The following is a 72,089-nucleotide window of genomic DNA, read 5'->3' as shown; positions in this document are numbered from 1 at the left end:
ATGCAGTACAGACTTCTGGTGAACCATGAAGTATCTACAGGATGACTCTGCCCAATGCAAACACCTCTAATTTGTTTTCAAACGATGATAGCGCCGCAGAAATTGGACCATGATTTCGCCGATTCATTGACTATCGAATCTAATCAGTGTCGAATGAAAATATAGCGGAGTCAAATATGATTACGCTGGTTACCATGGCAGAACCTTAGCTAGCAGGTTCATGAGCTAGGACCATTCCAAGCACTCCGAATGGCAGTGGGCGTCCAACGGGAGACGTAATTTGGGGCCCACATTTTAATCTTCTTCACTGGAATACTGGAAGAGCTTAACATATGCTCTACTTTGCTCTAACGAACGACATGGGGGTGAAGTTCACATTCGCTAAGAATGCTGGCCAAGACCGGTAAAAAAAACATTGCTTCGCAGGGAGTACCTACAGTTGAAGCTGCGTTTTGTTTTTCTTGCTCCGGGGCCCCGGCATACATTGCAGTATAGCGATAGCACCTAATGAGCTGCTCGACCAGTAAAGCGTCGTCTGTGCTGCACCTCTTTACACTGCTACAAAAAGACGTCAGTGGGGAGTACATACTCCTGCGCTATCCTTCACTAAAAGAACGACAGATAAGCTGATAAGGGATAGGGAGAACGAACGCTGGCGGACAGACAGGCGGCGACCAGTCGCAACGAAACTATCACTCGCTGTATAACTTGGGGAAAATGCCAAGCCGTTTTGTTTTGGTCAAGTGCAGGATTGCTGATCAGAAGTTTAAAGTCGGAAATGTGTCGAGGTTGGTGGACAGTTCATATAAGCTTAGTTTTTCATCACGCAGGTACACCGTTTATTGAGTTTCCTTGACACCGGCAGACGAGCCTGTGACACAGGATCCAGTTCCAGTCTGAATGTTTGTGGCCCTTCCTATAAGTGGCTTAGTTGCCCTTACCGAAGGGAAATGTACAAGCCGCCATTTAAATGATGGCATCGGCTCGAATACGGCCAGTCATTTATAGCATTGTCGCTGCCGATGAGTTCCCGCCTTTCCTTTGACGGAACAGTTCAAAACATAGCGACTTTGTTTTTTCGGCTTCCTTGTCTCACGCCCGTCTGCGCGCTGTCAGCGCCGTGTAGGAATGCATTTTTGTCGGCCCTCTTGTCAGTTCCTTTCAGTCTCACGAGACACGAGTCGTGAATTGAAACGGGTCAAAATGGCTTTTGTTCTCCGTCAGAAGAACAATGCTACAGCAGGTTAAAATTCTCGTACAAGGAAGAGCGTATGCACTGGTGCATCCTGAGAAAAAGGAAACACCGTATCTTCCAGAATATAGTGCGTAGTGGCATGGCAGAATACAGTGTGTTGTGGCATGGGCCGTTCAGCCTTCTTGTCCTAAAGCTTAAGTAATTATAGGTTCCCACGTTGTAGATAATTTTTACTATTACAAATTTTCTTAATATCCTAGTTCTGTTGTTCTGGCGCTAACTTCTGCTTCGACCACGAAGGAATTCAAAGAGCAGCCAGTATTCCGACGGCAACTTGTGCCTGCTCTGACAGCCGGGATGATATTGACAGTGATGGGTTTTTAGCCTGAAACACATTCACAGTGGTTACAATGCCTTTTGTGAAGAGAAATTTTTAACTAGTGACTTGTTTATCGTATTAGCAGAGCACGCAGCCCAATAAGCGGATTGCACACCTGCAGGCCCTACGTACTGTGTACTGACGGCAGAAAATGCGCAGATCTAGCATTTCTTTTCTAAGCCACCAGTGTGCGGATCCCGCGTATCTTCTTCAAATCATGGTAGAACAAGCACTTTAGGATGGAAGATGTGCTGAGAATTTAAAGTACTGTGTTGTTATTGTGGTTTCCTTTTAGAATTTAAGTGCAGAAACGATGTCTACAGCCGCACGGCCCCGAATGAAGGTGCGGTAAAGAATATACTTCTTGAGCGTTTGAGTTTCTTTACTCTGGTATGGTACGTGAATGAGCATAGATTCATCATGGTCGCGGTTTCGTGTTCACTGCGGTAGTCTAGATTGGTTGGATTGATGACAGCCCCAGCCTTGATATGTGTATTGATACAGAAAAGTTTCTGGTACCCTACTGCTATCTATCAGGGAATGAGCGGATTGCAGAGGCCTCCACAATGTGTGGTCGAGCACTCGGCTGGCTTCATCATCGTCGTTCACTATCTGTTTGAGATGGTGATACAAAAATAGTCAAAGTGCATATTGAAACTGCTTTAGTGCCCCGGATGGTACACACTACTTGTACACATACTCTGAAGTTAGCAGGGGAAGTAGTTTCTTCACCAATCACTGACGTTTCGCGGCATGCAGGGGTGGTACTTTTCAGATCAGGTTTGAGCAGTGAAGAAAACAGACTGAAGCCTGGAAACGTCTGCACCTTAAAATGATTAGGAATCAAGAAAGCAAGTGCCAAATCGCAAGCAAATATTTCGCACTAAATGTTCGTGGCTAGGCCACTTGCTCTGCGGCACTCCTGACATAACTCAGCTCCAACGTGAAGAGAAATCTGTATATACCTAGAAGTGCAGCTCAAGAACTCGCACATACTCTGAAAACGACAATATTCACTTTAGACTCGAAATCTCCACAAAACGAAGACCTGCTACTCAGGGATTTTTGCACTCACCACTTGCTCGTAGCTTGGGATCAAAACCGTTATTTTATCGCGTCACGGCCAGTGTTAGTGACAGTGCGGTCATAGACAAAAGTTTGCGGGATGCGGGTTCACGGCAAAAATATTTCGGGTGCGTCATGCAAAGTCGGCGAAGGAAAGCGATAAACGCTTAAGAGAATGTGTGTGCTCCTTCCGATGGAACGAATACCAACTGGCTAGCGAGGACACGGGGGAATAATCTATTTTTCGCGAATGCACATCCCGTAAATTTATACCCATGACAGGACTTCAGTAGCACGACGCATCTTAAATCTTGCCCACCAGGTTATGCATATCAAAAGTTCGCATTGATTAGAAGTATGCATGCATTTTGCTGCCTTTAGTAAATTCATACTTGAATAATGAGTTCATTAGACTTGAAGAAACTATGATGCAATTTTTTTTGCATATTAGGTACCATAGTCTAACTGAACCACTCAGTACTATAGGCAAAGCAATTAGTAAACCTATAGCCACTTAAATTGCATTGGCGAACTCTTAGGCTGATGCGGTTGTGAAGCTTGGCACTCGCTGAATTGTTGAGGCTAATTCGCAATCTGCTGCGCATACAGGGTATCACACTTACCTCCAACAGAACAAGTGTATGGCCCGGACACGTACGTTCTTAAAGAGAATTTCTTCTTTCCAAAGTCACTTACCAGTTTGTTAGGTATCGTCAATATTTTTTTTTTCAATTTTAAATGGTTACACCCATAAAGAATCAGCCTAATACCAAGCTTTCGTTTATTTGCAATCTATCTGACACTGATGATGGAAAATTGTATTCTCTGATCACACACGCAATCATCGAAGTTCGTGAGATGTATGACACGTGGTTTCATTTGATTTAAGTCGAAGTATAATTTCTTGTAATTATCCTGGCACCGAGCGGGACGTACTATACGTCTCCATATAATTTTCTTCGCTGCGCAAGATTCACGTATAATCAAGTCGCGCTTATTTTCCCATCTTTCTGAAAAGGTGAAAAATAAACACGTGGCCACGTCCATGTTTTCTGGGTTAGAGCTGGAGGACGCGAGATGATGTCCCATTCCACTGAAATTGCTAGAAAGCATTTGTGCTCAATTTAAGTCAGTGAGGAACTCCATTGGCTCGTGTCCATCCTCACGGCCCATTCCTTCAATTCCGATACATAGTAAAACAATAGTGTGAAGGAGGGGCCAACCAATACTCTTCGCTATCCTGCATATATATTTCATCTCACAATTTTCTGCAGTGAAGTGGAAGCTACCAACTAGAGGCGATGCTTTCGATACGTGCGCAACTGACTGGCGAACGCGTACCAACTGCCCACTTTCTGAATCCGTCGCCTCGATCTCGTACGTTCTACTTCAGTGCAAGAAGCTCAGAGGCGAAGTGTAACCACTGGCTCCACGGCCAAAGAAGGACTGCATATTTGTGCACAGTATGCCGTGACGAATGTAATGCAATCAAAGTGAAACCACTACCTATAAGATTACCGCAGTAATTGCGCGATCAGTGAGGAAGAAAATAGGCCATCGATATTCAGGCCGCTAGTCCACACAAACATCTATCTCGGCATGGCTTCTAGTTTCGTAATGGATCGCTGGTTAGTGAAGTATCCGGTTGACTTGAAAACCACGCGATCGATAAGGTCAAGCGCCGGTGCTGCCGCAAAATTGGGAATATGAACGTACTTGGAACGTAATTTGGAACGTGCTTTAACGAAGCCACCAAACAGCCTTCTAGCACCGAGTAGTGTAGAAAGCGACAAGCATCAATCTATGCTAATTCCATAATAACAAAGTCAAGAAAGACAGAAGGAAAGCGATACCGTTGAAAAACTCACCCGGAGGATCACTTGGGGAGATATCGTGCCCCAGTTCCTGCGACTAAAGAAGAATGAGGGAGGACTACGTACAGTGGGAAACAACTTTTGCTGGTAACTCCTGTTTGAATTTTTTTTTATCTCATACTCGCGTTCTAGGGCTGAATCTGGCACACACCTCATCTCGTGTTTGCGGAACGCGCTTGTGTACTTTTTTTTCCATTCTCTGTGCTTCCATGATCGATAATTTCCGAGCTTATTTAGATAAGCGTTTCTCTTTGCGGCCTCACGACCAGACGCTTCGGAATGCGGAAAGAAGCTGCATCCGAAGAATTCTGAGAAGAAACGAGTTGCTAGTTGCTGGCTTTACAATATCTTTTAGGATTGGTTGTGCCGCCTACAACCTCATTGTCACGTAACTTCTTTCAATTTGTACTCAGTCATGTAAAGCACATCCATTTCTGCAAAATTGGTATGGCGCCTACGCTTTTTAACACGAGAGCATTAATGTCCTGTTTTATAGAAAATCTGACCTCCGGTAGCGTGAGCGGAAAAAACGGATTTGTCCAGAGAGTCTCAACGTCACAACGACATGATCTGGTGCGGTTAATTCAAACACCCCACAACTATCACGCACTACAACTGTGATCACGTACTACACAATTCAGCATTGCTCTACAGGGCCCTGACCTCTTTTCACAACCATTACGTAAGGCCTCTAAAGAAGGAAAAGCAACTGCGCTGAACAGAAAAATTGTCAGTCATGATTGGAACCCCTCCTCGTTTGGTCATGAGCCGGGCGTGCTACCGCTCGTCTCCATGGGCACGAAAGGAACCCATTAACACTATTTCGTCATAACATAATGACGTAGCTGAAGTGTGCCCGATTGTTACTTTGTTCATGTAATCCCGTCCCTGCTATCTGCACTTTTTAAAGGATGACTAAGGCATCGCAAGGCTTTGGCTGTACGGTTAGTGCTTAGCTCTCTTTATAACTACGGGGCAGATGATAAAGGACACTTCTTGTTCTGTAATATTCATGATATATTTTAGCCAGATATCATATACGGAGCTTCTTGCAAACTCGCTGCAGGAACTCAGTAGCCGCAGCGTTTGACTCTTTAGTCGGAACTCACGGGTTTCATTCCCTGTCACGACGGCTGCATGTCGATCGAGGCGAAATGCGGACAAGCCCGTATGTCGAGATTTCGGTAGTTGGAATCTGAGCCTGAGGTGAGTCAGAATCATTCCGGAGCCTTGCAACTCGGTATTAAAAAAACAGTCGTGCATGGCACTGCAACGAGCTTCACATAGCCCAGGTTGTTGCTTTTGAACGTAAAACTTCATTAATCATTTAATTGGCCTGTCTTGATATTTAAGAAACCATACTTTCTTTACCTCGGAAATAAGGACCAACAATTAACGGCTGTTCTTTTTCTGTCGTTGCCTGATATTAATCTAAAATCTCTGCTGTCCCAAAATAACCAGGAAGTTCATAAGCGCTTCATTGCTGAGACCTGATTTCATTTCCAGGCATCATAAGACCGCAGATATATCCGCACGATAAAACGCTTGACGACAAGTTATCCTTAACAACTGACGATGAAAATTACTGGCACTCATTATGTGATCTCGTGGCAGTAATCTTGCATAAACACTGCTCGCGCTTCAAGAATGGCGCGCTGGCAGAACCTGGCAAGTCGCCATTATCGCAAGCGCCAAATAGCGAGCGGTGTGCAAAAGAAAAGCAACCAGCAAGGACGGCTTGTTTACCAGCCACCATTCTGCCCCCACCTTCTCGCTCGCAGGGGACAATGGGCACTGCATCGTGGTTGGCCCTAATGATCTTTGCACGACGCGACCTCCGGGAGTGCTTTATTCCGGTCCCCCGAAGCCAACGGCGTCGCGAGGCCTCAGGTCGACACGTTCCATATTGGCGTCGTTTCGCTCTCTGGATGATGTCTCGGCAATCGCTGGTTCATCCACACATCTCTTCGAGCCTATAAATACACTCGAATCCGCCAGTCCTCGCAGCTCGTCTAATTGATTCGCCGAAGCTCACGGATGCCGGTGCGTTTTCTTCGCCTGCATTTCGCAGCGGAAGGGAACCCTGTACCGACCTTCCATAGGCTATGCACTAAACCAGAAGGCGCCAACGCTGCCTTGTACTTGAGAACCACGGAGCGTTGCTCCATTGTACGACTCCAGCACTTCGTTCGCTCCGCCGTCTAGCAAAGCATTCGTCTAGCAAAGCACGACTGCTGGGCCACACAGACAACGCACGCTGGGCCAACGCACACGGCGTCCACTCTGGTTTTCATTCATCGCTCGGCCTCCTGGTGCCTTCGGCCCACGATTGCGCTGCCGTACCTCCCACCTGCCCTCTCCTGCACAACTGCAGGCCGTCAACACCGCGCCGCATGTCAATGATGGCTGAAAGCGATAACGCTGGCGCCGCGGCAACTTTCGAAACAACGAGAGAAAGGGTTCACCTCGACCCGCGGCCATCGAGGGTCGTCTGCTTCAGAACTAGAAAACTGGCGAGAAGGAGGGAACTTCTGAGGCAGCCATTGCCCGTAAACTTCTACGCTGGCGCTTGGCATTGATGAACGAGCGCTCGGACAAATTTTACTGCTGTTTGTCCCCGGATCACGCGGCTTCAAGCTCGATAAAAACTTTATGGGGCATTGCGGTGTCAGGTAACGTGTGTGCCACCGCTGTATCACAGCGCAATCGGCGCTGTACCCTGTTCATTAGATAAGCTCGTGGACCAAATATTGCGCAAACAGTGCGCCTCTCAGCGGGAAACGCGCCTCACGACCACAGCGGACACTCAACGAAAGAAACACGAAAGTCGTGCGGCGGCGGTGGATACTCCACGGCCGGTTAATAAGGACGGCACGCTGCCTTCGCACGACGCACTGATGGGACGCCTACACAAGTTTGTTCTTTGTTGACGATGATGATGGTGGTGATTGTTGTGGCACGAGGGCAACTTTTGCGAATGAGCACCATGGTATATAGTTATTTTCGTCTATGCAAAGTGAGGTAAAAGAACCATTTTCCAAGCAGACATCCCAGATAAGCCGAGGCATTTCTCACCGGTGGCTAGCCGGCGGCACTGGTGATCGCAACCCACACTTCACCCATAAAGGCGGTTGTTCAAACTACTAGGCCACCAGTGAAGTCAAATGCGCTGTTTGTTACGCCCTCTTTTGGGGCACCATGTCCCTGCTTATGCATCTTTCCAAGAGCTGCTGGAGTCCGCGCTCCTCGGAGAGACTCCGAGCCGGCTGTGGCCAACCCACTGTCTCAAGGAACTGCCGTCTACCTGCGTCCGCGAGAGCTCAGGTTTAGGGCGAGGCTATAGCGGCGAAGTAGTGGCGGCAGTATTTCAGCAGACAATGTCGTACTTCATTGAACGCTCCAGGTCGATCTATAAAAGTTTTCACTGTAAAAAAAAGTACTGTCATGCCGAATAAACACAGGACTTCAATGGGCCATGAATCGGAAGTGTGACTTTTTTTGTTTTTGTTGTCTCCTTTTCCGCAGATGTTGAGCAAACCAGCGCTAAGGGGCCGTCCACAAAGCAAGGCAAAAAGGAGGCCACATATGTGCACGCGCTGTATACAAGGACTGGAGTCGCCAGATTACTGACAGCTACTGCTGAAGTGCTACCATGTGCTGCTGGTTTTGCGCCCCTGCTCGCATTGTTGTGCCACTGCTCTGCGTTCGTGCTGAGTAGCAAATCTCAGCCGAGCCACCACTGCCATCGAAACTCCAATACTCGCAACATCGCCGCGCTAAGACCGCGCGGGGGCTCCTTTCTACCGATGACGGCGAACCTCCTCTGCAATGCGAAGCATTCCAGTTACAGCCACATGCGCAAGAGAGAGATGGAAGCACTTTCTTTTTAACACTCTTTGAACTGCGTGTATATGTTTAACTATGCGCTTGGCAAAGACTCAGAGCAGGCAAGGAAGGCATTTAATGCTAAACGGCCTGTTTCCATTGCGTGTGAGGCCAAAACTGCATACAAAAAATCCTCCTGTATAGTACATATTGGGTATTGCTACCCTGACAGCTGCTCATGAAACTGGTAGCGTATACTCATCCGTGTTGTAAGAGTTCACCATCAACGAACGTAGAAGTTTAACACCAAGCGAAAATTAGCGTAACTATTCATTGATGATCATGCCCATCCAATTAAACTCATCCCGGTTGTTGTTCTTTACACTTCTTAAGAACTAGAGATCACAGAGCAACCCACGGACAAGAAAGAAGTAGACGACTCACTGGGCTGCGCGTCGTATTTTGCTTTCTTGCCCTGCTTGCTATGCTGTGATTTCTAATTCTAAAAGATGTACCGACTTGACCAGATCTCTCCCTTTACTTACTAAATAAACGAAAAACTGGGCAAAACGAGACATGAATGATACAGTGGACAGGGCAGGGTTGCGCCTGTCCGGTTCTCTGTCCCGTAAATGTGTTTTTCGCGCAGTGTCTTTCTAAATTGTGAACTACGAACATGCCCAAAGGCGTCCTACCTTCAGCTGCTTATGAAAGCCTTTCTCTTTTTTTTTCCTCATTGTTGAGGTGATATTTTCGTCACTGTGCCAGAAGGTAAGATGCAGATTTTCCGGTATCTTGCATGATGAAAGAATGCTATGGCGCTGCTTTTCACTTGCTGTCAAGAGAAACGGTTGTTACGGTCTCTGGGGTGACAATAAACGGATGACGCGTGAATGCTGTTATACTTCCTTTCGTCTTTATTCTGGCCCGCTCATCGACGCAAAGGCTTCATTTCGCTCACTCAATCTTCGACTTAAGTGATTCGTTTTGCGGTGGTACGAGAGCAGACATACGCTTTGACATACGCAGACATACGTAGTCATGAAATCCAAGGTTTGACGAAATCTCGTCTGGTCGGGTGAATACATGTTAAAAATAAAGAGGCACCGACCAAAAAGGTGTAGTCAATATGACAGACGTTTCGGCTTCCGCACGGAAGCCTTGTTCACTCGTGAGTGAACAAGGCTTCCGTGTGGAAGCCGAAACGTCTGTCATATTGACTACATACGTAGTAGTCATACGGGCATCTTGGCTTTCCCCCGTGATTGACTGTTTTTCGCTGCGGCTGTCGAACGAGGAAGCAAAAACGCGTAAAAAAACTCACGATACATATTGTGAGTTTTTACGAAAGACACCGCAGAGAAGCATCAAACTCATTAGGCGATAATTAGCTGAGACATGTCGTGCGGTTGCCTCGTACTAGGGGCTGGCATCCGCCGAACCTCTGACACTTATCGCATCGCACCTGTTATGGATTTACAAAAAAAATTTCGCTCATCGCCCGGAAGAAGCTCGCGAGACAAGCCAATAGCAGAAGGCTTCGCGGGTCTATGTAAATTCAGATCTTGATATCTTGCAATCAAATATTCTTTTACTAGCGTGGTTCCAGTACGGTGGCGGAAAAGTTGCCGACGCTCGCTTAATCTGTGCCATACATCAAAATAATTCACTCAAACCTTGATAACGTAATAAGAAAGGCTGTTTGCGGCGTACACATTGTTGATTCTTGTGGAAAGCATCGGATAGAAAAATCTAATTTCTTGCAAGTCTCGGCTGCGCAAAATACAGTTTATCACCACTGAGCTCTCCCCCTTAGAAATGCCCTGTACCCCCAAGAGAATTTTTATCGACTTTTTTGTTCTTTAAGCTGCTTAGGTTCTTTAAAAAAAAAACAAAAAAAAAAACGAGGCATTAGCGCAGTTACGCTTCCCTGAATGCACGAAGTGACAACGTTGCGGCGAAGACACCAGAATGACACTGAAAACGCGCCCATGCATCGCGAAGTCTCGTCGATTCCTCTCGGTTTACCAGCGGCAACGGTAGGTAGTGCGGCGTCAAACTACTAACGAACGTGTTTTTTAAGCAAACGCCACAAGTGACCGCACACTGTAGAGGAGCTCGAAAACACTAGCATCGAGATGCACGAGGCATATTGTTTTCGTTCACAGAGCAATGCTTTCTTCATAAGAGCAGGAAATTCCTGAGATGTGGTAAAATTGCGCGAAAAGAAAACGCGAAATTAAAGCAGGATACGGGACGAACACGACTCATATCGTATTTCCTTTCCCGCCACTTTACCATGTCTGAAGAATTACACCAATTAGCCCGACATGTTCTACTGAAGCAAGAAATCGACATTACTACCCCCTTTTGTATTTCGAAGTGGCGACTTTGTCTGTAGTATATACATGACGTTCTCTACATTCATGAACTAGAGAATAAAGAATTTTATGGAAAAATTTGGTTTCTAGCTAGTTTTCAACTGCAGGAAAGAGATTACTGTCCTGCCTTATCTTGTTGTTTTCCTGGTTTACTTGTCTAAATGACGATTAACGGGACGAAGCATCCCATAGACCCCCCCCCCCCCCGAGACCTTTGGTGATTTTATTTTCTTTTTTAGAGTGGTAATGACTCTGATGCACTGTAAAAGCTGTAGCGGACCTAGCAAATGCCTTTGGGGGACTGCAGAGGTGACCGAGAGGCAGCCTGATTTTTTTATTAGCTGCAACGAGTCGGCAGCGAGTGGTAATCTAGTTTGCTATCCATAAAATGAAAACTCCAGAAGATCAATGCATCTAAGTGCAGCTCGATGATAATTTTTAAAGTAAAAAAAACACACATTTTGAACGGAGTTTCTGTGTATTTTTGGTGGAATAATAAGAAATATATGTTGACTGATGAGGCCAGCAGTGAACTCAACTTCTTAATTACACCAATATACCTAAAAAACCACAGCAGACATAAGCGTAAAGCGCATTGCTTCCTCTACGACTGCAGTGCAGCGGGGATACAGACGTAAGTTTCGTTTTTAAGCTGCACCTGCATGAACATCAGATGTGCTCGACCTGTAAATTTGTTATTGTGTAACTAGAATACTTTAATATAGTACCTCTCCACCCTATTCTTTCTGGCTGTCCCCTCACCTCTTTCATTTCGTTTCTTCAGTCTGCTTGCTATCCCTCCATTTCCTCTGCCCCAGCTCAGGTGTTTCCCATAGCAATGTCAGATGCCGGGGCTAGCAAAAACCTTTTCCTTCCTTTTAATTATTGTTTTAATAAACCATTACTACGACTACTACTACTACCTACACCTGAAATGGGCACACAGAAACACCTTGCGGTGTGAAAAGCAAAGAAAGCGGCAGAAAATGGAAAGGTGCCAGAAACACCGCCTGTCACTCAAGTCTCGCAAAGCGCTCGTGCGAGAAGCACGCTTGCTCTTTTACCTTTCGTTCCGTGAAACCAGGACGGCAGCCTTCGGCAGCGGCACTTGGGTTTGGGCCAGTCCATTTCCTCAACAAAGAGAGGTGACTGATAATATGGGTACAGCGCAAAACCAATAAACAAATAACGGAAGTTTACCCTCCGCACAATCTTTATTTTAGGCTTTCAAGTAGCTTGCGTGTCCGCGCGTGTCGATGCAAACAGTCCACGTGAGCTCAAGGCGTTCAACGCAGAAAGGGGAAGATGCCTTTGATTTGCTGGTGCCTAATAATGCATGCATCGGTGAAGACGTCGGAATAGCAAATGTGCCCGTGCCCAGCCCATGCGGGATCGTCGCAGGTGTTGCTCAAACAGCCCAAACTGCATGCCTGAAACCCTTCGCCACTGTGAAGCCGAAAGTTTAGCCCCTATATTTTCTACGTGGGACCCATATAGGTTGAAGGCGGGAATACTAGCTCTTTGCCCATACAAAACCACCACGGCTCCCTCACGGTGATGTACGGGCAGCCCCTTTTGGGGGGTTACCCGCACTTCACCATGATAGAGCCCGCATCTTAGCCCGCATGTACGTGCGGTGGGACCTAGATGGGCTGCCCAGTCTGTTTAAGCCCATGCCCAGCCGACGAGAGTCCCATTCAAGCACTAAGTGGGCAGCCCGAGCGTTTTGTGCCAGCACTGCACCCACGGGGGACCCATGTGGGTTTACTGCGGGCAGCCACCAGCCCTCATTGCCCATGTCGGACCCGCATGGGCCCGCCACCGTGTGCTACTGGGGTCTTTTCACTTTTATTTAACCGAAAGGTCTTTTTTTTTTTGGTTGAACGATGGTTTATACCATAGTTGAGTAATACGGTACTCGGAACGCTCGCACAAAAAGGAACCAGAATCGGCGCAGATGAGAAATCAATTAATTTTGGACAAAGCACATATAGTACACGCCTTCAGTCACAAAAAGAAAATATGCTTCAAAGGAACAGTCCACCTGCAGGAGACGAGTGAAAAAATAATGGCATTGTAATGAGACGACTCGCACAATTAGCGTGGACGGCCGGTCTTTGTTCAAGCGGTGCTGTTCAGCAGGCCAGCGTTCGCAAGCGCGCACCCGAGCTTCGTCAGCTTCGTTTTCTGTCTTCTTCCTCTCCTTCGTCGGCGCTAGCCGCTGGGGCAGCAAACCCCAACTCTCTTTATTACAGCATATTAATATAAACCTTGCTATATAGTGATAGAAGCCAGGGAAATACTAGGCGGATTTGCCAGTAATTTTTGTGTTAAACAGGAAAAGAAATGGAGGACAGGCCTGGAAGTGGCTGCATGCTAAGTGTAAACTCTCACGCTCTGCTAGTAGCAGGGCTACGTCACGTTGTGAAGGTAAGCCGCATTTTATGGACCGAACTGAGGGAAACACCGAGGGTTGCGGTTATTGCAAGAAACTTAGGGGTCTTTATTAATATTTTTTTTTTGCAACTGGTCACCGTTTCTTGCGCGGTTATTTAACCCTGCTGTTTCATCCCATTTAAGGATATATACCTTACATATTACCATAATATCTTACTGATAGTCTTTATAACAGCCTTAGTAAATTATGGATAGCAGTTAAAGTCATGGTCATTATTGCATAGGCGGCTAGCAGCTCTCCCAGGCCTCTTGTATCAGGGTTTCAACCTGCCGGAGGCCAAACGAAAATCTGCGTTCCATGTAGGTAAACTATTTTTTATATTGTTCTGCCACGTTTCTGAGCTCCATCAAACGGCATTCGTGCATTCGGGCAAGGACTTATCGAGTTTTCAAATCATTTCTTTTTATTTTCTTTTTTGTCTCGTAACCTACCATTTTAATGCTCATGGCTTCCGCGTTTTTGGCAGACTTCCCAGCATTCTTTGTGTACTGAGAAAACGTGAACTAGTATGACAGCAGTCATTTGAAACACACAAAACACTTAGAACAGGACGCTGTTAGCGTGGGGTGTTCTTGAGGCAGTGACGTCAAGAAGACATCCGGTTAGTAACTTCTAAATTGTACTTTTGGAACGTTCCTTCAGACTGAACCACACCATAAACATCAAGCTCTGAAGGAGGCTTAAAGTAATCAAGTAGCACGTAAGAGAATAACACTAGAATGAGCACTAAACATCAGCTCGTCTCATTGCGGAGTTTTCAGCTTCTTTCACTATTGAAGCGCCTCCTTGATATTACATTTTTAAAGACATACTTGAAGGTATAAAACGGGTTTATCCCAATGTTGTGGATATTATCGGGTTCAAGAACTCCGTGATATCGGATCTTACCAGATACCGAAGGGCTCAGAGTATCCTATGATTTCATTCACAACGTGCATGGCATGTTAGCGTAGTAGAGTATGTTTAACCCTAAAGCAGCGCCCAGGCCTATCCATTTGGCTTACCGGAAGACAGTCATCTCAAACACATGAATCAGTCGCGCCGAGTTATCGCAAGAGGGAGCTCACGCAGTCCTTAGAAATGCTCTTCACGAGGCGCAACGGGTGTGAAACAACCGTAGCCAAGTCATCTCGAATTTCTCCCTCGCCGAAAGTGTCTCGTTTTCTCCCCCGCCGTTTTTTCGACGCTTGGTTGGACAGAAAGAGAGCCGTCGTGAGGAGGAGGGCGTCGCAGAAGCAAAGAAACTGCGGAAGCGAACTTTCCCAGGGACTCGCTGATGCCACTCGATGAGCACGAAAGAAGCTCGCCCGCCTCACTCTCTCCACACGGCGGGCGAGGAGTATAGGGCTCCAAAGGGCAGCAGCTGCTTCCCGCAACTTCCGCGTAGATCACCGGCTTAGGTGAACCCCGCAACAAAAGCCTACTGCTCACGCGGCCTGCCGACCGCAAACTGACCGGTTCTGTGGCCGGGCCGCGCTGCGCTTCCAAGCAGCGTTCACTGCCGGCAAACACGCACACGCACAAAAAGAAAATGACTCCGAGAGGGCTTTCGCTCCAGCACGGTGATCTGCATGGCACACAAATGTCATCTTCTTCGACGGAACGTTGAAGGAAGTTTTCTCTTTTCCGCAGTTCAGGAATCTGAACATTTCCTTGATGAATTCCTAAACCGCACCGAGGGCGCCACGTAACCGGGGATGTGATAATGCTTGGCCGCATTTCGTCACAATACAGCCCTTTTCGGCTATTAACTTCAGCTATGCGAGTGCTGCGAAATGCAAGCAAAAGCAATCATCACTGAACACCGAATGCGTTCGCGCACTTTTCATCACGAGTAGGAGGCAAGGACATCAAACTTCAAAGCTTCAGACTTTTCGGTTTGATAGGCAGTTACGCAGAAACTTACAAATTCGCATCGCTCACCGTGCCTCTCTTTCGCATGCCACTCTTTCTGGTGAGTTGACATCTGGCAAGTGAATAGCCTTCGAACAGGCTCCGCAAAAGCGCCGTCGGGCTGCCTGTCAGCGTGGCGTGGAGGAAGCTCGTAAGTTAGATGCCTGCGCCAGACCACACTGTGACATCATCCGCTTCTCGCGAGATAGTAAAGAGGTCAGGTTACGTCGCCTCACACAGTAACAAACGAGCAGGATCGTTAAAGGGCGTGCGACGTTCATCGTTGCTATATTGCACGTTCTTTGAGAGGTATATGCGGGTTCTAGTAGTTCTTTTTTTTTTTTTGCTTATTGGGAACATTTGGTGCTAAACAGAAACTAAAATGACAACCGTGCTTGAAATCCTACGATGGCCTTCAGTGAGGTTTTTTATCGCTTGCTCTAGCTCCGACCACACATGCAATCAACTCATCCGACTGGATGGAGGACATACACACTTACACGCAACTATCTGAGCATCTTACGCGCGCTTGAGCCCCGTGCCAAGCATCCCAGTTTAACTTTCTTGGGACTGCTGCTCTGAAACTTGAGCAACACTAGTATCATATAGGGATCTGGTGCTTACTCTTGACCCCGGTGTTTTTTTTTTTTGTTGTTGTTGCAGCACATCGGAATACTGCGCTAACGGCTGCCTGCGCACTGAATAGTGGCCCGACGTCTTAGCTTCTCCTTTCAACCGGAATACGGAATCTGAAACGCCAACAGTACATTGATGTGATGTTTGCTGCCATAATGTTTCAATGTCTGATTGGCTTTGCTCCTCGTGTGATTCATTTCCGGCCCGGGAAGAGTACTCTCTTTACATAATAATAATAACAGGATAATAATAGAGAGATTTAGCATAGTGGAAACGTATTAGCGAAGACATACCGGAGCAGGGCAAGGTGGGACCACTACGCGTAGGCAGCTCACGTTCGGTATACGTCTATGCTATGCTACACCTCTCTATTAATGCGTTGATTTCGTGGCGATTGGAAATAGATGAAAAGATGGCCACACTCAAACAGCTGTCACTCACAGTTATTTTGGCAAGGCCATCTTCCAGGGGAACAGAGATAGAGAGAGCTAATGGCGAAATTGTCATTTGTTCAATCGGCCAGACAAAAAACTGCGAACGCTGTCTAGCACTCAAAGCCACGTCGGCATCCCGTGACATCGAAGCTGCTGCGCTCTGCCTCTACATTGCGCGGTGGTTGCGGTCGGTACCGTTACAAGGCCTAAATTAGCATTTTGATGCATGCTGGAGAAAGTATGTAATCATAAAAAAGCGCACAACATCAAAGAGTAAGACAGGCTTCACGACAATGAAGTTGCCCCGCACGTCCAATATCTTCTCTGTTTTCGGCTTTTTCATGATGACGAAATTTTTTCGGTGCTTTCATCTTTTATTGTTCGTGGAAAATACGGCGTTCGCAAGATGTGAATATTTCAAATGTGAAAATAAAAAAAAAATTCCGTAGTCATGGAGCGTCAAAGTAGCACTCTCTACCCTTCTTTTTTTGTTCGCGACATACAGCTTTTATCCCAATACACCGAGTAAAGTCCACTATCTCAAAAACTGTTGCAAGAAAGCGGCGATAGCATATCGGTTTCCTCTCGATGATTACTTTCAGACTTTTACTCTTATCAATGTTATTACCCTAAGCGACGCTTCACACACGTTTCACACACACTTCACACATTTTTCTGGGCGGGGCAGTGTTGGAGGGGTCGAGGTGGGTGAGTGGTGGTGGGCTGGAAAAAGGGATTTAGAGTGGCGGTCGGTGGAAGGGTAGCCCCCTATCTGGGTAGAATGGGGAGGTGGCTGATCCGTGTTGCGTCTGGAGAGGCACCGCCCGCATTTTCAATTGCTACTGGTGTTGCTGTCACAGTGAAAATTAACAGCCGAACTCAGTGTGGTATAACGAATATGCGAAAGCTGGGTGTCAATTGTCTCGCCTCAGTTGCGCTTCGCGTTTTCTGCGTCTTGCTTCCAGTTCGGCTCCTCGCATCGCTGGACCTTCGGGTCTTTTCCGCTTTGGCCACTCGCACCGCTGAAGCCAGGCGGGCGCCAAAACAGCACCAGGTGGTTCTTGGACATGGCGCGCATACCTTTGTCGATGCAGTGTAGAATGTCGGCGGGCATCATGGTGACCTCGTCGATGATGACGAATTTCACGTTGCGGAACGCATAGCTAAATGGGATTAGGTCATTTGTGCTGCACAGCTACTATAGTCCTCCATTAAGTCAGCCATTAAATTCCGATACGAAAAGGTGTCAGGCAGGGAGACGCGATCTCGCCAATGCTATTCACCGCCTGCTTACAGGAGGTATTCCGGGGCATGAAATGGAAAGAGTTGGGGATAAGATTTAATAGAGAATACCTGAATAAATTGCGAATCGCTGATGACATTGCCTAGATAAGCCACTCAGGACATGAATTGCAAAGCATGATCGATGAGTTAGACAGGCAGAGCAGAACGGTGGGGCAAAAAATTAACATGCAGAAAACCAAACTAATGTCCATGTTCAACAGTATAGCAAGGAAACGGCTGTTCGAAATTGGTAGCGAGGTGCTGGAAGTAGTAAGAGAATATGTCTAGTTAGGGCAGGTAGTGACCGCTGATCCGGATCATGAGAGGGAAATAACTAGAAGAATAAGAATGGGGTCGAGCTCATATGGCAGGTTCTCTAAGATCATGAATGGCAGTTTACCAATATCCCTCAAGAAAAAAGTATACAACAGCTATATCTTACCGATACTCACCTATGGGGAAGAAACATGGAGGTTAACAAACAGGGTCCAGCTTAAGTTAAGGACAACGCAGCGAGCTATGGAAAGAAAAATGATAAGTGTAACGTTAAGAGATCGGAAGCGGGCGGAGTGGGCGGGTGAACAAACACTAGTTAATGACATCTTAGTTGAAATCAAGAGGAAGAAATGGGCTTGGGCAGGGCATGTAATGCGAAGGCAATAACCGGTAGTCCTTACGAGGGGGTACCCAAAAGAAACCGGACTAATTTTTTGAATCGGCACAGCTTCTGTCGTACCGCGTTTTGCCGCTAGGAGCGCATAGAACGAACATTGCAGAGTCAGTAAGCCGAGTGCCGTCGTCGAAGGAGGTCAGACTAGTTTAGGCAGAGTTTTAGAGTGACGACTGTTTTGTGTGAGTGTCGTTTTTGCAATGGCTGATTTTCGTGAACAGCGTGCGCCGGTGAAATTCTGATTTTTTCTCGGAAAAAGTGGAACGGAAACTCTTGAAATATTCAGAAATACGTTCAAGGACGATGCTATGGGGACAACTCAAGTGTTCCTCAATTAAATCCTGAATCAAGCAACAGTCATGCCAATGGAAAACTTCAAATTCACCTCGCCTCAAGAAAGCTCGTTAGGTGAAACCAAACTTCAAAACAATGCTGATTTGTTTTTTCGACTTGAGAGGAGTCATCCATTCAGAATTTGTTCCACAGGGTCAGACAGTTAACCAGGCTTTCTGTTTGGATGTGTTGAAAAGATTGGGCAACAGTGTTTGGTGGAAGCGGCCTGATTTGTGGCAGACGGGTGACTGGTTTTTCCACCATGGCAATGCCCCTGCTCACACAGCCCTGTCTCTACGAGAAATTCGGACCAAAAATGGCATGACCTCTGTTCCTCAACCTTCATACTCACCCGACCTTGCCACGTGCTACTTTCTTTGTTTCGTAGAATTAAAAGACAGGTGAATGGAAAGCGTTTCGCTGATGTTGCTGAGGTGAAGAAAAAAACGACGGAGGGACTGGCAAGCGTCCCAAAAGATGAATTTAAAAAATGTTTTGAAAAATGGAATGAAAGATTCGACAAACGTATCATTGTAAGTGGAGAGTACTTTGAAGGATATTGAAGGTCTGTGCTGAAAATGTGAACAAATAAGTTCAAACAAAAATAAGTCCGGTTTCTTTTGGGTACCCCCTCGTAAGAGTGGATTCCAAGGGAAGGCAAACGTAGCAGGGGGCAGCAGAAAGTTAGGTAGGCGGATGAGATTAAGAAATTCGCGGGAATACGTGGCCACAACTGGCGAAGGGCAGGGTTAATTGGAGAGACATGTGAGAAGCCTTTGCCCTGCAGTGGGCGTAGTTAGGCTGATGATGGTCAGCTTGAATGCTGAGTACACGGTCACTCCACCCCGTGAGATGCCGGCTTTAGCGGTGTGGGCACACGCGATGTGTGCGTTGGCATTCGACCTGCCACTACTCTTACCCTCAGTATAGTACACACGTATCCCCACACACGGCAGCACCATTGATGGAAACTTCCAAGGGTTCCATGCCGAGGTTCACCCTTCAGTCAAGGCGCTGCAGGCTAGATCACGTACTGTCCTCTCGCTATAGCATCAATGAGCACGCTAGACGCGCAACCACGCTGCATGGGCCACGTGCCCAGATCACAAAGAGCCATAATGCTGTCGCATTAGACACATTTCATCCATTTAAACCAAAATAGAGCGGGTCCCTGGACGGTTCTGCTCAGCATGTAAGATACTTTTACAGCGAGAATCTTTTATACTTATGTTTAGCCACGCTCAAACGAGAAACTGAGAGGCCAGCTATGCGCTTGGCTTCAGCGCTTCAGCTGAAGCCTCTGACGCCGGCAGCGTCAGTAGAGAGTACGACCAGCGCCGGTGGACGGAACGCGCAGCCGGTGAGGCGCGGTCTCACGCACGGTTGCCAGATTGGGCTATTAATAGCCAAATTGGGCTACTTTTTGTCCGAGTTGGCGTCAGAAATTTCGTTTTGGCTATGTGGCTACTTTTGGGCGACATCTTTTTCATGCGTGAAAAAAAAAAGTTAAAGTAGTTATATAATGTGCTCTGTTACAATTATACAGTGACAGAAATAAAAGGCATGCTGGAATCAAAATGCAGGCTATAGACCTTTGCAATAAGGGCGCCCTGGGCGCTCCCATACTGTTCACTGGGCTGTCGTGAGCACCACGCACAAGCACGGTGGAGGCTGCGTCGGAACCGGTTTCCGACAGTCGAGAGAGAAGGCGTTTCGACGACTCGCTTGCCCGACGCAAAGGTCTATAGCAGGTTAAAGAAATTGAGCGCGTCTGCTACAAAATGACAATTTCTAAACGCTGTGTTCGTGAAAACTTATGCGTTTCAGGCGGTCAAGGATCATGGCATTTCGATTTCTTTTATAAAGAGTGGACACTACATGAAAGTTGCCCCCTGGAACCCGCGCGCGCGTGCCACCGAACATAGACTGTTGCCGTCTGCACATGTGAGCGTTCTCCCATTGACGGTGCACCACGGGTGACCATGGTACCAGACTGGAGGGAAAACACTAAGAGAACTTAAGTCTCCCTACGTGGTGCGAACGCGTAAGCATTAAATGCTACTGTTTCGCTTCTGTTGCCTGGTTTCGTGATCCTCACATGTTAACCGTTAACCGTACGTAGACGTGGCCTATAGTGGTTTGGGCGTCCGCTTCGGCTGCGGTAGGTGGCTGGTTGGAAAACCACCGCCAGGCATGTCCTTTTCTTGTATTGTTTATTCTGGTTCTGTGGACACATTCTGCTCAAGATACGCATGAGGCAAGTAATGCTTACGCATTAATAAGGTCTTTTTCTGTTTCTTCTTATTCTCGTGGTGGACACAGAAAGCGCGCCACTCGCAAGAGCCTACGCTTTTTCTGCAGCCTCAAGCGGCACACGTGCAGCCCTCGAGATTCATCGCGAGCGACGCGAGAGCGCCGTGTCCGTTGCGTAATCTGCATGCACTCATGCAGAGCCATAGAGCCATCCTTCGGCGCGGCGCGGAACCCACTGTAACTAACGAAGGCGGCGGAAGTTAGTGGCGTGACATGCCATTAGATCCGTCGCTACGAGAACTTTCAGAATGGGCAAGTGGGTGAAGTACAGCCCCCGTCAAAAGTATACAGCCCAAGGGGTTTGCTTCGAAGCTGTTTAGCGTGGCTCCCTGGCGCACCAAGTAGTCCAAACTTTAGGAGGATTGAGGACTCAATGCCTTTTCTCTTTCGAGAGATCATGGCTGCTGAGGGTGCATAACGAGCTATGCTGCAGGCCTCACAAAACCACTTGGGCTATATACTTTTGACGGGGGGTGTACAACCAGAACTACAAAAAGAAATGGAAAAAGGAGCTGGAATTCAAGGGTAATATGTTTTTCTCAGTATTGTGAACGTGCTGTTAGACTGAAGATAAAATCGACATAGATTATCATCTAATGGCACATATCCTTCATTTATTCTGAGCTTATGCATATCGTAGAATGTAGCTTCAAGAAGTTGCATGCTAGATGCTTTGAGGTGACGCTCTCAGTGAGAACCTTTCTCTTGAAGCATAAAATTGAAATGGGAGGCTGCGAAAGTATACATTAAGGTATTTTCACTGTCGATGTGTCTAATCTGCGCGCGAACATTTAAAAGGTGAAATATTCCTAAACTAGAGTTGCGATTGCGTTATATAGCGCCGCCGTTCTTTCCCGCGTGCAGACTGGCTGTCGTCACCCGCCTCAGGTGACATGGCCTACTGCCGCGCCTGCAAAGTGAAACTGCGGCCCCATCTTTAGGACCTGGTTAGCGCACCTGGTTAGCTGCAGTGGTTAGCGCGCATGACGGGTGCAAAACGTAACAACGGAAAGAACACGCCGTGCGCACCCCCTCAGACATCAGAAATCTAATATGTAAATATTTCTGCCGAAAATTAATTCAATATGCTTAAGAAATGTCGTCACAAAAACAAATATTTTGGCTACTTTTGGGCTACGCAAAAATTTCGCTTTTGGCTACGTTTTGGCTACTGCGGAGGCCAATTTGGCTACCTGAGGTCGGAGCCATCTGGCAACCCTGGTCTCACGCCGCGCCGAAGCTGGCTAGTCGGAGCTCCGCATGATCGCCCACCACTCTCGTTCTTCTCTCTCGGTTGGCGTGCTGGGATGTTGGTGTCACCAAGCCCGTCGATCGGCGGCTGTTGTTGATGTCATCTCACTGCTTCGAGTTTCAGTTAAAAAACGACATTTCTTTAACAAATGGCACACACACTCTCCGTCCTGTGTGTTTCTTCGTCCCTTGTCGTTTGCCCTGTTGCAATATGCTTACAAGTGCATTTGTGAAGCAGAAAAAGAAGCCGTATGTTGTTCTCATATTGGAAGGGGCAGACAGCTGCTAAGGATGCATTTTACAGCAGTGAGTGTGGGTTCCGTTAAAGAGCCCCAGGTGGTCGAAATTTCCGGAGCCCTTCACTACGGCGTCCCTCATAGCCTCAGTCGCTTTGGGACGTTAAACCCTATAAACGAAACCAAACGGATAGAGAAATGCTGATGACGATATTACAGCGCGAAAAGAAAACGAAACTGGAACTATGGTGGGGTACAACGCACAGGCTGCCTAAATCTGTTCATTTGGAAGCATCAGATGGTAGGATGCACAACTATGGGATCGCATAGGAAATGGCACTGATAGGCTGCCAAAAGTACCGCCTGCGTTAAGCAATGTTGTAGAATTTCCGCCTTCCCGCTTCCGCCGACCATGCCACTGTAGAATCGGAACCGTTCTTGGTTTCCTTTTCTCACGGATTTTCATTGGCAGCAACCGCGGGGTGAATATTATCTGCTCATGCACTCTGATGGCACTGAAGAGGACGCGCCAGCAGCCGACCCATTCACATATGAGTTTTTGACAGTTGGCTCGCTCCCGTCAATGCGGTCAATGGGTGAATGGCAGCGAAACTACTAGCGATTCAAGTCCAATTATCGAAATGATCTCCTAATTGGCCACTTCGGAGACGACCAGCAGGTGTATGGGCCGGGGAAGAACTGAAAATCCTTGCATAGTGTGGTACTGTCTTTAGACGGTTTGACGAATGCCGCTGCAGACGAGTGAGCATCGCTTTTGTGTCGTTTTGCTTTCCCGTACCAGCGTGTTGCCTCTCGCCTCAAAGCGCGGAAACGGGAGGTCGTCGCGGTGAGGCTGTCAGTCTAGCGACCTATGGAATATGGAGCAGACGGGCGGAGCGCACTATAGTCTGCCCAGTGTGGTCACGATGCAAATAAGCCGGCGCTTCCGCTTTCCGGAGACTTTTGTTCGCAGCGTCAGGTACTCCATGCACGACGCGTCTCAATTGAATGAATGCTTCGAAGTGAAGGCAAGCATCTCAGAGCAAAGATCGCATCCGGTCGTCAATGCTAGGCTTTGAAGCTTTTACGTTCGACTGGCCTGGCACCGCTGAGTTAGACCTGCCTGCCGAGCTGTCCGCAATTTCATTTATTTTTTTCACAAAATGAAGTCACGTTATGTGCTTCATCGTATCATGAATAATCGGCAAACCGGTCCATTGATCCATGTAAGCGAACGCGGTCAGGATTTTTCACTCTGATGTCTCACTTCAGCCAGATTTTCGCCGGAGAGGGCTCTTGATTCGGCCGGATGACATTTTGTGATATAATTTCATTCATTTGGCCAAATTTTCCAGGGCCCAACAGGTGGCTCCTTATGCTTGTGCATCGGCTACACGTTCGTGCAAGAATGGCACACTCGTTAGATGCAACCCAGCAGAAAAACCGGAGGCGTCGCTTTCCCAAGGAGAGGGGCGAAACAAGGCGTCGGGCTGGGAATGGCAAGGGCGCGGCGGGAGAAAGTGTTCTCGGACCGGAAAGGGGGGTGCCTGGCGGCTGCTACGGCCGGTCCTCGGACGCGGCTTCGTCGTCAGTCGCCTGTTATGCCAGCACGGGAATGACTCCGGTGAGTGCTCTCTCTCTCTTGCTGGACGGACGCTTCCTTCCGTCGCGCGCCTCTTGGCTCCTCCGGAGCGTCGTCCGAGTGCCGAGCTCGGGGGACGTCGCGCGTGAAGAGGAAAAGGCTTACCCGTAAGCAAGATCAGTACGAACAAGACGGTGGAGTACAGCGCGGCTACCGCGGGATACCTTGGCCGCAGCTTTGTTCCAGAGGAAAGACGTCTCTCTCGTCTCTACGGGCTTGGGCCCCCGGCAGCAGGCCACGGTTGCCGACGGTGTTTCATCTCGTAGATAGTAGAAGAAAATTTAGCTACGACGTCGCGGTACACTCTCTGATTGTATCCGCAGTGCCCAGTGTTCTTCAACTCCTCGTTACTGCGGCGAAGAATCGAGAAAGTTTGGTGAATTCACCAAAGCAGTACGTAGTATCACTTTTGTCTGGCGATGAACACGCAGTTTTCGCTCTTTGAAAAGCTCACCGCAGCTTCCCGTCGATTTAATAGCTCTCCTGACCTCGCTTGTGCATGCTCTTCGATCAGCACTTTGGTCTTTGGATTACGTAAAATCAGGACATACGATTTAAAAAAATACTTTCGTAGCGCAGAAACTTCATTCAATGCAAAGGCTTCAGTTCTATGTGCTCGTGGGTTAATGGAAACGACCGCATTGGAAAGAACCGTTTTGGAAAGAACCGCATTAAGACAATGGAGCTCAACGTACTTACCTCCGGTCAAATTTTTAAGAGTAATGCCGGTATTTAACCAATATATATAGCGAATTCTCGCTTGAAGCAATGTATTCCCCTGTGTGCCGTTACATCGTTTTTTTTTTTGCGTGCCCAGAAGGCCCTTTACAGTCATTATACCGAATTTAAAAAAAACGCATAAAAAACCGTGAGGCAGAACAGCTAATCAACTAGTTGGAGTATTTTAATATGCCTGATAGTTCAGTGAGAGAAATTAATACCGGCTCAAAATATCCTAATGACTTTAAGAACAAACTAGCTTTACGTGTGCAATATGTTCACTTGTTCGGAGTGTATGATTACTTGCTTTCACAAAAGCGGTTCTGAAGTTTGATTAGGCTTACAAAGCAGAGAATAACCTTAAAATCCGTAGATGAAAGCGCAAGTAAGAGAACCGTATAGGTGAAAATATTATTTTTTTTTCCGCCTGTGTTTCGAGCAAAGTCTTGCTCTTCAGTGGGATTGTCGTCCGTAACTATTATGAATGACAGTGGCGAAGCGCCCACAACAAGGTGTATTGCACCGGAACTCTCAGAGGTTTAGGCCAAGATCGTAGTAAAACCTTGCGTTAGGTTTTGCTGACTCAAGTTTGCTTTGCCACACGTTTAACAATCTAAAGCATGAAAAGTTATTTGACTGCATTGTGGGTGCTTTAAGAAAGGAATTCCGCAATCTAGTGGCAATGTGGAATAGAAATACGATAAACACGGAATCCAATGCAATTCAATGCAGAGCTGGAATCCAATCGGATCCGTGCCGATATATGGGCACGGTCCTTCGCATTCCATACATTGAACAGAGAGAAAGAAAAATTATATCCAAGGAAGAGGAGCCCACACGCACTTTAAAGGCGCCAACGTCGACCGTTCCCGCATTTTCCCAGAGCTAGCGCTGATAGCTCGTACTGGTAGGAAGTTGTCTGCACATCGCTTGGTTGAGCAAGCGCTTATCGGATGGGCAAACACAAGCTTTTTCTGTGTACGTATTGCCGCTGGTAAAAATAACTTGCGGGTAACAAACGTGTCATTATGCCTGTTGTTATCAGCGGCATATAGTGCGGGGGAAAAGGCACAATACTGTAGCAGCAGTTCGCAGCTGCCGTGACCAAAAGCGGTGGAGAAGAAGAAGAAGAAGACTTTATTTCCACCATGTGCAGTACACAGATGGAGGACGACGGAAAAAAGCCGTCAATAGGCGGCTTGACGAGTCCGTCGCCCCACTTAATGAGCAGCGTTTGGTCAACAGCAATCAATTCACACAGTCAAACAAAAGAAAATGAAAACACTTGATCAGTGCAGAACAGAAGCAAAACAGAGTGGTCCGAAAAATGAAATCCCAGGATAAGTAAAATCAGTTATTCATCCTCAGTAAACATAGAGCGAAGCTTAGCAGTGGAGCAAATAAATAAATCAAAGTAAGGAATCAAGAAAGGAAACGTTAGCTGATAAATACATGGAACAAGACGTGCATGCGCGTAAATGAGGGTGAAATAACCAACCGTTTTAGAGGGCGTTCGAAGGGAGTAAAGCGGCTGCTTTATTCTTTGCAAGAGCAGCGTATACTCCGTTTAAATTGCCGGAGGAGGAGTATGTCGTGTTTTCCCCTGCTTTGGCAGCCAGCCGAAGAGCCTGTGCACTCCCGCTGAAGAGGAAAGGATTTGAATAATAGCTTTACTCCCCCACTTGTCGGATGTTCCAATAGTATGGCCTACTCTGACCTGCATCTCCTTAAAACTTCTGCCTTCCTGGTTGTGTTGACCGTCCTTAGGAATACCTTTTTTTTTTTTTTGAGAGGCACTAAGTGGTGTACCTGTAAAAGTTTCGGTGATGGTATGCATTAATTTATGTGCATAAGTTTATGTGCATAAGTTTTAACAGAGGTATACCATTATTAGAACAGATTATGCACTGTTCATTCGTACATGCGTTCAGAAGAGCAGCATTGCAAGAGAAAAAAAAAACTGCATGAACTGCCGATATTTTGGCTCGAAGCAATAAGACTCCGTTAAATGCCCGTAAATAATCCGTAAATGTCACGTAACGCGAATACATATGCTTCACGTTGCAGTATCATTATAGTACCGATTCACGACGTCACTTTAGGCCGGTTTTATAGCAACGAATATGGAACAGAATTCCTGTGCATTTCGTTCCGCAAGAGAAAACCAGCTACATGCGCCATAATCGGTTTCTGGATGGGAATTCTTTGCGGTGCGCAGCTCTATTCTAGGCAGTCTCCAGAGAAATCGATACGTGCAAGTCGTAACGCTGCAGTGATCTATGAATTTCTGATTGATTTGATTTGATTTATTGGGGTTTAACGTACCAAAGTGATTCAGGCTATGAGGGACGCCGCAGTGAAGGGCTCCCGAAATTTCGACCACCTGGGGTTCCTTAACGCGCACTGACATCGCACAGTGCATAGGCCTCTAGAATTTCGCCTCCATCGGAATTCAGCCGCCGCGGCCGGGATCGAACCCGCGTCTTCAGGCCAGCAGCCGAGCGCCGTAACCACTGAGCCACCGCTGCGGGTATATGAACTTCTGACGAGTCTGCGATGCTCGGAATACCGCATATATACGTCTTCATGAGAAGCAGAACCTGCCTTATGGATAATCATGGCGACGCATCCGGGAGTAGTATTATGTAATGATTCATTAGGCTTTAATCTCATTGTTCTGCTATTGGCCACTGCCCCCGGTGACGAAACCCGTTCGAAACGACATCACGCTGATTTCGGCAAGAATACGGCCATGGTACCACATACTTCTGTAAACGCACCCCGCGCCCATACCACAGTGCTCAACGTTCCCCAGATATCCTGTAAAGGTCGGCAGTGATGGACCGGTGCTGACGACGACGACGAATGACGGAGCGCGACACCGTACATGTTTCAGACGCCTGACGAGCTTTATAGGCACGAATTCTACATTGGAAAAGATGCTATGTGGTTTCTGTGCTAAAAATTCTGTGCGTCGTCGCGTTCAGACAGGCGGTGCCTTCGATTGGTCCTTTGGTTTCCCCGCTCATGTTACTCAGGTCTCGATTGGCGTGACGACCAAATGAAATTAAAACAAAATGAGCGGTTACGTAACACGGCCCGAGATTACAACTGCAACTTTCGCTATTCGACTTCCTGCTCGGCTGCTGGGTTTTGACAGCAACCCAGCACCATGAGTTTGCTTGCTTGCGATTTTCCTCTGTGCGATGGAAATCCTGGATCAGCACAATAGCACGGTTGAGGAGAGCGGGGCCCGAAAGGACCGAACCCAGTCCCGCGAGCCCTCCCTCTGATGAAGCAAACAGGCATGCTTACGATCAATCCATGAACAGGAATCGATATGATGGAGGGATGTTAGGAGCTTCCCCTATTAAACGTGGTGGCGGCAGACGCCACCAAGCTCGTTTCTTTTCACTGTATTATCGAGAACCTTTTTTTTTCTGTGTACTATTTGCAGTCTAGGCGTTATCTAGAAATTATTTCTTCTAAAAAGAAAACAAATTGTGTTCGTTTTTAAGCAATCCCGAATTTTTATTCAGATCTTGCATCACGGAATCTATCGGGAGCGAGAGAAAATGAGGGAGCCTGCGCTCCGGTTTTCAACTTCACACGCCGGCCGGGGCTTTACTTTGCCGGAGAGTTGGGCGCTTGTTTCCAACGGGGGCTTCTAACTCGCGACGTTAAGCCATTATGGCCCGCAGTTGCTGGGGTTTGTTGCGGTCTTATACGGGTCCTTGTGGACTGTGCAAAATATACTGCTGCTGCGCACAGGCAGTCTTGCCGAAAAGAGAAACCAAAGCACCTTCCGGAGTGCTAGGTTGCTAAACAAACTGAAAAATTGGGGACAAAAGCCTTTTTGAGCAGGAAACCGTTTATAAAGCAGTTTTTTTTTTTTGTATAATGGAAGTTTTCATTATAACAATCAATATATACGCAGGGCACTCGACGGCAATCTTGAGTTGTTGTTTTTTTCTATTACCGTTTTTGCTGTCGTCAAAAGCGTTCCCCAATGGTTCTTTATGGTAGTCCAAACTGTTGGATGCGATGGATGGAAACACTTTAAAAGAAAGATTTTGCAACATATCAGAAGAATGAATCATCTTCAATATTTCCACGATAGTATCTTGCAATTCTGAAATTTTCAAAATTTTTGTGCGCTAATGTCAGACATGTGGTGGCGGAAAACCAGGAGCGCCTACGTAGGGCCAGAGCCAAATGGAGTGAAGAAGTGCCGTGACACAAGAATGGAAAGCTTCCTACCTAGATCGTAAACCGCACCCGGCAGGAAAATCGCAAAGATGTTCTCGAAGAACCCCTCTGCCCACGTGAGTGATGTCTGCGCGTGAATGTTTCTTCATAGATATACACAAAGAACGTGATCGCGCGAAGGGTCCGTCTTAGAGAAATTTATCCGCAGAATAGATTTTGGACACCTTCGCACTACGCGTAAACTGGTGAGAGACGCTGAAAAAAGGCGAAGGATCTGTTATGTCTTCCGACAATGGATCATGACACCCAGAGTCCCCCAGATACTTGCCCCCACTAGACGTCATTAGCGAACAGGCGTCTTCCCCCATACCCCGTGCATGAAAATGAGATGGCTACTGAGTCTTGCTAGGAGTATCGACATTGTGGCTGAGCTAACACACAGCCAGCACATCTGTCCATTATGAGTCATTCCTTCAAAACAGTTATTGGTTACATTATTTTATTTCTGTCAATGTTTCGCACTGAGTGTGTACTACTCTTGCAGAACATGCATTTATCCTGAGTTGCAGCACTCTAGCTTATATGAAGTTCGGGACGTCTTCGTAAAGCAGTGAAACATGGGAGAGTTTACTGTCTCAAAAGGAACTATTCGACTTTCTTTACTTTTTACGATGTGGATGTGCTCAAATGCGCGATGAGATGTCGGTTTTTAAAGCACGTAATTGAAGACCAACAGGAGGACGTCTCTGTACTTAAAGTGAAGCATTCAAGCTCCGGAAACTGCAAAGCCTAACCATAAGCCTAACGCATAACCACTTTTTGAGTTTATGCCTTTCTTGACACTGTGGAATGCATATTTCGCATTGCTGTGAGTTCCGGGATATAGGCTGACGTAAAAATTTCTAAATTGTTGCTTTTTTTTTACTCCTACTTATAAGTGACCACCCATAAGACGAATTGCTTAACGATGTCAAAATATTGCCTATTAGGTGCAGCAGGTCAGATGCCGAATTCATTTTGATTTGGAGAGTCTTCTTGCCCACTGGCGCTTTGCATAGACTCTAAACACAAATACGCCTCCATGGGAATAAAAACAGAATGATTGTCCTCTACCGCATTCTCTTTTATAATAGCGAGTGCGTCAGAGTACAGCTTGCTGCCCTTTTACTCTTTCCTGTTTAAAGTGATAGACATCCATATGACCATATGACCGGAACGTGGTTTGAATTGCACATTTTTTTTTTAAATAGACAGTGAAGCATTACTGGTGACATGCTTTTAACCAGACTTTTATTTTTACCTCCTTGCGCAAAAACCTAAAAAAATGGTGCAAAGAGCTCAAAAACACACATAATTTCAAGCAACGACCGCAGAAAGCAGCTTATATAATTAAGTTGGTAGTCTATAATAATGCACGCCTTTAGATCAAAGTCCAGCTTTCTTGGACAAAAAAAAATGAATGTTGGAATATTGTAAGATATGGTTATGGAAATATTGAAGGCAATGGTTCGTTCTTATGATAAATAGCGCAATCTTTACTTTAAAGTGTGTCCAGCGATTCTATGCAACAGTTGAGAGTGCCATAGAAAACCAACGGGTAGCACTTTTCACAATACCACATCCGTTAATAGAAACACAAATACAAGACTGCCGTCGGATGACCTGCGGATATATCAACTGTTATGGTGAAATCTTACAATATATGAAAAAATTGCGTTCATAAAGAGTTTTCCGTTGAAAAATGTTTTTGTCCAGAATTTCTGGTTATGATAAGAGCCATGTACACACTCCGCGAAGTTGTGTGGGCCAAGAACAGCCTACAAGACGCGGCCGGTGTTGAGAAGGCACAAGGTACAAGGAAAATATGGGGCGAGGTGTTACCGGATTTCATGATGAGCTAGCGCAAACTAACAGCCGCACTAGAACAAACCAGAGAGATGTCTGGTATTCCTCTTAGTCTGCTCTGATTCTCAAGTATGAAATGTAACCAAGCGCGTCCATAGTTACGGCTCGCTGTTACACGCACGTCATTAGGTCAGCAAGGTGCTCCCTTCCTCGTATTCCACCGGGCTTACGGATCACGCTGAAGACTTGCGTTCACTGGCAATTTAATGCTAGAGGGCGCGTCTGGAGCAAATTTTATTTTTTTCTAGTTCAGTGCCTCTGAAGAAGAAAAAAAAGTAGGTCTTCAAGTGTTGAAAGAGTTTACGCCCATTGTGCCAGTTGGAAAGTCAACTCTCCATCGAAATTGGCATGCATGCAATGCAGGAACGCACGCGGGGAAGGCGGAGCACATTCTACAATGCCTCATATAGGGTGTTAGCAGCATTCGGATATTGGCCAGGTCTCTTGGCTATCTGACGTTCTGCTTCTTTCTCCTCGCTTCTGTTCTTCGAGCTGGTCAGCGTCCTTGGTCTCTTTCTGGCTGCTTTCGCGTCTTCAGGTGCCGGAGCCATCAGCCGCTTCTCTTCCAGCTGGGTGGCGCAACGGGCGTCCCGCATCGCTTTTTGTGATTTACGTGCGCCCGTGTTGTCCTTGTTGTCTTTCGTGACTACTTATTAATAAGAATAAAAATGGAAGGAAAATAAGTTTCTAGCCGCGGCATCTGCCATTCGGGCGTTGCTCTTTTTCTGGCTGTGCAACGCATTTCTCGATTAATGCACTACCTCACGCGAAATCGCGTTCGCCCGCCCTTCTTCACGCCCTATAGCGATGCGTGCGACCTCTATGGACGCCTTCTCACCTTCGTGTGCGGCTGAACGAACTTATACATTTGGCCAAATAAGAGAGGCTTTTGGTCTCCTGGCTCCCCCGGCTTTTGGAAGCATTTAGAAGCGGAGAACGAAAGAATGCGACACGGCTGTGATGAGTGAGACGCGATGAAACACTATACAGAGTGTTTTAAGCAAGCTGAGCCAGGTTATAACAACAGAAAAAAAAAGGCGGCGGTGAATCGCAGATGGGTGAAACCAGCGCTGTACTGCTTCCCGTGGAGTGGCGCTCCTCAGAGTGTCTTCTAAATTCTGCTCAATTACTTAATTAACGACGATGAATTACGCAATTTTTCCAATATTCACTACAGGGTCAAGTGAGTTTGGTTATGCTGTGGGGGAGGGGTTTAGAAAACAACCGATACAGTTTTTTTGTGTGCTATTTTGTTTGTACGTGGCCATTTTTTTTCATCATTTGAAGAAATCCAGAGAAGTATGAAAAATATCGCGTCATTGCGCTTTTGCGCTGTCGTAAATTGCAGCGCTTCAAGCACGTTTTGAATGAACGAAGCGTGCGCGCTGACTGCGTGGAAGTGATCGGCAGAGGCAGCTTTCCTGGAGGTCACCAGCACATTTTTCCGGAACACGCAAAGCAGACGCCATGGTCTGCTATTAAGAGATTGGCAGGCCACCGACAGACGTAGACGTAGCCTTTATTAATCCATCACATAGACAAAACAATAAATTAACGGAAAGCAGTGAAGTCGTTTAGTTTAAGTAGCATCGGCTTTCTTGATTTGTATCATTGTGCAGCTCTTCAAACTGAGCGGCGGCCGCTCACTTCGGCGCAGCCAACGCGCAAATGTCTTTCCTTTAAAACGAGCTTGATAGCGCTGCAATGTAGTTGTACATGGGCACAGTCAAGTGGTTATTTTTCATATTTGGCGGGCGCTCTTTCAACACACAGGAAAAATACCATGCAGGAATGTCGCGAGCCAAAAAAAAAACATAATCGGTTGTTTGTGGAAGAGGAAGACGGTGGGCACTAAGGCCTCTCTAGGTGGCTGAAAGTCCTCGAAAATCGGCGACCCCCATGGCTAAGCACAAGATCCGGATTTGATCATCCGGCCGTGAGCTGCGCAGAGCAGCCTCCCATCCACAGCAAGCCGTAACGCAAAAGCGTGAGGTTGTTTAAAGTAAAATGAGGAAACGAAAATACGATCGCCTTTAGGTAAAGAACGCTAAGTATACACGCAACTCGTACACAAAGAAATCATGCCGCCCAACCCCGAGGGCACTGTGTATCGAGGCTCACGTCGGTTTCTTTTCATGCCCAATCCAAAGAAAGAAAGCAATGCGTAAAAAGGGACCGCATTCTATAACGTTTCATTTCGTCTTCTTGTATTTTGGCCGACTGTTCGTCCGCCCCGCCCAACGTCACCAAGCAGCAGCTACCAACGACAGGCGACCAGAAGAAAGGAAATGGAAACGTTACAACATACGGGCCCTGGCCAGCTCCCATACAGACATGACCTCTTTAGTGCATGCAAAGGCGGAGCCTGCAGCATTGTTGACCGGTCTAGCAATTGCCGGCGCGGCGGCACCACGGCGTTCCGGCTTCGCTGGGTCCGGCCTCTATCAGCGACGCAGATACCCGCGGAGACAGCGAGACGGACAGAACTGCGGGTTTCCACTCATTTCCTGTTTTCTTAGAAGTGGCCGCTGGGTGGTACCGGATTTGCCAGAATACAGCCCCACTGTCTTCGACGTCCGCTGTGACGTTCGTAACAGTGCACTTCCGAAGGGTCAGGTCACACACCTGTTGGTAATTTGATGTGGTTCAGGCGATGTACGTATACCGGAATCATAGCACACTTCAGTATCAACTAAGCTTAGATACGTGCAGTGGCTGTGGTTTTATTGTCAAAAAAGTACTGCCTCTTAGATTGGCGAAGATAGCTTTGAGTAATGACAAAGACAGTGCAGCGCGTTTAGAGGCACCTTCCGAGAGGCAGAACAATTTAAAGAAAGAAAGGAGCCCTAACTAATCAGGAACCATGGAAATAACATAGCAAAGACGGTGTGCTGTTGCAGTACTGAAAGCAGAAGCACGAACAGTAAAACTGTAGACCTCAGAAGATGAATCTTAAAACCTTTTGAGGGGATATTGAAGTTGAGTATATCCTTGTTTTCTTGTTATGGCGTACAACGTCCAGAGGAGGCCGCCTGATAGTTCTCGGGCTGTGGTATAATCGAAAGGAAGTCCTTGCGAACCACAGGATTTTACAAACACGCGAATTAATGTCATTGCTGGACAGCAGAGTGTTCGTCGCGCAGCTGGAACGCAGTTCTGAGCAGGTATAGTTGAACAAATGCCGGCCTCAAGACCCGCTGCTAAGTGGAGGAAACCATTTCGGTGGTGGCTTCTCGTGTGTACGGTACATGTGCACCTCAGTGCACCAGGCATACCGCGTAAGACACGGCCTCTCTACCCACCTCTCTGCTGGAGCAACTCCCGGGGGCCCGGGCGCCGCTGTAGCTACCGCTACCGGTTAGTCAGCTGGCGGCGCATATCGGTCACGACTGCTCCAACGAGCGGCGCGATACGAAAGAAAACCAGCGAAAGCCATAGCGGCCGACCTTAGCTCACGCTTGGATACGCCGCTCTGCTTCCGTTCGCGTCGCTGGTGTACCCACGAGGCCGTCGGGGGCTGCCGGCGGGGCGGCTTTGCTGGACGCGCACTCGCTTCTTACGGTGCTCAGTCGAGTAGAGCCAGGGAGCATGCGGTGCGCGAATCCATTTCGTACAACGCAGTCTCAAGGCCGAACTAAAAGCCCGCACTCTTCGCCGCCACCTTGAACGTCTTCAGGAATCGCGGATCTCCCTGGACTGCTCATGTGGTATGATTGAAGTTCGTCGTGAGAGCAGCGTATACCGATTCTCGATTGTTTGTACATTTCTTTACTTCTTTGTTTTCTGGTGAGCCTTCAGAAAACAGCAAGTGTCGAGGCCGCTTCCAAACATTTCTATAAAGCTTCCTGAGGCATCTTCTCCAAAATAACATCCCCACTTTCTTGGCGCTCACAAATATCCACTTATATTCCGTTCGCATCTTTTTTGGTAATACGTGAGTTCAAAACCATCCTCACTTCAAACACAATGCTACTCTTTCTACGGCTTTTCGCGTCAACACGATTGTCGAAGCGGATGTGCCTAGCACCAAGAGTGCGTTTCGAGGTTATGTATTTGGCTGTTTAATTTGTTTTTGCGTCGGCAGTAGTAGGAGTGCGTCGGCGAATGCCAAGAACGTACTACTACAGCCGACTTGTGCACCCGTGTCGCCGTTCCACAGAAGCACAGATTCTTCGCAGCAATTTTTCCACAGGCCGCATCCGGCGCTACCAAAGCCGGCCTCAGGACGCACTGCCGCGTCTGTACCGCTCGGTGCGTAGGCGTGCGTGCGCAAAGCGTTCGCGGCAAAACCTCCCACGCTGGGATGTTCTGCTCGCGGGAGCCAAACGTTAAGCCAGAGCAACTCCGTCTGTCGCAAAACCTGCTCGCGTGGGACCACACTGGCAGAGAGAACACGCCCTTTGTACATTCTTTCTGCGTTCCTTTCTGTTGCTGGCAGAAGCACTCCTCGCAATCGAAGGCCGAACGGGTGTGGGCGATGCCGCCTTGGGACGCTCCCGGGCGGCACTTTGCAATCGCACGTAGCTACCGCTCAAGCCACGGAATTAACTGTACACTGGGCCCGGCGATCAACAATGACCTCCGGTTGTGTTTGCTTTGCAGTGATCGATAGCTTCTCTGTGGACCTATGTTGTTTCAGAGGTTGGATCACGGAAGCGGCTATCGCAGACGGCGGGTCAATTGCTTTCACACACATGCGCAGGCACACGCAAACTTAAGCCGAACAGATCGCGGTCACGCTACTGTGCACTCGACGAGAGTCTCCACGACGGCTGTCGTTCAGAGTTTACTGCGCCGACGAAGGACGAATAGATTGGGAGTTTTTCGCCACTAATGCATTATTACTTTCCTAGAAAATAAAAAGAAAACAATTAATATACGACGCCCCTTCCCAGTAACCACCAACAAACAGTTGCCGCAAATAATTATGCACCAGGGGAGATGCAAGGCAGGGAGGTTTGTATTCAGAATTGCCGGGAACGCTACTGGATGGTGTTCGATGGTGAAAGCAGACGCCAAGTTGGCGACACGAGAGCTGGGAGACAGGACAGCGCTGAACGGACACGCGAATTTTTATACCCAAAAATATGTTAAACCAACACTTATACTCAAGTACGCCAGAAGTCAAGCAGAAAAGAAGACGAAAACAAGTACACGGATGACAAAATGGACCCGTGCCCACCTTTAGCCAGGTCCTATAAATCATTAAAAATAAAAGCACCCAATTGTTTGCTCGCGTGAGTTTTGCCCTCCTTGCGGGTGAAAATACCGTCAGATACCGTTAGATACCCGAATACCGTTAGATATTTCTTGTCTATATACTTCGGAAATGATAGTGTTGTTTGTAAGGACGAGTGGCATGGCACTCACGACGATTAGAGGCCAGATGTGAAGGACCAATCGTTTTGTATGAAATTCTAGAACCCGTCAGGCGCGCCTGGCGCGAGGACTAGTTAGGTTGATGTAGGCTTTTATACATGTAAACGGCAATTCATACAGAACCCCGATTACAAAAGGCACACGTTCAAGGGAGTGCTTTACCATGCGTCCATCGCTCTTGCCTACTAACGGCTCCGCGTTGACAAAAAAAAACACCCGCGTCTGATGGTTAATCTGGGTGTGCAGAGCAACGGGTTTATGGACGTGTTCTTCGATGGTTTGTGAGTCAAGTGCACAGACGTCTCCTCCCATAGCGATCGGTCGTCGACACAAGGGTTCTTCGCAGCGCTTTACCGCTGAGTGCCTGAAGTGGACGGAACTGGAAGCTCGTAGCCCGTGCACAAACGGAAGCGGAAAGCCCCCACGAGGGATGGGGAACCTAGAAACACAAAAAAACATTCGCCAAAGTAATCTTTGCTATTTCCGTAACTCACGTACGCGCATTTGCCCAGCAATTTTAGGCGATATCAACTTCGCAAGCGAGCTGTGTGAACAGCGCCGTCTGCCCCCCGAGCGGTGGTCCGTTACATGGCCGAGGGCATGCATTTGCGACCTCTCGTTCTGCGTGACCAAGCGATAGACCTCGAAAGGGCCGCTATAGGCCGTAGCGCTGTGCAGCGAATGCAGTTCGTGTAGCCGGCTTCTCTGAAGCTTGAAGAGTGCATCGTGAGTGCAGTTTAAACCGAAGTATTCATTCGGACAACGAAAATGGGTGCTTAGGAAGCTGATAAAAAGGCAAACAAATAAGCTTGACCTATTAGCGTTACCTGCTAACTTAAATAATGAGTTAACACCTTTTACTTTCGATTAGGACCAGGTTGCGTGCTCCATACAAACATAAACGGACATCAACTGGCTTCCGTTTGTCCCTTTGCGATAGATAGTGCCAGTTGAAGGCCTCAAAAACAACGGCCACAGCCCCAAATTCACTGCAGTATTGCATCGTTCGCAACCTAGGGAAATGCAGGCAGGAAGTTGAGTTATTCGCATGTTAGCTGGTAACTGGACCCAGAAGGACAAGCAACAAATACATGGCCTTAAGTGCATCCGCCATTCATAACGAATTTAATCTTTTTAAACCTTGATTTAATACAGTCAAGAGCGTAACATTTACACAGGGTATTGTTCTCGGGCATTTGTTATAAAAAGCGCACATTAATGACATAGTTATATTTACTAATGCCCATTTTCTAATCTATGCAGTTGATACTCGTTTATTTTTCCGGGCCCCTACAAACATGGAGTAAAGTTCACTGCAGCACAAGAAATTTATCAATTAAATGCCAGTGACAAGACTACCACTTTTATAATTTTGGAGTGATCTTCGTGCGCGTCTACGTGGGGGGGGAGGCGTGTGTGCTATAGATTTATTTTCATTTGTTTGTGGCGAACATACAAGAGATATGAGTCCTTCTGTCATCTGCCCAAAATCCGGCGAAAACTGTTGACATAGCTGTAGATATCAATAATCTACAGACTGAGAACGCACACGCGCTATCAAGGTGAGAGTCATCCCCGGAAACTGAGCGCACAGCCTTACCAGCAACTTACTCATACGAAAATGATTCACTAGGTTTCCCCAGCGGACGTTTTGCCTTGTCTTTCTTTTCACAAAGCCGTTTTCAATGTGCCACAGTGTCAGTGTCCCGATGACTGTAGACCACCTCGAGAAGCCAGTGCAGGGAAAGCACGCGCCACTTTGCCGCCTCTCGTTGTCCTCGAACTTGGTACGCCGTGGCATCGCTCCACGGGGGGCCCCTATCGCGCGACGCGATCGAGCAGTCCTACTCGGCGTGCGGCGCCCGCGGACATTTCCGGGTGCACCCGCAGATTCGCACGCGCGAGTGGCGACCGGATTTTCCGAAGCGCCCGACGCCGAGGACTTATCGGGGCAGAGGCTGTAAATGTGAAGTCCAGTGTATCGGTCGCGCGGCTTAATCCGGTCAGCTTCACGCCCCGCTTTCGGATGTCCTTTCAGAAGCCAGAGCCCACTCGCGTGGATCTGTGGTCACCGAAAGCAGAAGTGTTGTGGGGCGTCGTCGATTCAAGAAAGGCGCCCCCTATATAGGGGGCGCCTCAGTGTTCTGGGAGCAAGCGCGGCTGCTGCTCGGATCTCTGAAAATCTGAAACGAATAAGACGGGGTGGAAGGGAAGGATGTGGACAACGCCATTCGCATTCCTCATCTCACTGCTCATCTTTGTGCACTGAACAGCAGCTGAACAAAATATGCGAGAGGGAAGGCGACGTCAACTGCAGGAGAGGAGAAACAGACGCTTACTATGGAAAATAAATTCATATCTATTGAATAAATAGAGAAAGTGTATACCACGCTCACAGTGCTGAATAATATGACACATTAGCCTTGAGAAGATTACAGATTTGGTTTCATCATTTATGTATCTACCGTACTGGAATGGCCTCCATTAACTGCGATGTGGAGCTCTGCAAAACAGTTTTGGAGCGTTCCTTGGTCTCTTTGGAATAATGCAGTTTTCATCTATCGGTGTTTCTCTTATGGCGTTATTTTGTGCGCCATCTAGCGTAACTTCGCGAGGTGCTCCTTTAAGCCTAGTTTCTCAAGGACCGGAGTGGATTCCTTGCAAGGAATGCCGATCACGAACAGGCGCTTTTATGGTATTCATGACTGTACGCAAATCTATACAACCTTAGCCAAAAGTATCCAGTCTTCAAACTTCACTGTCGAACAGTCTGGCAACCACTCCCGGTGCCCGTACAACGCCTCATCCCTTTTATTTTATTGGTCCGCTGATAAGATCACACAATAAGAAAATTTCTGGTGTGTGTGCAGACCTCCGTTCTGGGCCTGTGCGAAGCTTCAGAGGTTCCGTCACACTAGTTGGCTCAGCAACGAACCGTGTCGTCCAGATACCTTGGACGAGTACTGCATACGACCGTTCCTGAAAAGTGCTGAGTTGTGCTGAATGGCGTGTCACTTCCAGTGGCCGCAACGCAACTCTTTCGATCAATACCAGGCATTAAGGGACAAGCACTTTATAGTACCCTTCGCTGCCATCAGGTGGCGCATGCTGGAATATTAAAAAAGCGCTCTGATATCATGCGAAAGAAAAAAATGCAGCAAGTTGAGATTCGATCGCACGTTCTCACGGTTCGAAAGAAGGATATTTCGACCCCTCGGCCACATAGATTTTTTTCTTTGTTTTCGGTTCAAGGCAAAAAACAAAGGTTATAGCAGCATCACAGCAAAGTAGCAATAACAATACAACAATATTCAAAGTACGCAACAGCGAACATGTTGGCTTTGAAAAATACTGTGCTGGACTATACGACTGTGTTCCGAAAAGGTCAGTCTGGGACAATTTGCTGTTATCAAAAACAAAAGCATGAAAAGCAGAAAGATAAGTCTCTCCTTTATGCTTTTCCGCGGCTAAATAGTGATCGGAGCAGTACATTCCTGACAAATCAAGTTTTCGTTTCCCTAAACACCAAGTTTCGACTGTTTCCGTAGTCTGCTATTGTTTATGTTTCAGAAGCTTGGGAACAAAATCTATATCGGACACCAATGGGTAGCTACCTTCAGACGGTCTGGAAGATCGCCAAAAAACATAAATCATTTGAAAAAACGCAGGCTGCTGTCTTTGCGATTAGTTATTGGGAAATATGTGTCGCTTTCCATTTAAGTGTTATAAGCCGCTATGGTTAGCGTCACTGCTGGACTCTGTCAAATTCCTGGCAGTGTATTCAGGGGAGCGGAGAGGAAAGATTAAATCATCTGCCGTGGTGGCTCATTGGTTAGGGCGCTTGGCTACTGAGCCGGAGTTCCCGGGTTCGAACCCGGCCGCGGTGGCCGCATTTCGATTGAGACGAAACGCAAAAGGCGCCCGTTTGCTGTGCGATGTCAGTGCCCGTTGAAGATTTCCAGGCGTTCATAATTATCCCTGAGCCCTCCACTAAGGCACCTCTTTCTTCCTTTCTTATCTCCCTTCCTCCTTTACCCCTTCCCTTACGGCGCGGTTCAGGTGTCCACAGAGATGTGAGACAGATACTGCGCCATTTTCTTTTCTCAAATACCAATTTCAACATTGAACCAGGTAGATCTGCTACATCGCATAGTTAAATTCGAACGTTCCTTCGTCGCGTCGTGCATTCTATACGACTGCTGACATTGAATGTAATGATCATAACGTGAAGTTATCCTCTCCACATGGAAACTCGCTGGCGCGAAAGCTGAACGCCTGCAGTTGGTCATATGGGCGATTGGCTGCCAAGAGCTGCAGCAGCGCGATCGGAGTGCATTGTGAGCGGGAGCATTTCGGCGAAGCGCTCACCCCGCGGTGGCGCCGGCAGCCACACTGAGAGGTCGCAAGCGGGGTTCTACTGCTGTTGCAAGAGCGGCGGCCCGGTCATCGCCAGCCTGCAGCGGGTCCCGCCTGCTCCGTAGGCGATAGCCGTCTCATTACACGCCTGGACAGTCGCCGCCAAATGGCGCGTGTCGTCCACAGGCGAGAGTTAGGCAAGGAGGTCGGCAAAACTATCGCAACGGCACAATGCCGTCGGCCTGGTTGGCCCACGGGGCGCCGGGACTGCGTGGCTGGTAGAAAATCCCCCGAGTTGTTGTCACCTCCACTGGCCAGCGTCTTTCAAAGGCGCCTTTGCGTATCGAAATATGCCGCCGTGCATAGCTCTCTTTACCTCCGTGCATTTTTTTTCTTTTGTGCCTCCCTCTTACGAGAAAGGGTAATTGTTGCAATCTTTGATGGCTGAACCGATTGCTCTCGTCGCGGTCTGGGACTTTCCGTTTCACTTTTCCACTGGTCGCGATCGAGGCATTGTGGGGCGTTGTTGTACAGTGTCCTGCGTTATTTGCTCCATATAATTCTTTCCCTGTCTTTTTTTTTATGGAGACTGCTATGCGTTTTCGCACTACCTTAACTCCGTTCCTTCGTGGCTTTGCATATTCTTTACCCAAGAAAACTCCTTTCATCAGCTACCTTGTTGTTTGCCTGTTTCTCTCTCAGATGCATTTTAACACCGATATATTGCATAAGTTTTCAGATTGTGATTGAGCTGGTTTGGTCGAGTGAACTAAAAAGAAGAGTCTGGGGGTCGCGAGAAAAAAAAAAGAACACGTGACTGGCGCTTACCCAGATGGTACGCTGAGCGACTAGCTCCAGCTGATTCGCGAAGGATTGCTGAAACGATGGCTCAATGCCTAACTACCATGGTGGACGTTACAGTGGTGGCAGCAGTGGTTCGTTCATAGTTACAAGTATTGAATGACGAGAATGTGTAGTATTGCGTTCGGCCACAGCGTTAGGTTCTGTGTAATTTTACAAATTTTTTGCATCTTAATAATGCCTGCTTCGTGGTCAGGGAAATCAAAGAATCGAGCTGCAATCATTTTCTTCACTGCGCTGCCCTGTGAACTCCAAACCAATGCACGTGTTCCGTTATGTCGACCGCACTGAGTTGGTTCTAAAAGGAAACCTTCGGGTGTGCTGACAACGGCGATTTGCTTGTGCTTCTTGATGTCCGATGTGGTCGCCAGAATGGAAATCGAAGGCAGCGAGGAAGGGTGAAGTTGATACAAGTCGTCCGAGGTTCAAGACGCTGACGAGGGTGAATTTTATTTAAATTGCGAAATTTCTATGAAAGCTGCATTCCTGTACCCAGGATGATGGTAAGGAGTAATTACTCCCTAACTGAAATCCACTGCAGATTGGGAGATATCGCCTAAAAATTGGACTAAACTACTTAATTGGTAAAAATGTTTTCGCCGCGCTCGCGAGCGCTCAACTGCACACGCATCTGAAATGCATACTGAGAGCATTCCCAAGAGAAGACAACTCATTTCTTCTGACTGCATTGATCACGCACTGATGCTGATCTGATGGGCGCGCAGCGACAGCAACCACACAGAAGCCCCATTACTCCTCTTTTGAATTGTTGCCAGAATTTACTTCAGCAGCGGGAATGAAAGCCGTCCACTGTAGCGTGCAGAGATACAGTCTCGAGCTTGTTTGCTTCACTGCTGAACCGGTCCAATCCATCACGGCGCATTGGAAATTGCACCTATGGCACTCTGATATTGGTGCAGCTGTATCCAGTCTTCAGATCGCCACTCTGCGAATTAACACGAGGTCATGTCAGGGCAGCGCGGTAGACAACGTGGGTCGAGTCCGTTGCGAACGCTTCGTGTTTCGGCAAGCTCGGGGAGCGGGAGTACAATAGGAGGCGGGCAAACACCTAGACGCATTGGCACTTTATTGCCTCCTCTAAGATTATTGACGACGTGTAGCAGTTACGTAATACTGAATATCCCGTGCCCGGCTGGTGTGGTAATGAGCAAGCGTGCGCTCTGGTGTTCATTATGTACTGATGAAGCAACGGCTGACCGCATTATAAACCCTGTGATCGGCTGAGAATTAAGATGGCGGCTTACGCATGAATGTTCTGTGCTCTTGGCCGGGCATAGTGCGCTCTGGTTCAATTTTTATTTCCCCATATAAGTTTTTTTATTACGATAATGCACCGCCGAATATCGTTATGATGGCACGCTCAACGTCAGTCAGAACATTCCATGAAGGGTGGTTATTCTTCGTCGAGGGCCGTATGTTAACCTGGTGAAACGATATCACGAATGCAGTAAACTTTTACGTCAGCGCCTGAGTACAACGGAGGGAGAAGAGCCTCAGCTCACTGTATAAGCTGAAAGTAAAAACCCGGGTGGCTGAACCTGAATCCGGCGCTATTCATTCAACTGTATTTCCGTTCGGTTGTGGCCACGGGAACCACGCAGGAGGTTGAAGAGAAAAGATAGCCAAGGAAGATCGACCAAGGTCGCGTCACTCTCTCTAAATTAAAAAAAATATACAAAGCGAACTGCCGCGCTTAGTGTCACCTGCTTGATGGCTCAAGTCGGCCGATAAGACTGACACCACACTGACTGCCAGAGCGTCGATGTGACGATGAACCATGTGCGGGCTGTGGCGGCCATTGTTGCCTGTCATCTGCAAAAGTCCTTCCCTGGTAATGGAAATTACTTTAAGGGAAATGGAAAGACGGAAAAGGAAAATGAAAACGACCGTCCGGCTTCGATCTATTGAGACACTCCGGGAACGGCGAAACAAGGAATGCAAGAGACGTTCACGAGGCATCAGTTCGTTGACGGTTCATACCGAGGCCCGTCGAGCGTGGTTTCTCGCCAAATAGAAGTATCAGCTTCCCTTCTTCACAACATTCTCATCCGCCATGGTGCTGGACGCATCAACGCTAGGCGGCTCGCGTGCATGAATTCTGTACCGGGAGCGCGAGAGGAATTCAGTGAGATGGGATGTTCCCCACAGCGTATTCTGCACAACATGAGAAACCAACAGCCAGAACAAACAAGCGAAACCGATTACCAGGGTAGACGAAAGCCAACGAAATCTAATGAGATTCCTGTGAGAAACAGTCCGATGCACGAAGGATATAGCCTCGTTTTCAGTAACGGACAGGGAATCCCGTTGACAAGGTCGTTTATGACGTAAAAAACGTCATCTAGCCTTCGTGGTGTAGTGAAGCAAGGCGCAAGCAGTAGGGAGGAAAAGGAAATGCGGGAAACTTTCTTTTTGTTGCAGAAACGAGGCGCACGCCAAACACATGGGTATAGCGCAGGCTGCCAAGCAGGAACATCGCGGCTGTCCTTAAGTTACAAGGACTGTGTGAGCGTGGTATTTTATCTTGAATTGAAAGATGAGGACATACAAAGGAAAATCTAAAGGGGAAAACGAGGAGGCCGGGAAGTGTCACATCGGCTCTCAGCGGCCGGAAAGAAAAGGAAGCGAAAGGATATATAAAAGAGACGTGACGCTTCAGACTTGACAGCTCTCCTATTGTAAGAAGTACAGGTAATGGAGACGTTAAACAAAATTACAAAACGCGCAGGAGACCAAAACGCACATATCACACAAGCCGCGAAGAAGCGGGCTGGTCTAATCTACACTATGCACACTAATTGTACCAGAATTTAAGGAGCGCTAACACAGAGGCTAGAGCCTATCATTCGCAAGTAAAAAACAAAACCACATGTCGAAAAATGTTTTACCGTTACCTTAGTATTCGAGTGAGGACAGGAGCAGCGCAGCTGTGAAGTGTGCGATGGCGATGTTGTTTTCGCTATCGCTGGTCGTGAGAGGGCAGCGGGGCTCCCTTGTTCACCTGCCTATTTGCATACATCTGCGCATGACGATGTGGTCTGGCGCAGGACTAATATCACAGTACACCTCAAAACCGATGCTCAAGGTGGACAGAAAGACATAGGAACAAGGTGGCGCGTCCTTCTGTCTGTCCGCCTTGGCAGTTACTCTTGACCCTTATAAAAATGGTCTATAGACTTTCTATAGACTTTTTATAGACTCTATAGACATCCTATAGACTATAGACTTTTGTCTATAGACAGTCTATAGAAAATCTATAGACTAAAGTCTATAGCTGTCTCAATTTCCTTTTGTCCATAGACTATCTATAGACTCTCTATAGACTAAAGTCTATAGCAGCCTCAATTTCCTTTAGTCTATAGACGGTCTATAGATTCTCTATAGACTTAAGTCTATAACTATCTCAATTTCCTTTTGTCTATAGACGGTCTATAGACTATCTATAGACTAAGGTCTATAGCTGTCTCAATTTCCTTTCGTCTATAGACGGTCTATAGACTCCCTATAGACTAAGGTCTATAGCTGTCTCAATTTCCTTTCGTCTATAGACGGTCTATAGACTCCCTATAGACTTAGGTCTATAACTACCTCAATTTCCTTTCGTCTATAGACAGTCTATAGACTCGCTATAGCCTAAGGTCTATAGCTGCTTCAATTTCCTTTTCTCTATAGACTCTCTATAGACTAAAGTCTATAATTGCTTCAATTTCCTTTTGTCTATAGACGGTCTATAGACTCGATATAGACTAAGGTCTTTAGCTGTCACAATCTCCTTTTGTCTATAGACGGTCTATAGACTCTCTATAGACCAAGGTCTGTAGTTGCCTCAATTTCTTTTTGTCTATAGACGTTCTATAGACTAAAGTCTATAGCTGGCTCAATTTCTTTCGTCTATAGATGGTCTATAGACTGTCTATTGACTAAGGTCTATAGCCTCAATTTGCTTTCGTCTGTAGACGGTCTATAGACTCTCTATAGACTACGGTCTATAGCTGCTTCAATTTCCTATCGTCTATAGTCGGTCTATAGACTCTCTATAGACTACAGTCTACAAATACCTCAATTTCCTTTCGTCTATGCACTGTACACTATAGATAGTCTGCTGTCTATAGACCAGTCTATAACAATCCTAATTTTATCTAACAATGTTCGATACACTGACTTTCGACTAAGTATAGAACAATGCCAATTTATTTTTGCACTGCATGCTGCGGGGACCTGCATCTGGTAACCGCAACTATGTCGGGAGTCCTCCACCTCCTTCGCTATTACGGAAATTAAAAAAGTATTGCGTGAGGACATTACAACACCCACCTGTATATTTTCGGGAGCCTTGACAAGCTCCTTTTCGTTATATCGTGACGTATATTGTCAATAAAGTTAAATATTTAATGCTAACAAGTAAGCCGCGGAAAGGCAGCCGTTCTTGAAGTAAAGGCGCCGCAAACTGTACTACATCGAATGAATACGCTGTCCCTTAAAGGAATCGCTCGACACAGTTCCATTCCATCTTTCGATCGTTACTGTCCAACGCGCTGAAATCAGACACATTTCATCAACGCTTCTACATTTCTCTTTAAAACGTCCTGAAAATAAAGGGGGAAAGACGGGTGTGAGAATTCAAGGAAGCGCCCATCGCTTAGAAACACCTCAGAATAGTCTCAAAGAGCCTGGTCCTCTGTGCGATTAACATCTCCCATTTATACCTTTGCAGTTTGTATTCACGTGAATAAGTTCACCGACGCAACAATCAGAAAGCCAGTATTTTTTCGTTCCTACCCTTGCACCTGTTGCTTCGGAGCCGATGACACGCTGATGTCGAGCATATCAGTTTTCTAAACACGAACACACGCAAAAAAGACGTTATGCTATGCAACATTATAATTATTATTTGAGAATTGTACCACATACTATTCGGTGGGAGATGCGGCGCGTATACAGTCAAGCAGTTAGATTTCGGTTCTCTTTTCACGAAAACAATAAGGTTTTTAGAGGGTATGCGAAGAATTCACGCTTATAAACCAGTTACCTTCTGTGGTCTTGGATATCAGATCAAGCTCCACACGGAAAGAGTGCGAGCGATAAAGATACGACCGTGAAATAGGTTTCTGTTTCACGTTTTACCACGAGACGGCGGAAAATCATTCGGGCTGCAAACAACCCTGTGCGTGGCTGCATCCTGCATCGGTGGAGTCGGCGTTTTTTTCGCGGATTACGTTTTCTTCAAAATCCAGCTGCATCGTCCGCTTACGGTAAGTCTATACGTTTATATTTTATTCATTTGGTCTCCTAAACCACTCTAAGCAGAGCTGTGTGTGCAGAACAGATTATGTGCGCAGTGACAAACGTCCTATCTTCGTTTCGAAGGCGGAAGCCATCGGGTTCTCGACTAATGCCGCTTATCTCTGTGCCGCTGTCTTTACTAACGCGCGGAAAGGCAGTCTGTGCGATGCCCTTGATGATAAGCCGCTCCTCGCGAGCTGTCTACTAGAGTTTTCGTGTTTCAAGTTAGACGCGCGGCCAGAAATGTCGTTTAGCCTGTGAATGACGGCCGAAATGGAACTGTGCGGTAGTTAGCGCCGTGTGAGCTCAATTTACTTTGCACCTCCGAAAACGTACTTACATACACTCTCGTCCTGTGGTGGATTACATTTATTTTCTAATCTTTGTGTTATCGCTTGTCTGGACCTTGGAGTGCTGTTCTTTTTGAGGTGTGCATTTCCTTCCTACGTATATGGACGCTCGCTCGGTGCGCGTCATGGGCGCCGACGTTTCAGCAAAGGTGTCTTGTAACGCTACAGACTGGAGCGCGAGACGTTTGTCAAAGTTGTAGTTAAGCAGCGCTGAAGGAATTCTTTTAGTGTGATGGTATAAAATTCATTGCCCGCGCGATTGGCCGGCGTGCTCAAACACCGCGAAGAACCCACGAGCTCCATCCCGTCTCCCCGTCGTTGCACACGTACGGATTCCTCCATGTCTGTCATCAGAGCCGTTGGCCGCCCCCGCTCGCCTGCGGGCACTTCATTTTGAAAGCTGGGTAAAGGTCGGCTCGACAAGAGGTGGCTTACATTTCTTTCCGAGTGGTTCGTTCATGAATCCCGCTCACGCGTGCACAGATTTCTCTAATACCATTTGCGCGAGAGGCAAAGTATGTGTTTCTGATTTCAGACTGCTAACTTACGAAAGCGCCGATGTAATTCGCCGCTTATTTGCGCCTAAAATTAAATTAAGCTGTCGTGTTACTATAGCTGCACCTCTTGAAAGCGCTAATTGCTTCATTTAAATACTTCGTACTTTGAGCGCGTTCAATGCTTTCGTTGATTTTTCTAGCAGCGTTGGGTTAGGCTACCTCCATGCAAGAAACACACCTCTTTACGGCGCTGTTGGGGCTGCACTTGAAGGAAAGACTAATTGAATTTCAGACGGTATTTTATCGTGACAGTAATTTGTTGTCTTAAACTCGCGACTGCTTTTGAAACGGCGCAGCTGCAGCCTCTGTGTGCAGTATGGGTTTTCTGAATAATGAGCGCGGCATGGAAGCGCTGCAACCCGCTTGTTTCTAAGAGCACGCGCAGATGCATGAGTATGCTGTTCCATCTTTGTGCTTCAAGTTATAGGCCCAAATCTGTGGTGAACTGGTTGCTTCTGCCTGCTGGTTTTGTATAGCTTGTGCCCGTTTGAGTATCGGCTTACGTACACCCGGCCAAATGTTTAACTGGCTGTGGTGTTGCATCGCTAAATGCACCTTGTAAAAAGGTGCCTTTTGGCTACACTGCTGGCATATTCGTGCTGTAATATGACGCGTGAGATCGCATTTCATAGTTCCTTTTTGTTAATATAATGTTTGAGTGTAGTACTTGCGTGTTTAGATCAAGGTTATCAGAAATATTCATCGTCTGCCACTACGAAGAGCCGAAACAAGCGGAATACGCAGCAGTGATTCTGGTGGCGCATTTGCACTTAATCGGGGTGAACGACTTGTCCGCCATTAAAGGAGTGGTACTTTACCCAGAGGATGAGGCCATGTGGACCAGATCCATTGCTGCGTCTGCCGCTTTTTTTCAGCTGTTGTAGTGGCAGACGAATATTTCTGATAACGTTGATCTAAACACGCAAGTGCTGCACTCAAACAATATATGAACAAAAAGGAACCACGAAATGACATTTCACTCGTCAAATTACAGCATGAATATGCCAGCAGTGTAGCTAAAAGGCACCTTTTTTTACAAGGTGCATTTAGCGATGCAACACCAGAGCCAGTTAAAAATTTGGCCGGGTATACCAGGCTTCACGCAGGGTATTTTTAAGCGCTTCTTCTATAGCGGTTATAAGAATAAATGCTGCAATATTCTTCTTTTTGGATCCCTGTGTAAGGTGCGCTGAATCTGAATTTTATGGAGGTGGCATTCTTAACACCTCCTTGCGAGTCAATGCAGATATGTGGCACAATTGTTCAATGTCTTCTGTTACAAATAATGTAAAAGGATTGCCATACAGAAATCAGTATCAGTACTGGATTCAGAGTAGAGTGCTCCAGGGATTACGGTTCTTTGTTACAATGTTTTATGAAGACACTTATAATCTGTCGTGTATTTACTGAAATGATTGCGCCGGCGTGATAGCTCAGTGGCTATCATGTTCGTCTGGCGACCTGAAAGATGCAGGTTCGATTCCGGCCTATGCGGTCGCATTTTAATAGAGGCAAAATGCTAAAGGCTTGTGTACTCTGCAGAGTTGGCCGAAATTATTCCGCAGCCTTTCACTTCAGCGTCTTGTAGCCTGTGTCGCCTTGGGTCTTTGAACCCCATAAAACCAAACCAAAAGATCAAGATTGTCTTTCTAGAATGGCATATCCAGGATATGCCTTTCATTGTAAAGCACATGTGTAGAAATTGTATGGGAATTTTTTTCAGTTCCTCTGTTATTTTTTTCCTTTGTGCTGTACAGGTGAACATGCCCGGATGATTGACTGCAAACAGGCCGCAAGAATGCTTCTGAGGAAACTAGCGGGACTGTTACTTTCAACATTTATGTTATTGTGCATTCTTATGGTCCATGTATTGCATATTCCCGGCCTGGATAGCTTGGAAATAAAACTAAATTTGTAAGTATATTGATTGTGTCATTTGTGAACTCTGGTGACTTTTTTCAGTGGTTGTAGACTGTCTATAGGCAGTTTATAGATAATGGTCTACTAATAGTTTAGTAGACAGAGGTCTATAGACTGTCTATAGACAAAGGTCTATAGCACTGCCAGGCCACACACCTATGGAATGTCTATAGACAGTCTATAGACATATGTCTACTGGACCAGTAGACTTGTCTGTAGACTGTCTATAGACAGTAATCTACAGGAAGTCCATGGCCATAAGTCTATAGGTCGTCTATAGTCCGTCTATAGACAAGTGTCTATAGACGGTCTATAGACAACTCTATAGGAAATGTATGACCATAAGTCTATAAACTGTCTATAGACATGTGTCTATAGACTTCCTATAGACCTATAGACTTTCAGTAGACATTTGTCTGTAGACTGTCTATAGACAAAAGTCTACTAAAAGTGTATGGCCATAAATCTATAGACTGTCTATAGACCAGTCTAAAGGATTTGTCTATAGACAGTCTATAGACTTCATAGACTAAAGTCTATAGACAGTCTATGGACTTTCTATAGAAATTTTTATAAGGGGAATCGCTTTGAAAGCACTTAAAGTGCCTGCAGTGTATGGCCTCTTAAAAACCAGAAGAAGAGCACCTTGATATTAATAATTAACCTCTCCGGTAAGCCCAGTCGGATGGCATATTAAGTCTCAATTTGTACGTGGCTAATTGCATTTGCATACTCCAAATATTTAATTCAGATGAAGTCACCCTAGTATAATGCGCCTTTCGTGCCCCGTTAGGCAATAACTATTCAATAAAAGTAATTTTATGCACCTATCACTACTCCATCATTACTGACACAACCACCATCATCTTCGTCATCGTTGGCTTGCCTTTACAAAATGCAGCGTGCCGCAGATCGATTCAGCGGGGAGATAAATCGCGCTGCACGCTAGGTTTCAATCTACAATTCCGCTGAAGAGACCAGAGGTAGCAGGGTCAACAAGGTGCATATACCGCCTGATATACCATGAGGTGTGGCTTGCTGGCGCATTTGGTGTCATTGGTTGCATAAGGTCTTTTCTAACCAAGAAAGCGCAGTCCAGACGTGCACGAAGAAGCACGTGTGCCCACTTGAACTCTTTCTAAGCTCGCAGCTAGTGAGACTGCAAGTTTTGGTGGCTATAAACAGCGCGCACCGTGAAGGCGTCGCGGTTGCGTGGTGAGACAGCCCAGTGCCAGAGCGTAAAGGCAGACGCACGTTTGATGCAGAAAAAGAGAGAAAATGGCGACGGTGGCGGCGCAGTTACAAGTCGTGCGCACATAGGCTGTCACTGGCTCCCGCAGATGGGAAGCGCTTTGCTGTCACTTGCCGCACCATAGCAGATCGCAACAAACCACGTCACGGTAGAGCTGCTCACGAGTTCCCCCCTGGTTCGAGAACGCACAGCACGACATCCGAGCCACAGTGAAGCCAGTGACAAGTGGCCGGTGCATCCGCCTCCTTTTAGCCTTCGCTGCTTTGACCTCGGAAGTCCTGTCCTCACGACTACACACGGCGCCTTCCGTTAGCGTGGTGGGGTTCTATATTTGTTCACTGCAGTGACAGTGTACACTGCACACAATTACAGAGCAGGAAGTAGGGAAACGGAGCCGCTGCAGCTTCTCATGTCCGTTGGAGCGAGAGCAAAAACCGGAGTGGCAGAGAGTCGTCGCGGACGCACAAAGGCTCGTGCCGCTAACAAGCCACCTCGTCACGGCAGAACGCCGTGGGTAGGTCGCGCCGGCTGGGATTCAAGGGAGACGCCTCGTCGGTCAAGACGGCAGATGACTCACTTGCGGATGCACTCAGGTTGACGTTCGAAAGAAGGCACTGCTCTGTTATGGAGGGCCCACTTACGAAGCTGCATATTCGGCGAAGCCAGTGGAAAAGCAAAATGAAATATACGTGATGTCCCACCATTCCTGCACTTAGTTCAGCGAAAGTACCAAACACTCCATCATAAGTGGAACCCTCGTAAGTCTCGTCTGTGTTTGCGAGATATATTAATGCTGAGTGGGCAGGAGGAAAAAAAAGGAAAGAAACGCGTTTTCCGCGTCGCCCTGCTCGGTACAAAACGCTCTCCTTGAAAGCTTCCGCCACCTGCTTAGCGCCTTGTCGACGGACGTAGCGTGTGTTAAAGCACACCACTGGCTCAGCATATGACGTCTGTTCGAAGATAATTACTTAAATTAGTTTTCTCTTCTGACTTTCTTGGTTTTAGTGACTGATTGCTTTAATACTATACTGAGTAGTGGATACTTAATTATTAGTAGTAGAAGTTCAGTTAGTAGTACTGCTTACGCAAGGGAAAAGAAAGACAGGGAGAAGATCGCAGTTTGGAGAAAAAAATCAGCCTGCGGCCGAAATTCCGAGGGCCAGGGGCTTTGAAGGGACTTGTGGCACGAAACGAAAGAAAGGCATTCAGGGCAACGAAATGAGACAGCGTCCACTCCATCTAGGACGAGCTCTACATTCAGGACACGCACTTCCAAAGGTAGGCCCGTGTGCATTCCTAACGGATGCGTCAGCCGGCTTTACCGGCCAAGATTGCGGAACCGTGAGCGGCCTACCGAGAAAAGGCGAGCATTTTTTCTGCGTTCACTTCGGCAGCGGCAGCGAGCCTGAAGTGTCTGAAAACAAAAAACAGGCGTGCCGCCTTCCACCTTCGTCTTGCAGTTTTATTGGAGAAGCAAGAAAAGAGGCTCCGCCTTGCTTCACCTCCTTCAACGAAGAAAAAGGCGTGTGAACCGAACCAACGCTAGATTTTGCGCTTTTTGCATCGCCTAGCCCCGAGCAAACAGGCGCGCGAAACCTGTAGGTAGTAACTTTCGCGAACTTACTTAAACAGCCTGATTTTTCTTCTCCTAAGATGGAAGCTTTATTATCGTTACTGCTTATTATGGATATGACCTTGCATGACAGTTTCTGACACCGTTCTTATCGATTGCCTGTGCTATTACCGCTGGATTTTGTAATTGCCTGTTTTACATTATTACTATTATTCTATGTCGCTATAATTATCTACTATTAATTACAAGTTTAGCTCGAATCACAAGTGCTTTGCATAAACATTGAAAACATTTTTGGGAAAAGAGGCTGAAGCAGCGCGAGTTTGACGATCTAAACTTTTATTTCTTATTTCGTTATACACACAAACAAAAAAAGGTAATCATCTGAAGTGGTTCGGCGCGTGGGAAAAGCAAAGCAAAACAGCAGACCCCAAAATCGCGCTACACCTAAACGCCAAACAGGCAGAGTCAAATGCAGTAAACCAAACCCAAGTAAAAGAAGACAGTAAACGCCAGTTGATAACCCAGAAGGCAAAAACAAAACTAGGCAGGCTTGATATGAACGTGAGCTCAGTGTCACAGAAGCCTGCGCACAGAAGGAAATCGCAAGCGTGTCTGCTCTTGGAGTTGGCGGCACTCGAGATTTAACCAAGAGTCTAACCGGCACTCGCACCTAAGTCTGCAGCCTAAGTGCAGTGCAGTCGGAGATACACAGCTGGCGAGCCAGCGCTTACTCAACGCGGTTAAGACGGAGGGCGTTAATCACCTTTTCGTTATTTTTTATCCGGCTCCCATACCGTGAATTGTGTCGGATCTCCCCCTGCTATCTGCACAAACCCGTTGGCTCCCCGACGCGACCGATTTTCGCAACCGGACAAGCACGCCGCCTGAGCCCCCTTCTACTCGGCTGCCGGCTGAAGGGCATCTGCGCCCAATGGCCCCCTTCGGGGGAGCGCTTTCTTTTCTGCACCCGCCGCAGCCTTACATCGCTCACCCCTGCATACGAAGCGGCACCTCCTTGAAAAAAGTAAAACCAATCCACCGCCGTATACCGCGCTGCCGTGCCCACATTTGCCGCCGTTTCCATTATGTACAAACACCGCTACGTGCGAGCGTAACCGAACGAGACCGTCCTTGAGCTAGCCTGGTTTGTTCGTTTAGTTTCCGGCGCACTGGAGGCTGGAATTCGCAGCGGAGTGCCGTTCACGAGTAGATTTGTGTGCCTTCGTGCGTGTCGTCGCTTGCGGAGAAGATATAGGCTGGGCTGCGATAAAACAGACCCGCGAAGATGGCGCACAGAGTCCGACGGTCACCACATGTGCACGCAAGCATATATACGACACGTTGGCGTTCCGTGCCTTTCGCCTTTAAGAAAGGGCGCCAATCACATAGGAGCCCCACATAGCTGGGTACTTCGTTTCATGGGTCTCCGTTCGACCAGAACGCTGTAATCGAGAAACTGAATTCTTGCCGAAAGCTGGTAGCGTGCGCCATAGCAGTGTTCCTCGATAAGAGGTCGCTGGCTTCACTACCCATTCGACGTCGTTTCCTCGTTCTGTATTATTTTCGCGGCAATTCAGTGGTACACAAACCTTTCGCTTTTCCCAACTCGTGTAATGTAATGTAAATTTAGTGCAGATTTAATGTGAATTTTTGTTGTGAATAAATTTGGAGAAAATGCGATGTTAAGTCAGCGATGAAATACGATGCAAGGAGACGCGAAACGCTGTTATCGTTCATAATCTTAGAATACAGAAACTCATGCAATAAAATTGTAATCTCGATTGTCTAAGGAGCCATCGAAGCCACAATGCTGCAAGGCGAGCAGTCACAGTGGGGTCATGTGGCACAATATGGCGGCGCTGTAAAGACTATGCAATGCTACCGTGGGAAAACGACGCATCTGACGCATTTCTTGGGCCACAGCTACGAGGGTAACCGCGTTTTCTAAGTTCTAAAATATTATATGGATATTTCTAAATTTTAACATTCTAAAAGCACTTTTCTAACTCAAAAAGCCTATTTAAAAAAAAATGTGGGAAATCTCAGGTGAAACACCCTGCATATTTTTCTATAATGGTTCAGGTACCTATATCGGAACAGAAGTATTGAAATTTAATGCTGGCAATTAGTTCCGTGTTACTGGCTTTTCCAGCCTTCAACAATTTTTATTTATTTATTTGTTCGTTTGTTTATTTATTTATTTATTTATTTATTTATTTATTTATTTATTTATTTATTTATTTATTTATTTAAGTACCTGCAGCACAACAGTTATTTCTAACCCAGTACCACTGACCGCAATACAATTCCTTCTGGAATGAAATTGCATTCGATATTGCTGCATGCCGAGACAATGAGATGGCGAATTCTGGTTCCTTCCCCCTTCCAAATTTTTATTCACAGTCTACATTAAACGTAGCACCCGAACAAACAGCAGAATGGATAGTCATGAGTAGCTTATGCAGAAACATTTGTTTTGTTTTGTTTCTTCTCTGCTTTAGGTTAATGCTCCTGTCACGCGTGAACTTTCGATGCTAGTCCTACCAACAAACAGTTATGGAGCTCGGTGATCCTCAAACGTGTCGCATGGCTTCGGCCGCGCCCACTTCTTATGTTTGTCAATTCAGCGAGGTTTTGTGTGCTGTGATTGCGGCATCGAAAGCTACCTTCGCCGATATCTGATTTAATCAGCAAATAAATGTCGAAGTGAAACGTGACGCAACACAAAAAGGGCTTTGAATGGTCCACAGGGCGAAGGGTAAAAGGCCGAAAAACTAATAATATCCCCGATCTAGCTAAAATTGATGTTCTTTTAACCGCCGTGCAGAAGCTGCCTTCCGTCGCCCTGCTGTTGGCGCTGCTGTGGTGCCTGGCGGTGCCCAGCCTCTCGGGCGTCATCCTGACGGGCGTGGCCCCCGGATACGAGCCCGAGCAGCCCACCTTCATGTACACAAACTTCGGCGTGGTGTTCGGCACTCGCGACCTGCAGAAGCAGTACATGTACAACCCGGCCACGGACGAGATCAACCACCGCCACACCGACATCATCGGCACGCGGGGACGCATCCGCGAGAACGTTACGCCTTACCAGGGAGACCCCAACCGCAGGCAGGGACACACCGTCGACCACGGCAAGAAGTGAGGAACGCCCGTGAGTAGCGGCGGACGCGGCGGCGAGCAAGGGTGCTCTGGCGCCAGCACCTCTCTGCTTCTAATGGCCGATGGTGCCTTGGCGTGCTGGTGCACTCAGAGCACTCGAGTTTGCTGCAGCACCGCGAGTGCGAACTAGCCCGTTGGTAAAATATGCAGAAAATTTCATCACTGAGCAAACACCACGGACCGCGTTGACCCATGAGGCTTTTTCGTAATACTAAGTTATCAATTGCCTAAAGAAACGTTATTTCTGGATGAAAACTCAGCACCTGCAGTTCAAAGGTCTCCAATTTGCAAATCAAATGCGCTCGGGGCCTGTGCCAGAGTGCCTTCAACTGTCTATAGATCTCTCGATAGTGGCCGCAGCGATGCTTTTCTTGTGGATGCGCTGATCAAATGGGCTAAATACGCTTTTGCTTCAGCATGTCTTGTGCACTGCGTCTCGCTCACCGATATGCTAGTGGGTTGCATGAACAACACCAATTCTTAGCTAGAGTAACGCTCAAAGTCGCTGCGCTCAACTTGCGTTCATTTCATAGTGAACGTATGATTGTCTACTTTACTTCTCTGGCCTCTCTTACCAAGAAGAAACGAACCTGCAGACATTGAAAATTGAGGGCAATAGTCCTGCAGCCGGATGCGTTCTCTAAACTAGTCTGTCTGGTTTAACTTTGTAAATGGCGGCGCATTCCTAGCTATGCACATTAGGCAGCGTAAGAGACTCAGAGGGAACGACAATCGACCGCCTTTCCGGAAGAAGAGATGCATTTTTATTTTTTTTAGATACTGCAAGAAATTTTCTTTGCCTGTTTTGTAAATGCTATGTGAGGAGGTGGCCGAGAATTTTGAGAGACAGTTAACTATTGTTGATCATCACTGACAATTTATGAGTGCCGGACGCACTCAGCGGCAATCATAATCAATTCAGCACGACAATGTCATTCAGACTGCTGATTAAGGACCCAACGATTCCAAGTTTCCGACTTCCTGCGCATGTGAGAAGGCATTTTCGATGCTGAGAATAATGAATACGAACCTTGTGAGCTTTCAAGTACTCAAAACTAAAACGACGCCTTCTATTAGGTGCAGTCGAGAAGAATTTTCATTGTGAAGAGTAAAAAAGAAATGTGTAGAAGGAATTCAGAAGTAGCTTAATGAGGACACGTCAGCCATTCCAAAACGTTTACAATGAAATTCGTACTCGGAGCTTTTGCGCTGTTTCTAGAAAATTCCCGGCCGCTCTGTTATACATTCATGTAAGCACAAGCGTACGAAAACGTTAAATTAGGCTTTGGATTTTCCGTCGGCACTGTCGTGCTGAACAATTTTTATTGCAAATAATAAAATTAACTTTATGGTGTTTTATATGAGAACTGTCGGTAAACATGAAGATAACCACTTTTATAATTTTACAACATTGTAGCTCGTAGTCGGGTGCGTTGTGGAAATTCTTTGGGTTGCCTCTGATGCAAATCATGGTCTAAAGCGCTGAGTCATAAAGCGAAAGAAATAAATAAGATGTTAACTGGTATATGCTTCATTTTCAGCGGCGGCGATCTGGAAGCATGGCCATCTCGAAGAAATATAGTGCAGTGAGTGTCAGTTCTCTGTATTTACTATATTTTAGATTTGATATTTGTTTTAGTTCACAACAGACTGCGAAATCCTTGCGGATTACGCAGTGGCTTCCCGAAACTTGAGCCTGTTGAACCACTTACATCTCTAAAAGCTGAAAAACAGGAGATCGACCCCATTTTTATGCACCCATCGCATCACAATTATGCAAGACACTGTGCTTAGTGCGATCACAAAGCAACAAAAATGAGAAGAATTATGGCACAATTTGTCATGAACTTAAGCCCTTTAGCAAAACAAGTTTTTCAATATGGCGCCCCATGACGTGACTTCCTTGTTGCCTTTATTGGAAAGGGTCGAATAAGGCCAGATATCAGTGAATCTATTCTTAAAGCACCGCTCGTAGTATTTGCATGGAGAGAAGTAAAAAAGAAAAAAAAAACAGTAAATCGCCCATACCACCCGCGGCGTGATATATTGGCGTCCAGGGTGAAACAACCACGTGCTCTTTTTCCTCTCCGCAGCCACCACATGATTCCGGCGGGCGTCGTGTGGATCATGTGAAGGCATCGAGCAGGCAGTGGTAGTCTGCGACAACAGCAACCGGCTCCTGTCAGAAGAGTGGGCCGTGACACTTAGGAAACGTCATTTGTTGCCAGCCATCGTCGGTTCTTCCAAGTCGCCTTAGTATACATACCGACCACAACTGTGATGGTGCCTTGTTTGACTCCCGTGAAGGTGCCTAGGCGAGTACAAATACGCGTTCGAAGGAATCGAATGCTAGAGTGAGGAGGGCGGCTTTTGACGTTTTGGTCAGATTAATGGTACTTGGACAATTTTGAAATGAATTTGAATTTGTGCTTCAGCCAGAGTATCTCTGTGAAATGTTGCCAGACTATGACCCCGGGCTCGAATAGATAATGGGTAGATATATTTGGTTGTCCACAAATTAGTCTAACAGTGCTTTTCAAAGCGATTTTTGAAATTCTGCCTACAGGACACTTCGTTGCGTTGGCGAGTACGACTAACATTTTAAAAGAGCACACAAGCTGGGAGAGGATAGGCGACATCTCGACTCACAGGATGCGCACGCGCTAGCATTTTCTTTGGCTTCGCCTGGGGTGGTTAGCATGCCACTTGAGTTTTTCTTCTTGAATGCCGGTTCTCAGCAGTATAAGCGGACACCCCCTCACATGATAAAAATTTCAGCTTCCAGCTTGCTAGATTGTAATGCATGCTTGTTATTTATGCGCGGGAAACTTGTGGTACTGTTTGCCCACTGATTCGTCAAAGCGAAAACCGTGGATTGCCCTGTGCTTTTTGTTTGGTGCCCTGGAGATGCGCCCTGCAGCCTTGCCCATCTATCGCACCGCGTTCTATTTCTTCTAATTTTGTGCAGTCTCTGGTTACTTGTTGATCATTGTTTTTGTTGTGAAAAAAATAAATACCAACAGGCACCAGCCAGTTAACTGCTTTTTTTTCTTTTCTTTAAATGCACACTAGTGTGCTAGCACAGCAAGTACACTAGCGCACATACCAATAAAATTTTTACCTTCACAGCCTGTATAGTAGACAAAACTTCTTTTGAATGCCGCAAAGATCTGGTGTGTGGATTTGTAGAAAGAATGGAATGGAAGACGGAGCATAGAGAGAAGCAAGAGAGGATGCCTGAAGGAGGAGATGGTTGGTTGCGACTGAGAGAAGGATGAAAAGGAAAGTGCACGGGCCTGCCAACTGGCTCAAGCCGAGCCACCACCGCTGCCACGTGCAGATAGAAGAGAGTTGAAAGGTAAGAGGACAGAGTAAAAGACAGAGTAAAGACGCGGGTCGCAACAACCGCGTCCGCCGGAACGGACGCTGGCTGAAAAATACAGATGCACGGCCGCAGCCCGAAGGCTGCAAACCGAATGCCACAGATATTCTCCTGAAGGCGGAGAAATAACCTCGGCCTATGTGGTGCATGTCCGCGCGTGTTTCGCGTGATAGCAAATATGCAGAATGTGCGCATCTATAGCGTAACCAATCAACACCCATTTTACGTCACTGTTGCGCGAAAGAACTGCGTGCTCTGCGCATTCGTGGAATACATTCTCACTGATTTTGTAGAGGTTGAAGGTAAGCACTGTGGACTAAGATACTGCTCCTGCTGCTGGGTACAAGAGCAGCTAGTGTCGCAAGTTTATTAGGACTAAATAATAGAGAGAAATAAGTTAATTTCATTACCATCCTTGCGAGTACTAGGGAATGGATGTATAAAACCCGATGCTCAGGGTGAAACCTAGCTTTAAATCTCGAGCAGTGCGTTTTGGGGGCATAATTGTGTTTCTTCTTAAAAATACGTATTCCATAACCTTATGGTGGCGGATGTAGTGCCTAAGAAAATTCTCTGCGCCAAAGAAGCCGCCGCTCTCGTCAACGGCAGTGTCATTTCGTCCGGTTTCCCAGATAGCCAAGGAGACTGCAGTTGCTGCTAGTGCAACTGATTAACACTTTGAAAAATAAAAATTATGCCCATGCTTGTGCTCAGTTTAGAGCAGCCTAAAGGAGTGGTACTGTGTAACGTTGTAACCAGTACCCCTCTAGTACTGATGTTTATCTCCAAGGGCAGTAGGAACAACAATAACATCTGTAAAAATTAGTGCCTCCGTACGTCGCGCGCATTATGTGAGGGGTGTGGGAGCGAGCTTGAGCACCCCGACACTACGTGCCGCCCGGCGTCAGAGGGACGACGGGAGCGTGGAAGCCAAAACCCTACACAACAACTATAGTCTGACAGCGAGAAATGGACAGGTCGGAAACATTTTATATGTTTTGGAAACTTTCCGCATTCTGCCTTTATCAGTCAAGTCGCTGTGTACGTTTTATCATTATCAGTACCGAAACATAAAAGTCATACGATATATGCCTGGGACCCATCGGCCTACCTGACACCCGTGGTAGAAGATGAAACGCAGATTATGTCGAAAGCATAGAGTTGTGTCTTCCCTGCGAAATGTTGAAGGCTACTCATTTGCAAGAAAGACATTCGGTTCTAAGAAGCTTTCAAGGTGGGAAAAGTCGGCTTTCAAGGTGGGAAAAGTCGACTTATGTTATGATAATGCATGGAATGCTCGCGAGCAACACAGGACGGAAATTAGTAAGTCAACGTCTATCACTATACCTGTGTGGTTATGCAACTGTCACAACTTGACCTTCCATTTAACGAGGATGTTGTGACGTGTGTAGCCTCGCGCGACCAGCGCTCCGAGCTGCGGACAAGAGCCTCGAGACAGACCCGGTTAAGAAATTAAATGGACCAGTGTTGGTTTCCCCATACATCTGTGTTCACGCATCTCCTGGTTTGTGGCACGGCTGGGTCTTAACCGGACGCCTGCATAAAGTTGTTTTTACTTGAAATTTCTCAAGAAACCTCTCAATCAGTTTAGTTAGCTTCATAGATCTGTATACCTTTGCACATATATAGGCGAGTCCACTTATAACGGATGCAGTTATAACGAACGCTCGTTAAATACGAACAAGGCCTGTGCCGCCGACAAAATATGTATTAAGGCAACGGCATTGCATCTAAAGTACAGCGAACACCTGTGTCCGTACAACTCGGTTACAGCGAACGAGTAGGCGGCTGCAAACTGGACCCCGCAGTCGATAACTACCGCTTCTTCCATGAGCGCTGAGCGACGACCTCCTCCCAGCCTCCGCGTCACCCCTCCTCTCTACCTATGGAAACAACGCGGCCACCCAAAAAAGCAGAAACAATAAAAACAAATAACGAATATATATACGGGACGTATGGAATGCCGAGGAAAATTTTTGACCAGATGCGGCAGTCAAAAACGAATGCCTTAAAACGCGACGCCTAGCGCTGATGGAAAGTGCAGTAAGCTTCACGGTAGCGGGTTTCTGTGCTCGAGCAGGTACGGCAGCGAATGCTGGTCACCGTTTGTCATCGGGAAGACTCGCAAAGTGCAGTGCTTCTAAAGCTATGCTGTCATTCCCTTCATGCCCGACACAAAGGCCTGAATGATGCGAGGCTTTTCTATTATTCGACGAGTGTGCCAGTAGGCATAAGTCTAGAGGGGGCATGGGGATGACAGATGACTTGTTTGGCAAGTGGCTTGTTGAGGGCGTCCATGACATTGCGGAAAAAAAATACCAAATTCCTTCTCGCACTACACAACCGTGCAGCGCACCACGTGTCGCCTTCCCTTACTGCTGCGACCACGCTCTTTGCCAGTGAACGGGACGAGCAAGACCAGCTCAGAGAAAGCACGTTCTTCGCATGTAATTGCCTTCTTTTCCACAATTTGCGTACATCGAGCATATCCACGATTCAATCTTTTCGTTTGGGTCCGTGTTGCTGTTTCCATTTGATGCTTCCCTGGACTTTCTTAGACCCACTGTTGCTGCCCAGTGTAGCTGCAAAAGATGGCTTTAGTGGATCATTTTTGCTCTTCAAGTTCGCAATCCCATGTGGCCTTTCGAGCGAAAGCAACGGGCGTAAGTCGAAGGCCACGCCACTATTAGCAAACTGAAGCGGGACTTGGCCGTTAAAGCCGCTACGTGCAGTCTTCAGGCCGGCCGCAGTTCACGCCTTGCTCCGCAAGGCGTATAAAAAAGAAACCCAAAACGCAAAAAAGAACAAAAAGTAAGCTAACGGTTCCCGCTTGGGACCGCCCCTGTGCGCTGGCGACCGTCTCGTAGCGGCCAGACAGCGCGCCGCTGAGCACTCGAAAGCCTGAAGCGGTGCCAGTTAGCGTCACGCTGCACCGCCAGCGGAAAGCCGGCCGCAGTTGGGAAACCGAAGGCGTAGCTCAGCGGGCGATCGGCCAATTTGTCTGCTCGATCACGCGGGCACCCCTGCCTCCACACCTTCGTCGATGAGGCCACACCCACGCGTGCGGCGGTCTCCTAGCTATTTTGTCGTTCTTTTTGTAGTCAGGCCTCGGGAGCGCACCCCGTCAGTTAATCTCTAAGTTTGTCCTTGGTTAGGACAAAACCATAGTGAGCGTGAAGACATTCAAAGGCGCGTTCCTTTCCATCTTACTTTTTTGCTTCCCTTGCAAGCCGTAGAGCAAAGCTGAACACTACTACCGGCATAATGTATGCTAGTTCCATTAGTCACAACAGACTGCAGAGTAGTCGAACTAAAGGGCAGTTTAATTGCTTCTTTGTAAATCGATTTAAGTTACAATCAAGTTCTTGAATGAAAACAGCGTACGTAAAATTTTTGGCGCAGGAGTGAAAACGACAGAGTGCGCTGAAGGACGTACAATATGCCACATTCATATCGGTGCTCACTGTGAAAGCATCACTGCTTTGAAGACGCCGAGAGTGAAGAAATTGAGAGAGATGGGTAGCACAATATTTGAGCCCTAAAGGCTCTCTCCAAGGCGCTGCATAGTTTATGTATTAGCGTAGTTCCCGCGAAAAGGAAAGCCTAAAGTTTCTTCTTTATTTTGCCTCACTGCTGAAATCGTCAAACGCATTGCAGAGGCAGTGTCTGTTACCCTCCTGGTTTAATTCGCTTTGTGGTTACTGACTGAATCCAGTTAGAAGGTGAACTCAGTAAGCCCTTAGATATTATAGATGAGGAAATGTGAAACCTCGATAACGTACTTCTATGAGAAAAGAAATGACGCAAAACTTTCGCTTAATACAAAAACTCAATCACGGTTCCATCTGTATCATCTCTTGAAAGGTTTCTAACATGACTCAGTAGAGAGAACTCACGATAGTGGCTGTTTTCTAGCAAAAGAATAAATAAAAATAAAAAATAAACTAGATGCTCTGGCTAGTGTTCGTCTCTGATGGATGTACAGCTAGAAACTACCATACTTAAGCCCGTTCCTTTTGTTATGCTTTTCCTTTTTCTTGGCTCCGCACAGCCATCACAATCTTCTAGCATCCGCTCTGAACCATGCCAGGATTTCAGAGTTCAATAGATTAACTTGAGATCTTGCTCGTCCGTTGTGATTTTCTCCTTTCGACAAGAAATAACCAATTTCATATCCTGCACAAGAGGCTTCAACGCTGCACAATCAAGCGGGCCGTTCCTGTTTCCTGTTCCACAGCTAGGGGTCGACATCTACAGGCTGGGATTCAGCGGTGCAAACTACACATTCAAGCCTGCGATAGTTGGTAGTCGCGAATCTGGCGAAACAGCACCAAAACAAATCCCCAGCATTCGTTCACTTAAGCAGCACTCTCACTTAAGCACTTAAGGCCTAGTTGGCTGCACATGATACTTACAGCGCGCTGTGCGCTTTAAGCCACAAACACAGAACCCGAGTTCCATGTTCGTGACGTAAAGTATATAGTGCGTTGTTAGCATTATGAAGAGCATTAAGAAAAAAAAAACAGTAATGAAGACAAGGGATGACAGAAAAAGGCGCTAAGAGGACGCGAATGCTGTAGCCGAATTACAATTAGGGCAATATGGGGTTGCGGAGAATGCTCGAAGCACGTCACAGTAAGAACAAGAAAAACAAATGGCGAAGCTAACAAAAGGTGAACTCGTCGAGGGAACAGCATTCTTTGTAACGAGACTCACTGAAGGCTGGCTAATGCAATCGGTCATCTTTTCACCCATGTGGTAGGAATCTAACATCGCACGTGTCTACATATCCGGTTGATTCTGCAACATCTTTGTGCGATCGAAGTGGGGGTGCAACCCTTGACTTTTACAATGACTTTTCATTCTTCTTGACATGACTTTCTTGACTTTGCCATTCTGAAAGAGCCCGCAATGCTCGCCAGCTCAAACTTTTGGGGCTGAGAGCTATTTACAGGTTGAGGCTAATGTCGCAGCAGGGAGAGGGACAATTATGCAGTTTGAGGGAAAGGAACTGACGGTAGATGGCACGAAAGAGCATTGGTTATAAGTGAAGACGAGGTAAAGGTCAAGCGAAAGACCCAAACACGAAACAATCTTGGAACCTCTATTTTTATGCCTGTGTATAGTAAAATGACAATAAATATTGCTTGCACAACTTTCTGGTCACTCTACGACATCGTTGATAGGTAATTTATTACGGACTCAGCACCGAGGTGGTCATTCCTTTATCGACTTAATAATTGCGACGAAAGAGTATTGCGTCATATTGACTACGAAAACTGTGTAGACCTTAAACTGCGACATCCCCGGTAACGCTTCCAAAGCTTTCCAAGCTACAGCCGCAATGCACAGCAATAATAACCGCGCTAGTAATGGTTTGGTTTATCGGGTTTAACGTCCCAAAGCTACTCAGGCTATGAGGGACGCCGTAGGGAAGGGCTCTGGAATTTTTTGTTTTTCCACGTGCACTTATACCGCACAGTAAACGGGCCTCTAGAATTTCGCCTCCATCGAAATTCGACCGCCGTGGCCGGGATCGAACCCGTGTCTTTCGGGTCAGCAGCCGCGGGCACCATTACCATAGAGCCACCGCGGCGGCGCGCTGGTAAATGAATGAGCGCGCTCCGTCAAGCAACCATGATATCGGAGTTCGGGAGTAAAAAGCGAGGACCGTGGCGTTCCTTTTGCACACGCTGTATAATAGAGCCGGCAGTCAAAGCAGCCTTGAGCAAATTCGCTGAACGAGGCAAAGAGCAGTCTGTTACGAAATTACATGCCCTCCTCACAGTTCATAACTTAACGTCGATAGCTGTTTCTGCCAGCCCCAAACGAACTTATGCTGGTATATTAGGCACAAGGTCACAGAAGCAAGATAGCAGCCACGCATTGCACCCCGTTTTGGTCGCTCGGAGAGGTTTTAGAGAAACGATGCCGTCGACCAGACAGCCACGGTGGCACGCCCATGAGACCGATGGGCAAAGCCTCTCGCGCCGCTCCTTTGTTCACCGACAAGACAAGGCCGCGCGTTGGCAGTCGCTCTCCGCAGTCACACTTGAGCCTGCAGCTGCCCGACCCTGGCAACAGCAGCAACAAAAGCGACAGCAAGGGGCACCGTGAATACAAAAGCCTGCCGGGAGTGTCCAGCTCAGGCACGGAGAGGCAGGAATAATGGCGAGCGTAGCGAGAAGGACGGGAGCGAAACGGTTTTTTGCCCGCCGATTCAGTGTGCGGGAGCGCAATGCGAGATGAAAAAGCAGCCCTCGCGAATAAATAAGTTTGCCGGGAAGAATACTCAGGAGCACTGGCAAACTGCCAGCTGCCCTCAGCTTGAACGTGCCGCATACTGTTCCGGCATTGTGTCAAAAACATGCAAAGAAAAGGAAGCATAAACTCATATGACTGACAACTTTAGGTATAAAAGCGGTCCACTCTCGCTCTTGCGATCCTCTACGCGTCGCTGTATTTCCTGCTGAGTCTTTCGGAGAACACATATACGTGCGCTTAGCGATGATCATCTCTCCGCTGTGGAGAATTGCGGTTTGGCCCCTTGCCAAGCCAGCCGCCAGGAAGGTCGCATCACAACATTTGGCAGACCAAGGAGCACCACTCGCACACGATAAGGCTAAAACAGCACACCTGCACAAGGACGAGGTACGATGAGACAAGACACAATGCTGATCCGTCCTCTTTGTGCTGGTGCCGTATATTAGCCTTATTATGTCATACACACTCTCCCATCAGTCTGCGCTGTTACCACTCTGACGTCACGCACACAGGAATGGCTGCCCCGTTTCCTGCACATGGCTCTCACTGGCTCGGTCGATGGCTGACCATTTGCGTTACCAACCAGAGCCTGTGCTATGACGCAGGGCAACCGCTCTGGCTAAACTGACATATTCCTTTACGTACGCGAGAATGGCCAAGCCGACTCCAAAAATGTAATTCAGCGTGAAAGCTGTCGGCCTCTTGGAGCGCGCGCCAGCAACGAGCTAGCGAACAAAACTCTAGAGGTGGCTGCAGAAGGTATAGGTATATCTACATGCTTACATCCTCTCCCAAAGTAAATGCAGAACTAAAAAAAGCTGTCTCAGTGTCACTATTCTCGATGATTTGTCCAAAAGTCACATCAAGACGTTGAGATGATGTCAAGTTTCTCGGCCAATCAGTGTCTCCTGGTACAAACGCCAAGTTTCTTGGGCTGTTGATGGGCTTTTGGGAAGCAATAAGCGAACCGGCAAATAACTTTGTACCCGGCGCCTTGCAGCGTGTTGATGGCAGAATCCAATGAATCCTACCACCGGAGCTGTACATACATTGCACTTGCTGGAATTTGAGTCAGAGCTTTCTCCGTTTCCGCCGAGGCCGGCATATGCAGTGGGTTTCTCGTCATGGCACCCCTGCAGTCCGCTGCATAGAGCCAAGTCGTCCGTGAGGCTAAAGACGCTGGAGCGAGGAAGGCCCCGACAGAGTCGATTTATGAACCGTTTGTTCTCGCGAACCCAGCTGATCGCCTGCCCAGAAGGAGGGGGCTACAATGAATCGACGCCTTTTGTCTCAACATCGCGCTGGTTTGGTGGTCGGCCGGAAGCAGACCACCGTGCAGGAGGACTTACGAGTACCAGCGTGACTCTCTTCCACGCTAGGCGTCCTTGGGTCTCTACGGTCAGTAGTGGCTGTGCAAGTTGGTCGGCGGGACAACGCGCAGTCATCAGGCACAGCCTTTGTGTCAGAACTGCGATGTGAGCGATAAAGAGTGGCTGTATCAAGGAAGAAATGAGTTACCACATTGCACTACATTTATTCATTTATTATGCATACTCTCAGGGCCACAAGGCACTTCAGAAAGGAGTGGTGAAGTTATTACGTGATTTTAAAGTACGGAACGACCAATGAAACTATAAGGCGGTGAATCTTGAAACGCTGTCTGAGATGCTGCCTGTGGAGGCGGGAGGGCGGTTTCATTGTTTGGTGGTTCTGGGTATAAAGAAATAATTATACATATTACTGCGACAAGATGGCACATCAACTTCGTGTTTATAGTCAATGCGAAGCGAGGTGTAACTGGATGTGTTATAAAGATTTTCTATTACGAAAAGGTTAACTTAATATATTTTATCGAACAAAGGCGAGAGCACTTGCGGCGCAATGAAATATCAGGCAGATCGGCTGTTTTTTTTTATGGACGTGAAGCCTGAACGACGTGATTTATTGCAAAGAATAAGGCGTACTCCAATTTAGAACAAACGAATGTTTTGCATACAAGCGTATCCTAATTTGGAGCGAACGAGTGTTTTAGATAAAGTTTTAATCAGAGGGGTGCTGATGTAAAGTTGCACCTTAAACAGCTTAACACTCGGTTAGTATTGTTAGTGACATATTCACCATGCGTATACGAAGAAACATTATTATCGATATGCCGATCAAGATAGTTGTCTCAATTAACAGCCAACAAGAGAGTAACTACCAATAATAGAATGTATCTATGAGGTAGACCGACAAGAGATGCGCATAGTTTTTCATTTAGAACTGTTAAGCTGCATTATTCATTACTTCACCAGGGTGGAAATTTGGGCAAGTCGGTAATGATCCATAACATAAGGGTAGCGCAAAACCAGGACGACAGACAAAAAGGGAGAGAACACACACACACAACACAGGCGCTAACTTCCGACTGACGAAGAAAGCCAAAACTAACCAAGTGAACGGAACCTCAGCAAAAGTAGCGCATGCGCTGACCTAAGAGAAAAAAATAAATAAAAAAAAAGATGCGATAAAAAAATTGGAGATCACGGATGTTTTGAACCCAAGAAGGCCAGCTCTCGTTTAGACAAGGAAATGGACGGTGTACTAACACAGTTATCTTGTAAGGCAGCAATCTGTGCAGCTTCCACAATTTCGCGAGTTAGCTCTCTACTCTTGGCAACGACTGTGCATTTATCCAAAAAAGGCATGCACCTGCAATCTTCGCAATGCAAAGCTAGATTGCTGCCGGTATATGTCTTCATGTTGTTATTGTGCTCCGGAAACCTATCGTTCAGGCACCTACCAGATTGTCCAATATACTGCCTGCCACAAGAGAGCGGAATATTGTACACAATTCCCTCAGTACATTTAACAAATCTTTTCCTGTCGCGGATGGAACACTGCTGCTTTTGGGAGCCCTCCTGCTTTTGGGATCCCTGCCCTCCGCACATCGCTCCCAAAAGCAGCAGTGTTCCATCCGCGACAGGAAAAGATTTGTTAAATGTACTGAGGGAATTGTGTACAATATTCCGCTCTCTTGTGGCAGGCAGTATATTGGACAATCTGGTAGGACGCAAACTCTCACGTGACGCTCCTACAGCAGTTTTTCTTCCCCTGTTTTCTAAAAAAAGACGAGCACAGGGCTGCGTGGCTGCTGCCATCTTTCCCAAGAAGCGGAAGGCGCGAAGTCTTCGTTGACCGCGACTCAGATAGACGGCGCAAGTAGCGCTTTGAAGCCCATTTTTGAACGCATTCAGCTTGCGCCTACATGCAAGAACTGAGCAGTTAGAGGTTTAGAGATCTAGGGACTTCATATAATAGTACAAATCACTGCCTTATGGGGCGATGCCCGCATTAAGGAATTGTCGCCACTCTAGGAATGCAGCTAGTGAGACCTCCTGGATCGTTGCGGCTGGTCCAAACCGACATCTCCCCTCATTGTCTTTCACAAACCGCAACTTTGCCACAAGCAGACCTAAGAGAAAAAAATAAATAAAAAAAAAGATGCGATAAAAAATGGGAGATCACGGATGTTTTGAACCCAAGAAGGCCAGCTCTCGTTTAGACAAGGAAATGGACGGTGTACTAACACAGTTATCTTGTAAGGCAGCAATCTGTGCAGCTTCCACAATTTCGCGAGTTAGCTCTCTACTCTTGGCAACGACTGTGCATTTATCCAAAAAAGGCATGCACCTGCAATCTTCGCAATGCAAAGCTAGATTGCTGCCGGTATATGTCTTCATGTTGTTATTGTGCTCCGGAAACCTATCGTTCAGGCACCTACCAGATTGTCCAATATACTGCCTGCCACAAGAGAGCGGAATATTGTACACAATTCCCTCAGTACATTTAACAAATCTTTTCCTGTCGCGGATGGAACACTGCTGCTTTTGGGAGCCCTCCTGCTTTTGGGATCCCTGCCCTCCGCACATCGCTCCCAAAAGCAGCAGTGTTCCATCCGCGACAGGAAAAGATTTGTTAAATGTACTGAGGGAATTGTGTACAATATTCCGCTCTCTTGTGGCAGGCAGTATATTGGACAATCTGGTAGGACGCAAACTCTCACGTGACGCTCCTACAGCAGTTTTTCTTCCCCTGTTTTCTAAAAAAAGACGAGCACAGGGCTGCGTGGCTGCTGCCATCTTTCCCAAGAAGCGGAAGGCGCGAAGTCTTCGTTGACCGCGACTCAGATAGACGGCGCAAGTAGCGCTTTGAAGCCCATTTTTGAACGCATTCAGCTTGCGCCTACATGCAAGAACTGAGCAGTTAGAGGTTTAGAGATCTAGGGACTTCATATAATAGTACAAATCACTGCCTTATGGGGCGATGCCCGCATTAAAGAATTGTCGCCACTCTAGGAATGCAGCTAGTGAGACCTCCTGGATCGTTGCGGCTGGTCCAAACCGACATCTCCCCTCATTGTCTTTCACAAACCGCAACTTTGCCACAAGCAGACACGAAATGCAAGCGGCAAATAAATGTAAACTCCACGCTCACCTCTTTGATCTTAAATCGAACTTGTCATTACCCTAAACAAAAACGACACAAAGCCACAAAGAACGATCGGCCTAGTACCGCGCGAGACTTTTGGCGGCTAATCAGCAAGTAATCGGCGTTTTGTCTTTTTTTCTTTCTTTCTAACGTGTAAAATGAGCTTGGTTTCGTAGAACATGGCGGACAAAAAATAACGTGAAAGTCTTGAATTATAATGCAAAAATAAAAAAGGTGGTTAAGGACGGCAGTTTATTTGTGTGCTCGACCACAAACATAGTAGGTCGATCAGTTGGCACAAGAAAACCACCCAAAGTGAGCCTGAGGATCTCAACGGGCCGTTCAAAATTCTTGGCCTCAGAGAGATGGCACGGCAAAACTGCAAGAAATTATAACCATGGAGAACAGGCAACATTATTCAGCCGATACTGGTTCATGGAAAAATATTGGCTGATAAAAAAGCGCGAAACCAGGTCTGGCAACCCCCTGTCGTTTTCGACAAAATTTTGAGCTGAGGTTTTTGAACTAGTGATCCATCTGAAGTCATTTTATTTAATCCTTTGCGGATATCTTTTGAAATTAGTTATACCCCTTTGGGGGCATTAGCGAGCACTATAACCATGGGGTTGCTTTGAGATATCTTCGCCAGACTATGTGCCATCTCGTTTAAAACCGCAATTCTGTGGCTAGCTACCCTAACTAAAGAAAGAAGGTGCCCCAGCGGCGAGAAACAATAATTGAGCATGTTTTAGACAGGCGAGCAAACGGGGCGCACAAGACACGAGCGCAGCAATACGGATTTAAAGAACTGGCAGTAAGTTTTCGCAATCCCAGAGCAACGCATCACTGTCTTCCTCGCTTCCTCACCCCTCTCCGTGGCCGTTTACCAGAGAAGAACCGAGGGCTTTGATTTTACCTTTTTTTCTTGAACTCACTCTATTAATTGAAACGTCGGTCCGCGTCCTGTGCTCAAATTAGTCAGTTCAGTTTATATCACAAATTTCCGTTAGCGCATGCTTATCCGGATGAGGAGGAAGTAGAAGAAGTAGAATCGCAAGCAGGAATGGCTGCATTCAATGTTGGACGGTGGTTCAAGACGAGTTTGCTGAAAAGAGGCGATCCCGAAACACAAGGGTTTGGTGACCACGCTTCTGTGCAGGCTGGAGTGTGTCAATCTGCCGGCGAGCATCCTGCCATCTTCGCCAAGCTTTGCTATGGCCCCGGTGTAGAGCCTGATTTTTCGTCTCCATCACCTGTCACCTGCTATGCCCTATACCCGGCGCCTGCCTTCCACCCTGAGCTCCCCAACTACTCAGCGGTTGTTCCACGCGTGCAGACCGCGGCCAACCGTACCGAGGTCGCTGCTCCATCTGCGCCGGGTTCACGACCAGTCGCGATCCGAAGCCAAGATCCTATACAGGCGGCCATCTGTTCTCCTCCTGCAGCCGTACCCGGAGCTCGTGCACCGAGGCCTCACAACCAGAATCGCGTGACGTTTGACCCAGCTGCGCCGCCGCCACCTTTTGTATACACGGCCGTGGAAAACGTGCCAGAGAGGTCCGAACCACGTAAGAACTGAGAGTTCTTTACCGACGCTATATTGTCACAACTAATGTTTCGTCAGGTTCCAAAGCTTCACTTTTCCATGCACGTGTATGATTACTTTCATCTCGTACAATAAACGTTCTTGTATACTAAGATTCATAAGTCGCCGATATCGCCAGTAAACTGCTAAAAGCTTCGTGGTATTCCTGTGGCTGGCTCGGCTTTCTGTTGCTGAGAACGGTAAGGGGCTCCAGAAGGTTATTTTTCCCACCTCGAAAATCTCTTAGTGGTTCTGCTTATCGTAATAATTATAATATCATTATCTCTTTCGTGATCACTAACCTGTCACCCCATAATTTTCGTGTTCGTAAAGATGGCCGCTAGCGACAAAACTGTAGCCTTAAATTGAAAGTTAGATTCTATAGTTAATCAGTGGGGGCTCGTTTTAACGCAGTGAGGTTTATTTATTCTGCGTTTAAGCTCCCCTTTTTCGTCGACTTCAAGCAAACCGCTGTCTTGTTCTTTTTTTAGCAAGAGGCGAATTGATGAGTGGGATAGCTTATTAGACTGTTTAGAAGTTAATAAAAAACGTTCTATTCTTAACCTGAAATAGAATCGTCGCCACTGGCGCTTACAGCATATTGAAATATGGTTTAACATAGCGAATACCTTTATTAGAGCAAACAAAGTTTAAAGGTGCATATAGGTGATGCAACTAACTAAATGACACAGGTTGTTCAAAATTAGAGGCATATTCAATGATCACTGACACGCACACAAAGGCATAGGGACAGAGGTAAATAACAATGCACAAGATTTCAACACGCTGAGGGGGTCTCACTGCCGATTGAAGAATCATATTTAGGAAGGTATGGCTCATTTGATTTATTCGAAGTGTAAGTACTCCCCAGCTTGGCTGATTATTTTTAAATAAGAAAGGATATATTAAATAAGAAAGGATATATTTATTCTTAAAGCCAGGCTACACAC

At 47.0% G+C, this 72,089-nt stretch overlaps 2 protein-coding genes across 2 annotated transcripts in view; both read left to right on the top strand.

Annotated features, from left to right (window-relative positions):
• LOC149340043 (uncharacterized) overlaps positions 1 to 9,232 on the top strand; it is an 18,749-nt gene extending 9,517 nt beyond the window's left edge. Inside the window, exon 4 of the mRNA XM_089550630.1 lies at positions 8,039 to 9,232. The gene's annotated coding sequence lies outside the window, so the exon portion shown is untranslated. The remainder of the gene's footprint in view (positions 1 to 8,038) is intronic.
• Positions 9,233 to 23,662: 14,430 nt separating this feature from the next.
• Positions 23,663 to 58,396, top strand: LOC149340042 (uncharacterized). The gene is made up of 4 exons (XM_089550629.1): positions 23,663 to 23,851; positions 55,086 to 55,396; positions 56,959 to 57,003; positions 57,511 to 58,396. Exons 1-4 carry the CDS (start codon positions 23,843 to 23,845, stop codon positions 57,548 to 57,550), a joined length of 405 nt encoding a protein of 134 aa, XP_089406755.1. The 5' UTR covers positions 23,663 to 23,842; the 3' UTR covers positions 57,551 to 58,396.
• Positions 58,397 to 72,089: the final 13,693 nt, after the last annotated feature.

This window comes from Amblyomma mixtum, chromosome 6, assembly GCF_055824585.1.
Source record: "Amblyomma mixtum isolate Tamu chromosome 6, ASM5582458v1, whole genome shotgun sequence".
Classification (NCBI taxonomy): Eukaryota; Metazoa; Arthropoda; class Arachnida; order Ixodida; family Ixodidae; genus Amblyomma; species Amblyomma mixtum.
This window is presented reverse-complemented; position numbering and strand designations above follow the sequence as displayed.

Bases quoted from the DNA above. Each gene is read 5' to 3' on its own strand.
- LOC149340042 (XM_089550629.1), top strand. The intron at 55,397-56,958 runs GTGAGGAACGCC...CTTCATTTTCAG, and splicing joins ACCGTCGACCACGGCAAGAA to CGGCGGCGATCTGGAAGCAT. The intron at 57,004-57,510 runs GTGAGTGTCAGT...TCCTCTCCGCAG, and splicing joins TCTCGAAGAAATATAGTGCA to CCACCACATGATTCCGGCGG.